Below are 72089 nucleotides of genomic sequence, written 5' to 3'. Positions count from 1 at the left end.
AGGTGCCCGAAGGAAGTGAAATCACTGCATCAAAAGTTCAAGGAACAAACTTACCTGAGTAAAAGGTAAAAAAAAAATTATGATGATTTTTTCAACCTACGGTACCTGTCTGCTAGATGTGCACCGTCTGACTGGCTTAATAACCGACAGATGGCGACATCAACCCTAGCGGCTTATAGCTGTTCAGCAGCCGCCCAGTCACACCAAAACTAGACAACCTTTTTGAGTCAAAAACGGTGCACACTTTTTCGGTGCTATATTTTTCAAAACATTATTTTCTTTTCACTCCCAATAAAACACATTAGATGTACACAAAACTAATCATACCGATGGTTCGTTGAGTAATTTCAGCTACATGTGGTGTGCTTATGGCGTGACCGTGGAGCTACTAAGCTGCCATAAGGCGTTGGTGTCGGTGCCGCCATCTGTCGGTTGTTGTGCCAGTCGGAGGGTGCGCATATACAGCGAAAATCGTTGAGAACGAACCCACGTACAGCGAATTATTGTCGATATCGAACTCTCGAAAAATGTAAATAAAGATGCATGTAAAAAGCAGTTTTTATAACGAACAACACAATGGCAATATCGAAGCTCTCCCCCGCAAAGGTTTCCAAAAACGCGCAAACAATCGTTTTCCAGACTGTCCCCCCATCCCCCCCCTCCCCCTCCCCCCCCCCCCCCCGCCCCGCAAAATAAAAAAATATAAAAGTAGGAAAAAAATAAAATTTTGAAAGCTCAAGCCCCGAACAAAATTAAGCGGACAGAAGCCATTAAAAAAAACACTCCGAACGCACGCCAGAAAAAAAGAAATCTTTACCCCACGAAGAGAAGCGATTCAGAAAAGGAGATACGCCAAAAAAAAAAAAAAAATGCACGCATGAAAAAACAAAAATCTTGCGCGTTGTTGCAAGGCGAAAGCGAAGAGACGAGAAAGAAACAGAAGCTCTCTCTTGACAACTAACCCATCGAGGAAGTTGGTTGTAAATGGTTTTTGCTACATCGAACTACTTTCCATATCGAACTGATCGTAGCGTTTCCTGTTGTTCGTTGTAAACAGGTTTGCATGTAGCACACTGGTGCAATAGGTAGACAAAACCAGTTTTTTTTTTTTTAATTTTTACTTGGGTAAGTTCATTATTTGAAATTTTTGCTGATGCTTTCACTACCATCAGGCACCTCTCTGGTAAATCGTAGCGCGATACATTGCAAAGCCAATTTATGCGGTGATTTGAAAAGCTTCACCCAGATTCGGGACCTTACGATAGAGCAGCACTATTCTCAGCACAGTAAGTGCTGAGAATAGTGCTGATTTTGTTCTTTGTTAATGATCCGACGCTCATACACTGTTGTATCAGTGCTAAGTTAAGTTCAAGTGGGCACTATCTTACTGTTGATTTAGCTCTGTGCCGCATATGTGAACTATCCCTTCTTCGCGACTCCAGTGACCTATAGGGGGCGCCACCACCAAACAATCATGACGGGTGGGTCCGGGTCGCGTCGGCTCGACCCGGCTGCCTGAACGGGTGGCACAATCAATTTAACATATTTTATTTTGTTTAATGCCCGATTTTATAGGTATTTGAACTGAGACGCTTAAGTGTAGCCGGTGCGCATAAACTTGCAGAGCATAGTTTTGTTTTCCCGGTGTTTTTGTTCTTTTCATGTCAAACTTTCATTTCGGAGATTTTGTTCAAAACCTAAACTTTGGGCTCCGGGGAGACGGTAATAGACTCTAATCAGTTATTATCAGCTAAAGAAAGCGGGATGACTACAGAATTGTTCCACCGAGAGTAATTCTCAGCTAACTCGCATGCCTCGACCACGCGACTTATCTGTCTGCGAAATCGAGCTTTTGTGCGTATCAGCGTTTAAGAAACAGCTCCAGTCGTTTGCTTGGTCAACAACACAGGCTGCAGGAAAATTACGAAAATTAAGCAAGCGCTTATTGAGCCAAGGAGCATATTAACACGCTAGCGCCCCACTAAGCAGCTGATACCCGTATTTCAATTCAGGTTTTAGTAGCAATCAAGAAGTCATTTTGACGAGCGGGTTATGTATTATATTACGTGCTATGGTCCCACTAAAGCGATATTAGTATATTCTTCGGGTTGAAATATGACCTTAGTTGACTAGCTATTAGGGGGAAGTGTTGGATGAAGGTATATTTGGCAGACTGAGAGATACTACTTAAACTCAGCCAAATGGTACTATGCTGTAGAACGGAGACGGAATGGGGACAAACGGAAGAGAGTCTTCACCGGAGATTTACGCAGAACCTCTCTGCATTAAACCTGACTTCGAATCCTGACCGAAGAAACTGATTATTTTGTAGCTAGACAACCTGAGCAATGTAGACGAATATTGCTGCTGGCTTTGATGGGGCTGTAATATAACTATTGGAGTCGCGATAGATCATAATGCCGTGACAGCTTCTAATTTTTCGGGACGGGTACCCCACCTTTTAAAAGCAGATAATTGCTCTCATTAATCAAATGCAGCGAGCAGGTTTTCTGGGATCAAGTAATTGCGAAATCAGCCCAACTCTTTCTGTGTGGTCTAGTGGCTTTTTCGGCGAAAAGCAGCCAAGATGAATGGCCAACGCACCAACGGCGTGGGTGGCTCAATCTTGAAGCTAATCGAACATAACCAAACTCAAGAAAAGCGGCTATCGAACTTTCTCATCCACTTGACTGCAACATTGGTGTTCCCTCCAGTGAAACACCTCGTCTGTCGTCCTCAGTCCACTGTTCTACAACCTTATAAAGAAGCCAGTTATCAAATACCAAGTAGTCGTCATTTTGAATGTGATTCGAGACAGACAAGAAATCAAAACATTTTTCCGTGATTCCTCCCCATCCAGGAAATCGAAAACGCGCGACCGTGCATTGTGGAGTAAACGGGCTTTCAAGCACACGATGGAAGGAAGCAATCTACTGAGTCTTTACCACACTAACGAACACTCAGGCAAACTTACGAAATTTTCGGACCTTCGTCAAATTATATTGTTCGCCACCGCGCCGACAACACATGTCCGCGATCGCGAAGGCCCCCAGAGACGCGGAGAGGCGCGAAACGACCTGGTCCAGCTGCTTCCCGGTTTACCCGCTTGGTGGCGGCAGTTTTCCTGGAGTCGCGAATAGTCATTTCTCAAAAAGTTGATAACTCTTGGATGTTTGCAGTGCACACGATTATGATAATCGAAGGCCTTTTGCTCCTTCCGCCTAGTGGTTGTGCGAGAGTGAAGATAATTATAGTTTGTAGGAGCAGAATGCTAGAAATGTATATTAATTTTAATTTCTTAAGCTTACATGCAGCATTACAGGTATCCTACAGTTTTTGACATGGATCATTTTGTTTGGTCTGACTTTTCAAAAGCTTGCAATTAGCTGTCATTTTTTCCGGCTTTGAAGCTTTTTACATGCTTGATGACATTTTTGCAGGACTGTCACTCACTCTTAAAGTTACTGAGACTATGAAACGATAGAAAATGAAACTAGCACAAAAGGGTAGATAGTTATAAACATGTTTGGTGTGAACTGCTGAAAATAAGGTTGTACTTTGTTCTTCTTTTTTTTTTTGAAGGGTTACTGCAACAAAATTTTAGCACTACTTTTATTGTCTAAATGTGAACCTTGTTCTGCCCACACCACGGAGACACCAATTTTTTTTCGCTCAGAAAGACGCCGAAACATTATTTAAATAAATCAAATACTGTCACATCACTCCACATAAAAGCAACACCGCTACACAGAAACATGGTGGCAGGCTGTGTGCGCCCGAGCTCTGTCTAACTTGGCTGAATCGAATTTCTTTTTTCTCCCGTGCCTATTAAGCTCCTGCGGAGAGCGGGGAGGGATAACTCGAACGGCCAGCTTGCAGTGCATGCAGGCGATCACGTTGCGGAGCTCAAAGCCACGACAGCCCTCATATAGCCTTGACTGAAGGAGAACCTGACGTCACAAACGTATAAGTTCACAACCAGGCCAGTCACCATGTAGCCTTGGCTGAAGGAGAACCAGACGTCACAAACGTGATGCATAACGGGAGATATTCTCAGACATTAGTTTTAAATGTTTTCGTGTCTTTTTGAGCAAAAAATTGTCTCCACGGTATGACCAGAACGTGGTTGACATTCAGAAAATAAAATTTGCACTACAATTTCGTTGCAGTATCACTTTAAAACCATTCTGCCATTTTACCATCTTTTCTATCGGTAGTATTGGTATTGGTTTGAAGGAATTGTTTTCAATTCACTTTTTGAGAAAAGCCCACTCCCCACCTGCCCAGGCAGCACCGAGTTCTGGGCCAAACTTGGCTTGCGTCTGCGAGTTTAGGGCATTGAAAAGCCCGAAGAAGCCAAAGTAGAGGCAAACCTGTCCTCCCTTGGCAACAGTCTGGGTATTTTGGCCCTAATTCGCCAAACAAGTGCCAAACTTAGGCTTCACTGCCTGGCAGTTCGGCTGTCATCTGGCATCTTTGGGCCTAAATCGCCTAACAAATGCGAGATTTAGGCTTACTGCCCGGTAGCTCGGCAGATGTTTGGCATTTTTGGGCCAAAATCGCCAAACGAATGCCAAAGTTAGGATTCACTTTTTGATAGTTCGGCTGTCATCTGGCACATGCGGGCCAAAATCGCCACAGATGTGCCAGAGTTAGGCTTACTACCTTGTAGTTCGGTCGACATCTGGCATCTTTGGGCCCAAGTCGCCAAACGAGTGCCCAAATTAGGCTTCGCTTCCCGATAGTTCGGCTGTCATCTGGCAGCTACGGGCCAAAGTCACCAAACAAGTGCCAAAGTTAGGCTTCGCTTCCCGATAGTTCGGCTGTCATCTGGCAGGTACGGGCCAAAGTCACCAAACAACTGCCGAATTTAGGCTTCGCTTCCCGATAGTTCGGCTGTCATCTGGCAGCTACGGGCCAAAGTCACCAAACAACTGCCGAAGTTAGGCTTCGCTTCCCGATAGTTCGGCTGTCATCTGGCAGCTACGGGCCAAAGTCGCCAAAGTGCCAAAGTTAGACTTCGCTTCCCGATAGTTCGGCTGTCATCTGGCAGCTACGAGCCAAAGTCGCCAAAGTGCCAAAGTTAGACTTCGTTTCCCGATAGTTCGGCTGTCATCTGGCAGCTACGGGCCAAAGTCACCAAACAACTGCCGAAGTTAGGCTTCGCTTCCCGATAGTTCGGCTGTCATCTGGCAGCTACGGGCCAAAGTCGCCAAAGTGCCAAAGTTAGACTTCGCTTCCCGATAGTTCGGCTGTCATCTGGCAGCTACGGGCCAAAGTCACCAAACAACTGCCGAAGTTAGGCTTCGCTTCCCGATAGTTCGGCTGTCATCTGGCAGCTACGGGCCAAAGTCGCCAAAGTGCCTAAGTTAGACTTCGCTTCCCGATAGTACGGCTGTCATCTGGCAGCTACGGGCCGAAGTCGCCAAAGTGCCAAAGTTAGACTTCGTTTCCCGATAGTTCGGCTGTCATCTGGCAGCTACGGGCCAAAGTCGCCAAAGTGCCTAAGTTAGACTTCGCTTCCCGATAGTTCGGCTGTCATCTGGCAGCTACGAGCCAAAGTCGCCAAAGTGCCAAAGTTAGACTTCGTTTCCCGATAGTTCGGCTGTCATCTGGCAGCTACGGGCCAAAGTCACCAAACAACTGCCGAAGTTAGGCTTCGCTTCCCGATAGTTCGGCTGTCATCTGGCAGCTACGGGCCAAAGTCGCCAAAGTGCCAAAGTTATACTTCGCTTCCCGATAGTTCGGCTGTCATCTGGCAGCTACGGGCCGAAGTCGCCAAAGTGCCAAAGTTAGACTTCGCTTCCCGATAGTTCGGCTGTCATCTAGCAGCTACGGGCCAAAGTCACCAAACAACTGCCGAAGTTAGGCTTCGCTTCCCGATAGTTCGGCTGTCATCTGGCAGCTACGGTCCAAAGTCACCAAACAACTGCCGAAGTTAGGCTTCGTTTCCCGATAGTTCGGCTGTCATCTGGCAGCTACGGGCCAAAGTCGCCAAAGTGCCTAAGTTAGACTTCGCTTCCCGATAGTACGGCTGTCATCTGGCAGCTACGGGCCGAAGTCGCCAAAGTGCCAAAGTTAGACTTCGTTTCCCGATAGTTCGGCTGTCATCTGGCAGCTACGGGCCAAAGTCACCAAACAACTGCCGAAGTTAGGCTTCGCTTCCCGATAGTTCGGCTGTCATCTGGCAGCTACGGGCCAAAGTCACCAAACAACTGCCGAAGTTAGGCTTCGTTTCCCGATAGTTCGGCTGTCATCTGGCAGCTACGGGCCAAAGTCGCCAAAGTGCCTAAGTTAGACTTCGCTTCCCGATAGTACGGCTGTCATCTGGCAGCTACGGGCCGAAGCCGCCAAAGTGCCAAAGTTAGACTTCGCTTCCCGATAGTTCGGCTGTCATCTAGCAGCTACGGGCCAAAGTCACCAAACAACTGCCGAAGTTAGGCTTCGCTTCCCGATAGTTCGGCTGTCATCTGGCAGCTACGGGCCAAAGTCACCAAACAACTGCCGAAGTTAGGCTTCGTTTCCCGATAGTTCGGCTGTCATCTGGCAGCTACGGGCCAAAGTCGCCAAAGTGCCAAAGTTAGACTTCGTTTCCCGATAGTTCGGCTGTCATCTGGCAGCTACGGGCCAAAGTCACCAAACAACTGCCGAAGTTAGGCTTCGCTTCCCGATAGTTCGGCTGTCATCTGGCAGCTACGGGCCAAAGTCGCCAAAGTGCCAAAGTTAGACTTCGCTTCCCGATAGTTCGGCTGTCATCTGGCAGCTACGGGCCGAAGTCGCCAAAGTGCCAAAGTTAGACTTCGTTTCCCGATAGTTCGGCTGTCATCTGGCAGCTACGGGCCAAAGTCACCAAACAACTGCCGAAGTTAGGCTTCGCTTCCCGATAGTTCGGCTGTCATCTGGCAGCTACGGGCCAAAGTCGCCAAAGTGCCAAAGTTAGACTTCGCTTCCCGATAGTTCGGCTGTCATCTGGCAGCTACGGGCCGAAGTCGCCAAAGTGCCAAAGTTAGACTTCGCTTCCCGATAGTTCGGCTGTCATCTAGCAGCTACGGGCCAAAGTCACCAAACAACTGCCGAAGTTAGGCTTCGCTTCCCGATAGTTCGGCTGTCATCTGGCAGCTACGGTCCAAAGTCGCCAAAGTGCCAAAGTTAGACTTCGCTTCCCGATAGTTCGGCTGTCATCTGGCAGCTACGAGCCAAAGTCGACAAAGTGCCAAAGTTAGACTTCGTTTCCCGATAGTTCGGCTGTCATCTGGCAGCTACGGGCCAAAGTCACCAAACAACTGCCGAAGTTAGGCTTCGCTTCCCGATAGTTCGGCTGTCATCTGGCAGCTACGGTCCAAAGTCGCCAAAGTGCCAAAGCTAGACTTCGCTTCCCGATAGTTCGGCTGTCATCTGGCAGCTACGGGCCAAAGTCGCCAAAGTGCCAAAGTTAGACTTCGTTTCCCGATAGTTCGGCTGTCATCTAGCAGCTACGGGCCAAAGTCACCAAACAACTGCCGAAGTTAGGCTTCGCTTCCCGATAGTTCGGCTGTCATCTGGCAGCTACGGTCCAAAGTCGCCAAAGTGCCAAAGTTAGACTTCGTTTCCCGATAGTTCGGCTGTCATCTAGCAGCTACGGGCCAAAGTCACCAAACAACTGCCGAAGTTAGGCTTCGCTTCCCGATAGTTCGGCTGTCATCTGGCAGCTACGGTCCAAAGTCGCCAAAGTGCCAAAGTTAGACTTCGTTTCCCGATAGTTCGGCTGTCATCTAGCAGCTACGGGCCAAAGTCACCAAACAACTGCCGAAGTTAGGCTTCGCTTCCCGATAGTTCGGCTGTCATCTGGCAGCTACGAGCCAAAGTCGCCAAAGTGCCAAAGTTAGACTTCGTTTCCCGATAGTTCGGCTGTCATCTAGCAGCTACGGGCCAAAGTCACCAAACAACTGCCGAAGTTAGGCTTCGCTTCCCGATAGTTCGGCTGTCATCTGGCAGCTACGGTCCAAAGTCGCCAAAGTGCCAAAGTTAGACTTCGCTTCCCGATAGTTCGGCTGTCATCTGGCAGCTACGAGCCAAAGTCGCCAAAGTGCCAAAGTTAGACTTCGTTTCCCGATAGTTCGGCTGTCATCTAGCAGCTACGGGCCAAAGTCACCAAACAACTGCCGAAGTTAGGCTTCGCTTCCCGATAGTTCGGCTGTCATCTGGCAGCTACGGTCCAAAGTCGCCAAAGTGCCAAAGTTAGACTTCGTTTCCCGATAGTTCGGCTGTCATCTGGCAGCTACGGGCCAAAGTCACCAAACAACTGCCGAAGTTAGGCTTCGGTTCCCGATAGTTCGGCTGTCATCTGGCAGCTACGGGCCAAAGTCGCCAAAGTGCCAAAGTTAGACTTCGCTTCCCGATAGTTCGGCTGTCATCTGGCAGCTATACGGGCCAAAGTCGCCAAAGTGCCAAAGTTAGACTTCGCTTCCCGATAGTTCGGCTGTCATCTGGCAGCTACGGGCCAAAGTCACCAAACAACTGCCGAAGTTAGGCTTCGCTTCCCGATAGTTCGGCTGTCATCTGGCAGCTACGGGCCAAAGCCGCCAAAGTGCCTAAGTTAGACTTCGCTTCCCGATAGTACGGCTGTCATCTGGCAGCTACGGGCCGAAGTCGCCAAAGTGCCAAAGTTAGACTTCGCTTCCCGATAGTTCGGCTGTCATCTGGCAGCTACGGGCCAAAGTCGCCAAAGTGCCAAAGTTAGACTTCGCTTCCCGATAGTTCGGCTGTCATCTAGCAGCTACGGGCCAAAGTCACCAAACAACTGCCGAAGTTAGGCTTCGCTTCCCGATAGTTCGGCTGTCATCTGGCAGCTACGGTCCAAAGTCGCCAAAGTGCCAAAGTTAGACTTCGCTTCCCGATAGTTCGGCTGTCATCTGGCAGCTAAACGGGCCAAAGTCGCCAAAGTGCCAAAGTTAGACTTCGCTTCCTGATAGTTCGGCTGTCATCTGGCAGCTACGGGCCAAAGTCACCAAAGAACTGCCGAAGTTAGGCTTCGCTTCCCGATAGTTTGGCTGTGATCTGGCAGCTACGGGCCAAAGTCGCCAAAGTGCCAAAGTTAGACTTCGCTTCCCGATAGTTCGGCTGTCATCTGGCAGCTACGGGCCAAAGTCACCAAACAACTGCCGAAGTTAGGCTTCGCTTCCCGATAGTTCGGCTGTCATCTGGCAGCTACGGGCCAAAGTCGCCAAAGTGCCAAAGTTAGACTTCGCTTCCCGATAGTTCGGCTGTCATCTGGCAGCTACGGGCCAAAGTCGCCAAAGTGCCAAAGTTAGACTTCGCTTCCCGATAGTTCGGCTGTCATCTGGCAGCGACGGGCCAAAGTAACCAAACAAGTGCCGAAGTTAGGCTTCGCTTCCCGATAGTTCGGCTGTCATCTGGCAGCTACGGGCCAAAGTCGCCAAAGTGCCAAAGTTAGACTTCGCTTCCCGATAGTTCGGCTGTCATCTGGCAGCTATACGGGCCAAAGTTGCGAAACAAGTGCCAGAACTAGGCTTAATGCCTTGGAGTTCGGCTGATGAGGTATTTGATGTACGCCTGTGGTCTTCATCTTAATTAAATACAAATCAAGTTTTATTCGGCTGGCAAATTTATCATATTTTGGGTGTTTCTTGATTTGTCCAGTCCAAAGGTTGGTTGAATGTTTTGACGCGGCTGGACCAGGCTTTGCAAACGCAAATTGTGCCGGATGTTGTACTCGCGCGTAGGTACACGCGCCAATATCGGGACGCGCCGTGAGACACGTTCGACATTAAGGCGCGTTCACACCGGTGATGCGATATAGTCGCGCGATAACTTTCATCGCAAAATCGACCATCGCGGGCAAAAAGCGACGGGATTTGAGCAGTCGCTTGCTGACCCGACTTTTTGCGATGCGCTCTAGTCGCTGAGAGGCCGAGCCAATCAACGGCGTTCGGAGCTAGAGTTTTTGAGAAGTGACTCGCCAACGAAGGCGTTGGACTCGCTCATCGCGCACGTGAGATTGATCATCTAGTTACTTTTTTTTTGCACTGCGAATTAGTGGGATCGCGCGACGGCTTACATCCCCTGTGTGAATCCGCCTTTAAAGAAAGTGCTGCCACTTAGCTAGCACTGCGCGAGACTGGTGTGCGCACGTCTCCACGAGAGATTTCATTATTAGGCGGCGCATCGCAAAAGCGAGCGTGGTTCTGTGCGTGTCTTGCATTGTGATTGAGCACTGTCAAATCCTAGCGATAACAAAGAGCGGAAACAACCTGGGCTCCGTGGCGCGGCTCCCGCATCACAGTTGGGGAATGAAAATGAAATCCCAGAACTTGTACTATTTTAGCGTGTTGGTACTTTTTAAACATTTAGAAAGTGGAGACACAAAGGGACGATACAGACAGGACAATCTTTCAACTTTAACAACATTTATTTTTGGCTTCACTCTCAAAGCCCGCCCGCTCCGTGGGAGTACCGGAGAGGGACATCTTGGGGGAAGGAGAGGAAGCGGAGGAAGTGTACGCGATCCCCCTGTCCTGCGGAGCCAGGTACATGGCGCAAACGGGGCGATGCCTCAACGACTGACTCCGAGAACCCGATTGTCATCCACGGGAAAAAATGTCCGGGCTGCGCTCCTAATTTCGCCGGCACGACAGCCATGGGAGGCCACAGCGAGCGAGTCAAGAGAGAAATAATTGAGGCCTATCGGATGGCGACTAGCCCGCAAAACAGAAGCAGATTATCTTTCTGAGGCCCACGATGGAAGCCGAACGCTGACAGACTAGGCAAGGGGACAAGGTCACCGGCAGAAGCGGCCTTTCCTTTTATGCGTTGTTGATTCCCCTTCGACCTCGCCTTTTGCAAATCCTTCCTACCTGCTTTTGTGTCTTCGTGTGACTCTCAGCGAGCGCGACAGCCGCTTTAAGCAAATCAAAAGGGTGGATCGAAACGCGTGACCGGCATGACCTTTCTACGTAGAACAAAAACGTTTGGACGAAAATTTGTCACGTGACTTTCTCTGCCACGCTGATGGGATTTCTGGGGCTGTTGTTTTCGCCGTTTGTCTAGTTATAGAAATACGTCCAGTTTTCGAACTGCGCACTTCAGTGTTCTGTCGCTTTCGTGCGTTGCAGACGCGGCCGTGTTGTTTCGTCGTAAACGGTCGGAATACGTCCATGCCAATATTTTGATAACAGCCATTTTTTTCACCGGAGTTCGTGGAATTCTTGTGATGTGTCTGTTGGACACGCCTCGACAAAAACTGCTCTTCGCCGACGACGAGACGTCAGTTGAATGTGCGTAACCTTTTTTCTCAAATGTGTTTGTGGGGTGCCTGAGTTGGATTATGCATCTATCAAGGATTACATGATATCGTTCTTTTATTAGTAAGTACACTGCAAGCATGCTTCTGATAGTAGTCCTGCTTTCCTCGCTATCTCCGCGGTTTTTTGTGTGATGAGTTTTGCTTGGCATGAGGACAGTGTTAATTCTATTTGATAATCTGCTTTTCGTTTTACAGAGAAGTGTGACTCTTGTAAATATGTCGAGAATACACTGCGTGTAATGATGGTGGTTTAATAAACTTCTGGGAGCGATCGAAAAAATTTTGTTTGTCCGTATCTGTGATTGGATATGCAACAAATGATATGCAACGTACACATACCTGCACGGCGTTCGGCAAATACGGAGCAGACGCATCGTAGAGTATTCGCACAATATTGCGCGAACGCTATGCCAGTGCAAAACAGCTGTACGGCAGTACCTACCGGATATCAAACGGTGGTGCAAAACTGGACGTTTGAGCGATATTGGAACCGACTTTCGGCCGGCACTTGCACGATACTGCAAAGTATTCCCGTGCTGCTTGGGAACGGAGGTGATGACATCTTACCATCGTATTTCTAACGCTTATTTAATTTAATTCTCTTCTGGGACGCGTGAAAGAGCACTTCTGTGATGCACCAGAGATATTCGAAACTTGGGCAGGCATCTCGGCTTTCTTTGCCACTGTTGGCACTTATTTGGCGCTTCAGTGGGTAGCCAGAGAAGAGCCAAACTTCGGCATGCCCCGAATCGCCAAATTAATATTTACTGCAGCAGTTATGGCTCCAGTCTGGCATTTGCTTTGACAGAACTGTGGCGCACCAGAGAAAGGCCAAACTTGGCATGTCCTAAATACCCAAATTAGGCGTTGCTTTGGCAGTTATGGCTCAAGTCTGGCACTTACTTTGGCACAACTGTGGCGGACCAGAGAAAAGCCATACTCGGCGTGGCCGAAATACCAAAATTAGGCGTTGCTTTGATAGTTATGGGTTAAGTATGGCACAGTTCGGCACTCCTGTGGCGTACCAGAGGAACGCCAAACTTTGGCGTGTCTGAAATTCTCAAATCAGGCGTTGCTCTGGCAGTTATGGCTGAATTATGGCACCAACTTTGGCGCTCCTCTGGTGGACCAGAGAAACACCAAACCTTGGCATGCCCCGAATTTACAGATTAGGATTTACTATGGCAGTTATGGCTCAAGTATGGCACCAACTTTGGCGCTCCTCTGGCGGACCAGATCAACTCCAAACTTTGGCATATTCGAAATACCCAAATAGGGCGTTGTTCTGGCAATTATGGCTCAAGTATGGCACTACTTTGGCACCCCTGTGGCGAACCAAAGAAAAGATAAACTTTGGCATGTCAAAAATACCCAAATTAGGCGTGTCTTTGGCAGTTCTGGCTCTAGTATGGCACTACATCGGCACTCCTGTGACGGACCAGAGAAAAGCCAAACTTTGTCACTTCCCAAATACCGAAATTAGGCGTTACTCTGGCAGCTATGGCTGAAGTATGGCACCAGCTTTGGCGCTCCTCTGGCGGACCAGAGAAACGCCAAACCATGGTATGATCCGAATTCCCATATTAGGATTTACTATGGCAGGTATGGCTTAACTATGGCACCAACTTTGACGCTCCTCTGGCGGACCAGAGAAGCGCCAAGCCTTGGCTTGCCCCGAATTCCTAGATTAGGATTTATTATGGCAGTTATGGCTGAAGTATGGCACCAACTTTGGCACTCCTCTGGCGTACCAGAGAAGAGCCAAACTTTGGCATGCCCTAGGATCGCCCAACTAAGGCTATAGTTAGGCACCGTACTTTGGCACTGATGAGTGCCATGGTGCAAAAACCAAACTGCGCCAAAGTTGGGCCCTTATGTTTGCCAGACCTTTGCCAAAATTGGGCATTCCTCTGGCGTGCCACTTGGGTGGTCTCCAAGGTTCATACGATGACTTCGGAACCATCTGTTCTGTTGATGGTCAGTGCATTTTAACATAAACGCTTGTGTTTTTTTGGTTACAGGTCCCTTCAAGCACTATGCAGGGAAGAGAATAGCCAACAGCGGACTGATTGCAGGAAGAGTAATTGCATCTGCCGCTACCACAGATAACGAGCAAGCTGCGACGTCTAAGAAGTAGCTGTCAGGGTGTTTTTCTGCAATAAGCTCAGGTTAAAAATCTGTGACTCCCATATTATGTCTATTAAATTCTGTAAAGTATGAGATAATTTATTTTAATATTTTAGGATTGATTAAGGAAGAACTTTGAACTTATGGTATGGCTACATCAGGGTGTGGCGTACCTGATTGCCGCCTACTGGGTTTTCCACATGCAGCATGCAAAGAAGGCACATAAGATGCTGACTTTCATTGAGCATGGTTTTGGCGACTGTTGCATGAAGCCGCGGGCGAAGGCACTGGAATTGATCAATTTCTACTGAGCGATCGTGGCTTGTGTACCATAGTTAGTCTAGCGTACCCTACACTGTAATAAATACCCCTGTCACTCGGGCATTTAAATGGACTTCGGAATGAATTCATTCAAATATTCGGCGAACCAGTTCACGATTTCGGCTCTGCCTGTGCCCTTCGGTGTTCGCATGTTCGCAGATATTTTTAAGGAGTTTGCTCTAAAGGGCCATTTCAATGACCGTCTGACGGGGTATAAGCCAGTTTGCGCCCAAGGCAAGATGAACTCTAGCCACACGACGTGTGCAAAAAATGTACATAATGTGTGCAATAAATTTATTTCGTGCATGATGCTACCTGCTTACGTCTTTCCTTTCACACTTCCTGGCTTTGAAGAAACCCCTTAAAGGTAGCAAGAAACTCCTAGTTGGATTCGAAAAAATACTCGCCCAGGTACAGATAGTTCCAGGAGGATGTGAAAGAAGACTCCCGAGGGTCAAAGTAATAACTCGCAAATGGATGTGAAAGAATACTCCCTTCGGCCCCGCAGTATCTCCCAGGTGGATATGAGAGAATAGTCCCATAAGTCCACGTAAAAACTCCGATATGGATTGGAAGAATAGTACTATAAAGGCACGTGAAAACTCGCATATGGATGTGAAAGAATATTACCGTTAGTCCACGTGAGAACTCCCAGGTGAATGTAAAGAAATATTCCCATGAGTCTACCTAAAATCTCCCATAAGGATGTGAAAAAATACTCCCATGAATCAACCTGGGAACACTCTGATGGAAGTAAATAAATACTCCCATTGATCCATGAACAGACTCCCGTGCTGATAGGAGTTCTGTACATACTCCCTTGCACTCCCCCCCCCCCCCCCCAAAAAAAGAAAAAAAAAACTGGTTTGCATGGGAGTAAACTCTGAACTTCCATCCGGCAAATTATAAAAACCTCCCATATGGGAAGGCGATACAGGACAAGCGATTTACTCCCATCTGGGTATATTTGTGTTTAGTGTGAAGGTAATAAAGCATCCGGATTGTTACATCAGGTTTTCCTTTTTGACGTCGGTGCCAGTTTGAAAACAAACACTTACGTGCGTCTGTGTGTTGTGTAGCCTTCGCAGGATCCATTTGCCCTCGTTTCCGGAAACACCCTCTATATCGCCCATAGCTTACACGACCATTATACGATACTGAAAAACAAACCTATTATCTCATTATTTGCCAGATTCTACTGTTGTTTTTGCCTCAAGCCTATTTGAAAACAAGGAGAATGATTCTAAAGCAAGAATAATTGTTTGTATTCAAGTTGTTTTGCTCCAAAAGGCGAGTCTACTTCGGCTGTATGATTTAATGCGATAGGTTTTCTGCGCACAAAGATTGCTAGTTAAAGAGCTTAATTATAGCTGCTGCCTTGCTACTATCAGGCATTTTTTAAATCTGAAGTAATGTGAGCGGAACGGTAAAAGTTTCCAAATTACGACACGGAATAGACAGTTCTATCTTGCTCGCTCAAGACATGATTTCTTTGGTAGAGTGATATCTTTGATTAAAGATGTTACACCACGAGTAGGTCATAGCCGAAGTAAAAATCCGAAGACGTTCTGATAATATTTCGCACTTCGGATTCTTTTTCATCAGGTTTTCTTCCTCTCAACATAATAACTCTTCCGCAGAAGGCTGCGCGTTCGCCTGTAAGAAATATTTGATAATTACCCAGGCAGCACCGAGTTCTGGGCCAAAACTTGGCTTGCGTCTGGCAGTTTAGGGCATTAAAAAGCCCGAAGAAGCCAAAGTAGTGCCAAACCTGACCAAACCTGAGCCAAACTTAGGCTTCGCTGCCGGGTAGTTCGGCTTTCGTCTGGCATCTTCGGGCCTAAATCGCCTAAAAAATGCCAGATTTAGGCTTACTGCCCGGTAGTTCGGCAGATCTTTGGCATTTTTGAGCCAAAATCGCCAAACTAATGCCAAAGTTAGGCTTCACTTTTTGATAGTTCGGCTATCTCCTGGCACATTCGGGCCAAAATCGCCACAGATGTGCCAGAGTTAGGCTTACTACCTTGTAGTTCGGCAGAGCTTTGGCATTTTTGGGCCAAAATCAACGAACTAATGCCAAAGTTAGGCTTCATTTTTTGACAGTTCGGCTGTCACCTGGCACATTCGGGCCAATATCGCCAGAGATGTGCCAGAGTTAGGCTTACTACCTTGTAGTTCGGTTGAGATCTGGCATCTTTGGGCCCAAGTCGCCAAACGAGCACCCAAGCTAGGCTTCGCTTCCCGATAGTTTGGCTGTGATCTGGCAGCTGCGGGCCAAAGTTGCGAAACAAGTGCCAGAACTAGGCTTGCTGCCTTGGAGTTCGGCTGATGAAATATTTGATGTACGCAGCTGGTCTTCATCTTAATTAAATAGAAATCAAGTTTTATTCGGCTGGCAACTTTATATTATTCTGGGTGTCTCGTGATTTCTGCAGTCCAAATGTTGGCAGAATGTTTTGACGCGGCTGGAGCAGGCTTTGCAAACGCAAATAAATTGTGCCAGAGGTTGCACTCGCGCGTAGGTACACAAGCCAATATCGGGGCGCGCCGTGAGACTGGTTCGACATTATGGCGCGTTCACACCGGCGATGCGATCTAGTCGCGCCATAACTTTCATCGCAAAAGCGACCATCGCGGGCAAAAAGTGACGGGTTTTGAGCAGTCGCTTGCTGAGCCGACTTTTTACGATGCACTCTAGTCGTGGAGAGGCCGAGCCAACCAACGGCGTTCGGAGCGAGAGTTTTTGAGAAGCGACTCGCCAACGAAGGCGTTGGATTCGCTCATCGCGCACGCCAAATTGACCAACAAATTACTTCTATTAATTTTTTTTTGCGATGCGATTTAGTTGGATCGCGCGACTGCTTACATCCCCTGTGTGAATCCGCCTTTACAGAAAGTGCTGTCATTGAGCTAACACTGCGCAAGACGGATGTACGCACGTTTCCACAAGAGATATCATTATTAGGCGGCGCATTGCAAAAGCGAGCGAGGCTCTGTGCGTGCCTTGCATTGTGATTGAGCACTGTCAAATACTAGCGATAACAAAGAGCGGAAACGACCGGGGCTCCGTTGCGCGGCTCCCGCATCACACGTGGGGAATGAAAATAAAATTCTGGAAATTGTACTATTTTAGCGTGTTGATACTTTTTAAACATTAAAAGTGGAGACACAAAAGGGACGATACAGACAGGACAATCTGAACTTTAAAGGCCGCTGTACAAACGGGACGTTCTACAGAGAAGAACCTTCTCTCCTGAAGCTAGGGACGGGGAGGGAAAGGGCCATCGTTGGGTGGAAAGAGCGTCTAGAGAAGGGGATTAGCCTCGGGGCGAGCCATCCTCTCGAGAGGGAGTGGGGACGGAACAAAGCTGCCGTGGGGGTTCCGGCTAATGGTACGTTTACATTTGCGGATCCGCCAGCGGATCCGCCCAACTTTTGCCGCTGGGGCGAAACGCTGGGCGGAAAACGCGGCAGCGAGCCGTATAGGTCCGGGATCTATTTCTGCCGCCGAACGAGGCGTTTCGCTGACCGGATGTGACATTCTTGCGCAGCGCGACGCTGCCTAGGTCACGAGTACGCGTTCTTCCGGGAGCAGCAACGCCCGGGAGAGAGAGAGCCGAGGCGGGAACTCTCGCGCCATCTCATCATATTTGACGGGACGTTACGGGAACCGCTGCCGCAGCCGGCGCTGCCGCCACTGCTCGAAGGAAATAGATGTAAACACAACCCGCTCGTCGCCGCCGCCGCCGGGAGCGGATCCACTCCCGCGGCAGCGGATTTCTTTTCAGGTGTAAACGTACCATAAAAGGTGGAAGAAAGTTAAGCTTGTCAAACGGCGACCTCGGATCCGAGGACGGGCACGTTAGAGAATTTGAAAAAAGCTGCTTTATTAGCCGGACGACCCAGTGCGGTCTACTAGTTCTAGAAGGTGTCTCGGATGAAGAAAACTCGTTTTCCTCGAAAACACTAAAAGCATTCTGGACGTGAACTCTTGCTACAAATAAAAATAACACATGCATGAAAAACTACGAAGGCAACACTCCTATAATGGGAGAATGCGTGAGCATTACAGGCAGAGTTATGTTGGCGCAACTTGAAACAAAGAAAGAAGAAAAAAGTTATGTTGGCGCAACGGACAGCGCGCTAGTTTCACGATCAAGCGGGCCTAGCTTCGAAACCGGGCTGGTTCCTTTTCCCGTGTTCTTTTTTTTTATTTCGTTTATTTTTTTTTTGTTTGATCACGTAACAAGAAAAATCACATGAACAGAATTTTTTTTTTTGGCCATGTCACCAGATTTTTTTCTTATTTCTCCTTTCCTTCAGTCTTTCTTTCTTTTTTTTTCCTTTCTTTCGGTTTACGCTTCCTATCGCAAAACTCTTTGCACCTATTTCGCGTTAAATTGGCGTTAGCCAAATCATTTTTTTTATGGCAGGGAATTCTGCCGTACGTACCTTATGTTACTATTAGCAACCCTGGCTTGCAATTTCTGCTATCCAAAGGACTGGACTATGCCCTTGCTCCACGGTACGTTCCAAAACATGACTTCATAATTGAAATTGAAGAGAAACTCAGACATGTGCACGATGTCACAGGAGTAAATCTCGCGAGAAGCCGCGTTGTCAGTGTTTCGAACAATGTGAAACCGGCCGGGTCAAATTTAGATCAACAAGAACGCATTGCTCTTAATGAGTTGAAGTCAGACAGCTCCTTCATGACTTTAAAGGCCGACAAAGGAAAAGGAATTGTTGTGCTTGATAGGGATGACTACATGAAGATGAATGAAGTTATAAATGACAGTCGCTATTTCATAAGGCTATCAAGAGATCCCGCTGCTAAGTCCGAAAGAGAGTTACTTGACCACCTTCGAGAACTGAAAAGAAAGGACGCATCAGTGACGACCTATACCGTCGCCTCTTCTCCTTTGACGCCGTGACACCCAAGATGTATGGACTCCCCAAAATTCACAAACCGGGTTGCCCCCTACGCCCGATTGTATATGTTATTGGTTCATCCACTTACAGCCTTTCCAAATATCTGGTTATGATTCTGAGCCCTCTTACGGGAAACAATGAGTTTAGCGTCCGGAATTCCCGTGCCTTTGTTGAACTTATACGCGCTCAGACCCTGCTACCGCACTAGGCTATGGTATCCTTTGATGTGATTTTATTATTTACGAATATCCCCAACGCCCTAGCGGTTGATGTCGCCCGTGACCGGTTGTTGGTAGACCAGTCGTTGTCCACTCGCACAACCCTCCTTGTTGATGACGTTATACTCCTTTTGCGTTTTTGTCTCAACCAGTCTAATATTAGTTTTAATGGGGACATATATCATCAGGTCAGCAGATGCCCTATGGGGAGTCCAGTTTCCGTAACCGTCTCGAATCTCGTCATGGAATATGTTGAGGAAAAGGTAATGTCTGGCATTGATTTCCCCGTGAAGTTCTACCGTCGCTATGTCGATGACACTTTTGTAATAGTTAACAGAGAGAACGTAACCGATTTTCACCGCAATTTGAATAGTGTCCACCCCTCAATTCAGTTCACCTGCGAACATGAAACCGATAGTACCTTGCCGTTTTTAGATGTACGTGTCCATAGAACTAGTCAACCTTTCTTTAAGATGGAGGCACCCGTATATTGTAAACCATGTGGCAGACAAAACTTTTTTGACTACCACTCTCATCACCCTACTCAACACAAAAGCTCAGTTGTAAGATCCTTGCTTCATCGTTCAGAAACAGTCCCATCTAACTCAACACTTAGCGAACAAGAACTTAGCCATGTGCGGGAGGCTTTGAAGAAACGTAACTACCCCGACCGGTTTATCAATCGCGTTACGGAACAAATGTCCCGTCGGCGCCCGAATCGAGCCGAACGAACACGTGACGTCGTGTGCATCCCGTACGTTAAGGGGGTTTCGGAGGCATTGGGACGCTCCCTTAGGCCGTTGGGGGTACGAACTGTATACAAACCCTACAGAACAATTGCCAATGTTATCTCCAAGCCAAAAGACCCGACCCCGCCAGAGGCAGAAAGGGTCGTGATCTACCAGGTGCAGTGCAAGGAATGTGACGCTTCCTACATTGGAGAGACGGAACAAAAAAGAAAAACAAGACTAAAAGAACACGCACGGGATGTCGCCAATTCCACGAACGCCACCCGCTTCAAGTCCGAACTCGTCGACCATGCATGGACGTCAGGACACCAATTTGACTTTGACAAGGCGAGGGATAAAAGGTGGGGACTGAGAAAGCTGCTGGAATCTTGGTTCATCCAGAACGACAAACGCGGAAGTGATTCATCGCTGGTAAACAAGAACCGTGGCCCCCTGCCGGACGTGTACACAAACTTTATGCCTAAATAGCCGAACTTTTTTGTGCGACTCTCACTCGCTCTGCGCTCTACTGAAGATGCCTCCCGCATGGGAGGCGAAACGCTTAATTAAATTGTTATTTTTGTGATGTCAAGCCGTTTTTGTTATTACATTTATCATGTCTTCGCCCGGCCTCTGGAGTATTTTTGCGCTCCTAATTTCACCGGTACGACAGCCATGGGAGGCCACTGCGAGCGAGTGGGGACAGAAATAATTGAGGCTTATCCGATGGCGACAAGCGCGAAAAACATAACCACCCCGTCCATTTCGCTCTCAAGAAAGGAGATTATCTTTCTGAGGCCCTCAATGGAAGCTGAACGCTAACAGACTAGGCAAGGCGACAAAAGCACCGGCAGAAGCGGCCTTTCCTTTTATGCGTTGTTGATTCCCCTTCGACCTCGCCTTTTGCAAATCCTCCCCACCTGCTTTTGTGTCTTCGTGTGGCTGTCAGCGAGCGCGACAGCCGCTTTAAGCAAATCAAAAGGGTGAAGCGAAACGCGTGACCCAGCGTGACCTCTCTACGTAGGACGCGTAGGACAAAAACGTTTGGACGAAAATTTTTTCACGTGACTCTCTGTCACGCTGATGGGATCTCTGGCGCTGTCGTTTTCGCCGTTTGCCTAGTTATAGAAATAAGCGGGCCACGTAGGTCCGGTTTTCGAAGTGCTCTTCAGTGTTCTGTTGCTTTCGTGCGCTGCAGACGCGGCTGTGTTTTTTCGTCGTAAACGGTCGGAATACGTCCATGCCAATTTTTCGGTAACAGCCATTTTTTGCACTGGAGTTCGTGGAATACTTGTGATGTGTTTGTTGGACACGCTTCGACAAAAACTGCTCATCGCCGACGACGAGACGTCAGTCCTCGAATCCTCGAATGTGTTTGTGGGGTGCCTGAGTTGGATTATGCATCTATCAAGGATTACATGATATCGCTCTTTTATTAGTAAGTGCACTGCAAGCATGATTCTGATAGTCGTCCTGCTTTCCTCTCAATCTCCGCGGTTTTTGTGTGATGAGTTTTGCTTGGCATGAGGACAGTGTTAATTGTATTTCATAATTTGCTTTTCGTTTTACAGAGAAGTGTGACCTCTGTAAATATGTTGAGAATACAGTGTGTGCAATGATAGTTGTTTAATAAACTTCTGGGAGCGATCGAAAAAAATTTGTTTGTCCGTATAAGTGATTGGATATGCAACAAATAACATGCAACGTACACATACTTGCACGACGTTCGGCCAATACGAAGCAGACGTATCGCAGAGTTTTTGCACAATATTGCGCGAACGCTAGGCCGGGGCAAAGCAGCTGTACGGCAATACCTGCCGGATACCAAACGGTGGTACAAAACTGGACAGTTGGGCGATATTGGAACCGACTTTCGGCCGGCACTGGCACGATACTGCAAAGTATTCCCGTGCTGCTTGGGAACGGAGGTGATGACATCTTACCATCGTATTTCCAACGCTTATTTAATTTAATTCTCTTCTGGAACGCGTGAAAGAGCACTTCTGTAACACACCACAGATATTCGAAACTTGGGCAGGCATCTCGGCTTTCTTTGCCACTTTTGGCACTTATTTGGCGCTTCAGTGGGTACCCAGAGAAGAGCCAAACTTCGGCATGCCCCGAATCGCCAAATTAATATTTACAGCAGCAGTTATGGCTCCAGTCTGGCATTTGCTTTGACAGAACTGTGGCGCACCAGAGAAAGGCCAAACTTGGCATGTCCTAAATACCCAAATTAGGCGTTTGCTTTGGCAGTTATGGCTCAAGTCTGGCACTTACTTTGGCACAACTGTGGCGGACCAGAGAAAAGCCAAACTCGGCGTGGCCGAAAAACCGAAATTAGGCGTTGCTTTGATAGTTATGGCTCAAGTATGGCACAGTTCGGCACTCCTGTGGCGTACCAGAGGAACGCCAAACGTTGGCGTGTCTGAAATTCCGAAATCAGGCGTTGCTCTTGTAGTTATGGCTGAATTATGGCACCAACTTTGGCGCTCCTCTGGCGGACCAGAGAAACACCAAACCTTGGCATGCCCCGAATTTCCAGATTAGGATTTACTATGGCAGTTATGGCTCAAGTATGGCACCAACTTTGGCGCTCCTCTGGCGGACCAGATCAACGCCAAACTTTGGCATGTTCGAAATACCCAAATAGGGCGTTGCTCTGGCAATTATGGCTCAAGTATGGCACTACTTTGGCACTTCTGTGGCGAACCAAAGAAAAGACAAACTTTGGCATGTCGAAAAATACCCGAATTAGGCGTTGCTTTGGCAGTTCTTGCTCTAGTATGGCTCTACTTCGGCACTCCTGTGACGGACCAGAGAAAAGCCAAACTTTGTCACTTCCCAAATACCGAAATTAGGCGTTGCTCTGGCAGCTATGGCTGAAGTATGGCACGAACTTTGGCGCTCCTCTGGTGGACCAGAGAAACGCCAAACGTTGGCGTGATCCGAATTCCCATATTAGGATTTACTATGGCAGTTATGGCTCAACTATGGCACCAACTTTGACGCTCCTCTGGCGGACCAGAGAAGCGCCAAACCTTGGCTTGCCCCGAATTCCTAGATTAGGATTTATTATGGCAGTTATGGCTCAAGTATGGCACCAACTTTGGCACTCCTCTGGCGTACCAGAGAAGAGCCAAACTTTGGCATGCCCTAGGATCGCCCAACTAAGGCTATAGTTAGGCACCGTACTTTGGCACTGATGAGTGCCATGGTGCAAAAACCAAACTGCGCCAAAGTTGGGCCCTTATGTTTGCCAGACCTTTGCCCAAATTGGGCATTCCTCTGGCGTGCCACTTGGGTGGTCTCCAAGGTTCATACGATGATTTCGGAACCATCTGTTCTGTTGATGGTCAGTACATTTTAACTTAAACGCTTGTGTATTTTTGGTTACAGGTCCCTTCCAGCACTATGCAGGGTAGAGAATAGCCAACAGCGGACTGATCGCAGGAAGAGTAATTGCATCTGCCGCTACCACAGATAACGAGCAAGCTGCGACGTCTAAGAAGGAGCTGTCAGGGTGTTTTTTTTTAAATAAGCTAAGGTTAAAAATCTGTGACTCCCATATTATGTCTTATTAAATTCTGTAAAGTTTGAGATACTTTATTTTAATATATTAGGATTGATTAAGGAAGAACTTTGAACTGATGGTATGGCTACATCAGGGTGTGGCGTACCTGATTGCCGCCTGCTGGTTTTTCCACATGCAGTATGCAAAGAAGGCACATAAGATGCTGACTTTCATTGAACATGGTTTTGGCGACAGCTGCATGAAGCCGCGGGCGAAGGCACTGGAATTTATCAATTTCTACTGAGCGATCGTGGCTTGTGTACCATAGTTAGTCTAGCGTACCCTACACTGTAATGAATACCCCTGTCACTCGGGCATTTAAATGGACTTGAATTCATTCAAATGAATTCATTCAAATAATCGGCGAACCAGTTTACGATTTCGGCTCTGCCTGTGCCTTTCGGTGTTCGCATGTTCGCAGACATTTTTAAGGAGTTTGCTCTGAAGGGGCATTTCAATGACCGTCTGACGGGGTATAAGCCAGTTTGCGCCCAAGGCAAGATGAGCTCTTGCCACACGACGTGTGAAAAAATGGTTCATAATGTGTGCAATAAATTTATTTCGTGCATGATGCTACCTGCTTACGTCTTTCCTTTCACACTTCCTGGCTTTGAAGAAATCCCTTAATGGTAGCAAGAAACTCCTAGTTGGATTCGAAAAAATACTCGCCCAGGTACACATAGTTCCAGGAGGATGTGAAAGAAGACTCCCGAGGGTCAAAGTAATAACTCCCAAATGGATGTGAAAGAATACTCCCTTCGGTCCCGCAGTAACTCCCAGATTGATATGAGAGAATAGTCCCATAAGTCCACGTAGAAACTCCGACATGGATTTGAAAAAATAGTACTATAAAGGCACGTGAAAACTCGCATATGGATGTGAGAGAATATTACCGTTAGTCCACGTGAGAACTCCCAGGTGAATGTAAAGAAATATTCCCGTGAGTCTACCTAAAATCTCCCATAAGGATGTGAAAAAATACTCCCATGGATCAACCTGGGAACACTCTGATGGAAGTAAATAAATACTCCCATTGATCCATGAACAGACTCCCGTGCTGATAGGAGTTCTGTACATACTCCCTTGCACTCCCCCCCCCCCCCCCCCCCCCAAAAAAAAAAAAATTACTTCCATCTGGGTATATTTGTGTTTAGTGTGAAGGTAATAAAGCATCCGGACTGTTACATCAGGTTTTCCTTTTTGACGTCGGTGCCAGTTTGAAAACAAACACTTTCGTGCGTCTGTGTGTTGTGTAGCCTTCGCAGGAACCATTTGCCCTCTTTTCCGGAAACACCCTTTATATCGCCCATAGCTTACACGACCATTATACGATACTGAAAAACAAACCTATTATCTCATTATTTGTAAGATTCTACTGTTGTTTTTGCCTGAAGCCTATTTGAAAACGCGGAGAATGATTCTAAAGCAACAATAATTGTTTGTATTCAAGTTGTTTTGCTCCAAAAGGCCAGTCTACTTCGCCTGTATGATTTAATGCGACAGGTTTTCTGCGCATAAGGAAAGCTAGTTAAAGAGCTTAATTATAGCTGCTGCCTTGCTACTATCAGGCATTTTTTAAACCTGAAGTAATGTGAGCGGAACGGTAAAAGTTTCCAAATTACGACACGGAATAGACAGTTCAATCTTGCTCGCTCAAGACATGATTTCTTAGGTAGAGTGATATCTTTGATTAAAGATGGTACACCACGAGTAGGTCATAGACGACGTAAAAATCCGAAGACGTACTGATAATATTTCGCACTTCGGATTCTTTTTCATCAGGTTTTCTTCCTCTCAACATAACAACTCCTCCGCAGAGGGCTGCGCGGTCGCCTGTAAGAAATATTTGATAATTACTAACTTCAAAATAATAAAACAATCTCATTCAACTCGCACTCTATCATTCGATATTCTGGGTTTACCAGATACTTAGTGTGGTCAGTAGCGAGGGGACAAATAGTGACGAAGAAAGAAAGCTTCACGAGCAATAAATCAAACTCATCACACAAGTAAGTACCTGCTCACCAATCTTAAGGGAAACACGTGAACCGTGTCTTATCCCGTCAGAGCGTTATTCTGGCGGCAGCCAAATAATTACTACATGACGTAACGCTCAAAAGAAAAGCACAGGCAGGAGAGGTGGTCGGCTGAAGGTCGAATCCGCGGCTGGAACGTTGAACACGGCAGTGCAATGTATCGCGAAGGGTATGCCAATATATTTGCAGCAGGTGAAATTTGCGCGTTGTCTAAATCCTGCCGCAGTTTCGATCTCGGGATCTTCAATTGACCGCTACGTCATGGAGCGGATATTCTCCAGCCGCCACGACAGGGATTCCACAGATAAGAAGCTGTTCGCGTGTTCTTTTACAAGTCTGATGAAACCCGTATAAACACCCCTCAGTAAGCCTGCCTTCTACCATAGAAAACTCACACTTTTAGAGCGCAGCTCTTAGGGGCCCGTTTTCGGCTTGAGCGGCGTCGGCGTCGCCGTCGCCGTCGGCGTAACCGCGAGGTCACGTGACCCCCCCGAGGTCACGTGACCCACCCAGGTCACGTGACACCCCTAGGTCACGTGACCCCCTGAGGTCACGTGACCGCCAGAAGTCACGTGACCCCCTGGAGTCACCTGACCCCTGAAGTCACGTGACTTCTGGGGGTCACTTGACCCACCCAGGTCACGTGACACCCCTAGTTCACGTGACCCCCCGAGGTCACGTGATTCTCAGAAGTCACGTAACCCCTTGAGGTCACGTGACCCCCCTTAGGTCATGTGAACCCCTCAGGTCACGTGACCCCCGAGGTCACGTGACCCCCGAGGTCACGTGACCCCCGAGGTCACGTGACCCCCGAGGTCACGTGACCCCCAAAGGTCACGTGACCCCCTGAGGTTGTGTGACCCCCTGAGGTCACGTGACCCCTTAGGTCACGTGACCCCTTGAGGTCACGTGACCTCAAGGAGTCACCTATCCCTCAGTACGCTTCCATCTTCCTCCGCAAGAGCTGCGCTCTAACCGGCGTTACAGGGAATTGTAAACGGCTTTCATTTTTTTTTAGTTTGCTTACATAGAAACTTCTTTTAATGATAGTTTTCATTGGAAACATATAACAGACTGACTGATCACGTTACTGGACAACTAGTCCTAGTGCAGGGTTTCTCGGATTTGCCACAGGCAAAGAAGCTGTCGAGTCTGAAAATCGACTACCCTATTAACACTCCACAAGACACAAATATTTTATGTTTCATTTTCGAATCTAATTCTTTTGGATTCCAGGAGTTGCAAAGTTTAAATGTCACGACTAATAACTCTACTAGTTTTTTCTAATCGCTTTTTTGCGGCACAGTCACATTTTCGCACAGCAAGTATCACAAACTGCTTTCCTAAGCTAAACGTTTGCTAATAATATAAATGTATTTCCGTTAATATTAAGATATTTCTTGTACGCGAGGAAAAAGTGCATATATCGTCTTGCTTCTAATTTTTAGAATATTTATTTTATTAGGAATGGCATTGTGTAAGCATACAAAAATACTTTTTTAAGTAAAGTGGGCTGTCTCGGTATTTTGGTACCAACAACACGCTCCGTTTTGTTAAAATTGCTTAGAGCGAACTATTTTGCACTCGAACCCACGAACTGGGTTCGAGTTTTTCACCCACACAAATCAGTTCAATGGGGCAACCCACTGATATGCTACTGCTTCTGGGAGGCCTCAACTGTGAAACACAGTATTTTTCCAGAAAAACCACCATGATCAATGTCCAACCTAGTGTTCCATTTTGTCTTTGAGTATTTACCATTCTACATGACATATCTACTTTGCGATGAGAATCATGTCACATGAAAAAAAAATTAATTTAAAAGGAGTCTGCGTGAGCATTGCCTTATTATCAATTATATTTTGCTAGTCTTTCGTATGATAATCGCTTATGTTCCACACACAGTGCACAACTTTCTGATGTTACGCCACAAAAATTGAAATATATATATATTTTTTTTTGCAAAATTCGTGATATCGCTGATTTTAGTATCAGTTAATTTTTATGTCGATTTTTCTTATTTTACGAGGAAACGTTAGTGCAGGCGCCTTCAATAAGTAGTCAATTCTCTAGATTAAGGAACGTAATCATCATAAAAATAAACTATTCTCTGGCATAAATCATCAAAGAGTCAGTCAAGTGTTCTTTCAGAGCAAAAAGCGCAGCTATAAAAATGGCGTGCACATGGGAATATAAATTGGGATCAATGTGCACCAGTATTACAAAATGGGCACAACCATTTCATTACAATTCCATTCCTGCGAATGAGAATTTTCTGCTTTCCATTCCTTTCAACTCCTCGGAATGGAAACACTGGGCCCATTCTCACTCCTGAATTGACCGAACTCCCCCATTCCATACCTCTAATTTCTAAACACGAATATATGGCCATTGCCGGCCACATTGTGTTACTGAAAAAAGCAACATAAAACTGTTCGAGGTATCAAACGCGGAGACGTGCACCATGTCATATTAAACAGCTAAACTACGTATCAAAGGCTATAGAAGAAAAGAAAACATTACTGAGGTATTGCGGTAGGGCCAAGAAATCCCCGATTAATTTTTTTTAGTCGGTCATACGTACATTTCCTATATTAATGGGTTGTACAACTCGCCTGTCAAGCCACTCGTGAAAGTTGGTACCGTCAGTTCAGCGTCAGTCCACCATTCGCCGAACTAAAGTTTTGGGTTAGGGTTTGTCATCTGTGACAAGGGGTGTAAAAATATACTCCATTTTGTTTTAAGTGGAGTGCCACTTCAGACATCGATTGCGCGATCAAGCACAAAACGCTCGCGAATCGCAACAAAGGCTAATAATGAAAACCATCCATGTTCTTCGCAAACGGACGGTATGTCCCGCTCAGACACATGATTAGCTTGTTGTTTGTGCTATAGGGCCTTAAAACTGTCTGGTTTGTGCGTGTCGAAAATGTTATCTTGCTCTCTGCTTTGAACACTTGCACAACAGTATCGCTTGTGCGCTGCTTGAAGCGACGACGCGTATAGCAGCCCCAAATCTGTGTGCATTCCGGCATGAAGGGAAAATCGCTGACAAAGTGGAATCGCTATACGGCGCGAGCAGAAAGCACTAAAGCTTCATATTTTGTGTCCTGCCTTATAACGTAAACTTTTACGTGTCCTGTACGATTCTTGCGATTTATTAACTTGTTCAGCCGAATTATTTATTTGTGTTTTAAGCAAACTAGATGATACGCTGGTTAAAACTAGACAGTCGAACCGTCATCATAACGGTTCGGTTCGAGTTCGCGTTCAGTAGCTTTGCAATTGTTCCGGCTTGGATCTCAATTTGTGATGCTTCCGAAATAACAGTTCGGTTACCGTTCCAAAGAGCGCGAAACAGAGCAAACCGGCTCTTAAAAAAATCAAGTCCACAGCTCTCGGCCAGTTAACACACGGTCATCTGATGAAAAAAAAAAAAAAATTCATCAGAAGACGTGCTGCGAAACAAGGACAGCAAAACAAATATATGCATAATTTCGTTTGGTGGTCATGAATTCTTAACGCAAACAGCGTTCTATAAAATATTAAAAATGGTTATACAAGCGCTTGGAAACTACCAATGTACAGTACTCGCATGTGAAGTGAATCAGCAAGCACGCACAGTGGAACCGTGACAGTATCACGCACCTACTTGCAAACTGCCCACAAAAACCAATTAGTCATTTAGTTGTTAAGGCAGTATGAGTGTAGTCAGCTAGATTATGACGACATTGTTACGCACTGTAGATGACGAAATGAGCCAGAGCAGTATGACTGGTAGACTTGGAATTTTAACGGGCACCACGCAGCGCTGAAAACGACCGCAGGCTTCTATGATGCTCATTTTGACCGATACGGCAAACTACCCCCGCCGCACGCCAGAACAACTTGATCAAACGACTGAGTAAAAGAGGTGAAAAACAACGAAGGATTACGAAAGGCGAGTAAAACAAAAAAAAAAAAATGACGTAAAAAGGACAACGGGCGACTTGCTGTTTCTAGAAAACTCGCTCACATACAAAATATTTTTTCAAGCCGCGTCCAGGGCTCTTGGCGACCGGGGTCCCGGCGACCGGCGCCAGAGTGGCGCGCTCGTGGCGGTTTTCGTTTCTTGGCGACTCCACATTTTCCCATCGCGAAACAAAGGCACCGACGTACGACAACTTTTTGTTTTTGTGTTGATGCTTAGGTTTGCTTTCGGCTTCCTTGATGATTATTGCTTAGCATCAAGAAAAGAAAACACACCCTCACACACAAGGTACAGATATTTAGCCTCTCGGAGTTTCAACTTGTGACGTACAACGAGGGACGCTACGAGCTTCACGAGCCAATCTATAAATTGTAGCTCGTTTCGCGACTTTGAAGTCCACGCGTCGTTCCGCCCAACCGGGAGGGCACGTGACACCCTCCGAGTTGTGAATTGGTTCCGGTGGGTCGCAGCGTCCCTTACGGTTCATCCTAACGTGAAACAAAGCTTTGAAGTTAAAGTCCTCCACGCCAACTCGCCGACGCCATTCATGCTACACACAGAAGTGCAATACACCTATTTGTTTCATTATAATGGAGCTGTCTTCATGTCGTCGCTGCCGTTTGTTTAGTCAAAACTGAGCCACTAACACCACACGAGGCATGCGGTTTAGAAGAGCGCCTTCTAGCGAACGTCGTTTTGAGGCAAATTTACACGACGGACTAATCCGCAGACAGATTTATCAGCTGACGACATGTCCGCGGTTCGTCCATCTCCCAAGCGCATTTACACGAGGAAGACAACAAGGAGACGCCAGCGAGCACTCAGCGAACCTGTTCGCCACCCCACAGTGCCGCGAAACTCCAACATCGCAGCATGGCACCGTTGTCCAAGTGAGAGATCGACGTTTGCTACCGGAAGAAAGGATAGAACGCCGCTTTTACGTAGAGATTGAGACAAAACACCGTCACAGGCTTCGAGCAGAAGCGCGATTAGTTTCACTAACCCAAGACAAGACAGTGACATAGGCATGGTCATGCCCAAGAAGCGTCCGGCGTAAAAGTGACAAAGTTCTGGGCTCGCGGAGGGGTGTTTGGAGATGCCTTTCCACACTCCGCGCTTGCGTTGACCTTTCTTTTAGCTGCGCTTACACCGCGGCTATAAGGAAAGTCTTGCTGGGTGAACGCCTGATTAAACGTGCAAAAATTATCACGGCGTTATAGAAGAGGTTTGACGGGAGCTTCTTGATACCGACCCAGAGGAGGAGCACTGGAACCTCCGTCTTGTTGGCCGGACAAATTTTCTGCAGTTTCTGACACATGCAGAACCACAAATCGCGCGACAAAATAAACCAGCGAACGCGCAAAACACAGCGATGCGCCATTTTTATTTAACTGCCCGGAAAAAAATATTAAACATTGTAGCGTTGCCGTACTAAGCAATTTTCAAATCAATCTCCTTCCGAAATCCCCCGAGTGAGAGGGGAGCTCCAATTTCTCAGTCTGTGCGTCCGCGGACGAAGAGCGGATTGCAGGAATTGGTGACATGACGGACACGTGGTACAAGGTCTGTGGACAAAAATCGCGATTCGGCTTTCGTCTTTTGAATCGGCTATTATCAAGCCCAGTTTATGGAATACCTTCATAGAGAAATCCAGTTCAGAGAAAATGGCGCGAGCTTCGTTCCAGCGAATTCGGCCGTCACGAAATGGCGTGTACGGTTGGCCAGGTGGGATAACATATTTGTAGTAAGCTTCCCAGCGTCGCTGCGAAGGGGCGTTAACGAGAGGGCCGGAGGGGCTAAAGGGATGCTACAACGAAATTTCGGCGCTTATTTTTGGTCTATACGTGTGCAAAGGAGCACTAGCCTATCGGACACACCAATGTCTTGTTAAAAAGACACGAAAAGGAATGCTAAAATAAATTAAACGATTAGCAAAGAGTACCTGGTGGATGTCGTTACAGCCTCATTTCTAATGCCCGTAGAGCAACCTTGAGATGTTGCGACGACAACTGTCTCACCTAGAACTATGCATGCTTTGAGCCTGACGTCATCCGGACAGCTTTATGGCCAGCGCAAGAGCAGAGAGGAGGGCCGAACTCCCCACTCAATGGGACTCGATTTTGTGTTTCTCACACGTCGCTATTCTCCGTCTACACGATTATAAAAGATTGACCCGTAACTCAAAATTCACACAGAAGCAGCGCGGCGGTTAGTTGCGCTGGCCCAAGCGCTGGCGTGCTTCGGTAGCTTCGGCGGCTGGAACGGCTAGGGCATCCGGACAACGTCAGCTTCGCCGCAGCTTTGCTTGTAGCGCCAAAGCGCGAGACTTAGAGCGGTGGCGCCAAAGCGCGAGACTTACAGTGGTGGCGTGAAAGCGCGAGACTTAGAGCGGTGGCTCACGCAACGTCAGCAGCTAATGACGTTTCAAGCGCGCGGCACGAGCAGCACCGGAGGCACCGAGCTCCGGGCTCAAACAGAACAGTACGAGCCAGGCAGCGTTCGACGATGTAGCAGGGCGGTCTAAGCGGAGCTTCCTTTTTATGTTCTTTTCAGTTTTTGTGTGGTTATAAAGATCAGTTTGTTGATTTGCATCGACAGACGTCTTTCCTGACCCCCCCAAATTGGTGACCCGAGGAACGCCGCACCTCTGAAGCCCTTTCCCTGCTTCGCCAAGGTCATCAACCGCTTCCAGTCGTTATGGCGCTGTCTGGTGAACCCGGCACTGCTGGGCTTTCAGCTTTTCACCTTCGATTGCCTCAATTCTGGCCAACGGACTCTCAGATATGGTTCGCCCAGGTAGGGAGCCAGCTCGCCACGGCCCGGATAACATCACAAATCCAAAAGTTCCACCATGCTATTGCAACGCTTCCACCGAACATCGCAGCGAAATCCGGGATCTGGTCCTGACACTGCCGGCAAACTCTCCTTACGACACCCTCATAGTGGAGCTGATACAAAGGACCAGGTCCTCGGAACAACGCCAACTACAACAGCTTCCTACTTCAGAGTAGCTGGGCGACTGAGAGCCAACACAACTACTGTGTCGCCTTCAACAACTTTTGGGTGAGAAGGCGCCGACATTCGATGTAGCGCTGCTGCGGGAACTTTTTCTGCAACGGCTCCCAACAGGTGTCCACATGATTCTTGCCGCTGCCACTGGACTCAACTTCGAGGATCTCCCAAAGCTCGCGGACTCTGTCATAGAAGTTGCAGTGCCCACCATCGCACACGCCCAAAATCATCGCTTCCCACGACTCCTTCGGCCGAAGCGGTGACACCTCCATGTTACGTCAACAACCTTCGCGAGGAGTTCCGCAGGGAGATTGGACGACTTTCTGCACAGATCACCGCTCTCACCGTTCGCATTCCAGCAGGCCGACGACCAAGGTCATCTTCCCGACAGCGTACGCTTTGACATCCCTCGCCCTCTCAAGGTACGTGCTGGTATCGTCGCACTTTCGGCACGAAAGCAAAGAAATGCGTTCCACCAATCCACCACCCCGGGGGATCGGTGGCCGACTAAAGCGCACACCCAGCTCGACGCGGGTTGAGCGAAAGCTCGCGCTGCAGAGCCCAGGGATCCTGGGCTCGAGCCCCACCCCTGCCCGTTTCGAAATGGATGAGCATCGTACCGGCGTGCGGTCGTGTATCACTACTGCGCGAGCACGTTAAAGACCCCAGGTTAGCAGTCGTACTGCACTGGCGAAATCGCTCATCTACAATGTAAAAATCCAAGCAGCACAGAGTTGGCCAGTCATCGGCCAGTGGCTAGCAATGGTCCTTGGCCAAGTGGCAAGACAGTGGCCAGAGACTGGCCGGTGACTGGCCTTTATCTGGCCACTGGCCAAACGACCATCGCCAGACATTAGCCATTGCTTGGCCAAAATCCTTGCTGCTTGGGCAGTGTCTGCCTTACCGGCAGACCGACCTTACCCTGTATAAATCCCTAAAACGTCCAAAAAAAGAAAAAAAAAAGCTGGGTCACTCATAACGGTGGACGAGGCAGACGAACGGCAAGACGGCTGCCGAGGAGGCACCTTGTCCCGGTCCCGGTTATTTCATGCACGTCAGGCGGAAGCTAGTAAGAAAGACATGACTGCGAGCACGATAGGAACCGCATTCTCGAAATGTGAATCTCGAGAGCGGTTGCGCGCCGTCATTTCGGCTGACCCTCCCGCGCCCCACAAAATTTTGCTGTTGATTGTGGACACACCAATAGTTTGAGCGATTAACTCAAATAATCTGCATGGAATCGGAGTGAAGGTTTCTTTAAAACGTAATACATTCTCATTAAGAATGTGTTGGCTCGATTTAATTTTACGGTTCTTCATGCTTTTTCTGGGGCAACTGTCAAAGAAATAGCCGTTTACCTTAACTTGCGCGGTCGAGCTTTGGGCGTTTCGATGGCTTCTGCCATGCCAGCACGTTAGGCTGCAAACACGTAGGATGCTCCTACTTTGGTCGAGCATGCCCTTGTGGTCATGTGGTCTCCGGTGCATCCTCCACCAAAAAGTGTCATACTTCACAACGTTCATGTCGTCGTGGTATTGGAATGGCAGCAGAGGGAGTTTTATCAGATTTCAGTTGGGAATTTTATTAGATCGTATTTTTTGTACTTAGATAGATAAATCTGATACTCCGTCGGAAACTTTGTACAAGCATTGAATCGTGTTCGGGTAACGTTATGGTAGCGCCAAAACAAACTTATAAAACTTTATAGTGTCATCATCACGATAGCGCATATCATTTTTGAGGCGCGGTGAAGACATGGCAGCGTAATACACCTCTCGCCTATACAGGGAGTTTCAGATGATTTCTGCCAATACTCACTCAAAGATGGTGCAGGCTACGCGTGCAGAACCAACGCAGTATTGATCGCAGTCCTACTAGCAAACCAATATCTTTCATACGGTGCGCCAAACTGGCTAAATAACACAAATCAATCAGCTAAATTATTTTTAAATATTAATATGTCGCGAACACCCTAATGCGAGCGATGCGCCGAGTTTTGAGATGCATCCCATTATGTCAGTTCCATCAAGGTAGCCCTCTTGAATTCATTTTTGAAAGGATAGCTTTAAGGAGGTCGTGTCGCAGAAAAGCCGGCGTCTGCGTCGGTGTCGGCGTGGGTGCGACCGGAAAATTGTAATTGGTTCATAGGTAATTCATTTGTCTTCAAGAAAAAAATCGAAGAATTTTAGTAGGAGCGTGATCAAACCCACGACCCTTCGGTTGCGAGCCAGACACAGTAGCGACTATGTTATGCATACCCTTTTAATGCGAAAGAAAGCATTAACTGTCCCATAGACTGAACCGACCTAAGCAGCTTTTGAAACCGCGCCAAACGGAACCTTCCCTTGTCCAAATGTAGCAAGGCCTTTCGTCTGCAGCAGAAATTTGATGGATAGGCTCCCAGTGGCTGGCGCGTGTCATAGTTTCAAGAAACGAGGCGCCCATGGCTCTCGGTCAGCATGGTCCCGAGGAACGCCACCAGAGAAGCCCTCTCCATGGCGGCGCAGCGCACGCACCGGCCCGGTCGTCGGTAGGAGCAGACTTGTGCTCGTTACTTAAAAAATGTAATGAATTACACTTAGAAATTACCGAGCTTCAATTGTAATGAATTACCGTTACAAATTGCATTCGCTGAAAAGTAACGGATTACAATGCTCGTTATGTTACAAATTACTTTCACGTTACTTGTTTCGTACACTTATCTAGAAAATTATAGAAACTATTTTGATAGTTCTCAGAAATGTTCTGCAACACTGCTTTTCATATCTCATACGTCCGTATTATGGTAGTCCTTGTAAAAATAAAATATTGTATTTAAGAGAAGGAGTGTAGGTGCACTCCGTTCCCCTGTAAGCTGACAAGGCACCGAAAGCTCCAACCACACCCGCCATACCACTAGCTTACGGCCTCCGCAAATGATCCCTCGAATTGCGCAGACAAAGCTAGCGGTGTGCATGCTCAGTAGCATCGTCTAACTCTTCCACGAGATTCGGAGCTAACGAAGCGATCTACGAAAGCTCCCTTTAACTCGGGTGTTTCGCCTTTTATTCACAAGAAGAAAAAAGTGAAAGCCGTTTACAACTCCCTGTAACACCGAATTAGAGCGCAGCTCTTGAGGAGGAGGAGGGAAGGGTACTGGGGGGGTGAAGTGACCTGGGGGGGGGGTCACGTGACCTTGGCGGGTCACGTGACGATGCCGATGATGTCATCAGTGACGTCACTGATGACGTCATCAGTGACGATGACGATGCGGACTCCGATGACGTCATCAGCGATGATGACGATGACGATGCGGATGTCGGTGACGTCATCAGTGACGTCACTGATGACGTCATCTGTGATGATGACGATGACGATGCGGATGCCCCACCCCGAAGTCACGTGACCACCCCAGGTGTCACGTGACTGGGGGGTCACGTGACTTCGGGGGGGGGGGGGGTCACGTGACCTCGGAGGGTCACGTGACTTCAGAGGGGTCACGTGACTTTGGGTGTCACGTGACCTTGGGGGTCACGTGACCTTGGGATGACCTTGGAAGGGGTCACGTGACCTTCAGGGGGTCACGTGGGGTCACGTGACCTTGAGATGACCTTGGGAGGGGTCACGTGACCTTGGGGGTCACGTGACCTTGGGATGACCTTGGTTACGCCGACGGCGACGGCGACGCCGACGGCGACGCCGACGCCGACGGCGACGCCGCTCAAGCCGGGAACGGGCCCCTAAGAGCTGCGCTCTAAAAAAAATGAAAGCCGTTTACAATTCCCTGTAACGCCGGTTAGAGCGCAGCTCTTGAGGAGGAAGATGGAAGCGTACTGAGGGATAGGTGACTCCTTGAGGTCACGTGACCTCAGGGGCTCACGTGACCTTTGGGGGTCACGTGACCTCGGGGGTCACGGGACCTGAAGGGTCACATGACCTTAGGGGGTCACGTGATCCCCAGAAGTCACGTGACTTCAGGGGGTCACGTGACCTTAGGGGGTCACGTGACCTCAAGGTGGTCACGTGAGTTCTGGGGGTCACGTGACCTCAAGGGGTCAGGTGACCTGAGGGGGTCACGTGACCTAAGGGGGTCACGTGACCTCAAGGGGGTCACGTGACTTCAGGGGGTCACGTGACTTCTGGAGGTCACGTGACCTAAGGGGGTCACGTGACCTAGGGGTGTCACGTGACCTGGGTGGGTCACGTGACCTCGGGGGGGGGGGGGTCACGTGACCTCGCGGTTACGCCGACGGCGACGCCGACGCCGCTCAAGCCGGAAACGGGCCCCTAAGAGCTGCGCTCTAAAAAACTTGGTTGTAGAGTTGCACTGTTTAGCAGGTGCAGTTGCAGTTCACTGAGGCATGGTACCTCAAATACAGGAACTACGATGAAGACCCCCTTTTTTTCGTAATCCTAAGTGCATAAGGATGTCTGGGGAGGAGCCGGAAACGAATGGTGGATATCCGTACACATTTCAGTATGGACAGGGAAGTCATCCCTCGTAAGTATCACCTTGCACGCCTCACTCCTTTAAAATCTAACGGAAACCATCAATTTTTTCAACGTAATACAAAGCGTTTCTCCGGAAGAAGCATGTTGCAAAGAGCGATAAGTATTATTTAAGTATGTGAGATAAAAATAAACAAGTTCACTGGTTTAGTTAAATAAAAAGTCTGGATACATTACCTACTTTCTATTTTTAATTTGTTTAGGTTATATTAGACTGAATTCAAAGAATAAACGACGCAGCAGCTCATACAGCATAAATTAAACGCTTGGGAACACAAACTGTGTTTAGCCGTATTCAGCATAAAGTGAATATTCCGAAGCTTCTAGCTGTGTCGGTTTGGCATCATTTAATCTGCGAGGTGATGTTGACCCCGGGAACACACAGTATGCAGCTTCTCTTTTGCTCCTGTGTACTCAGGTTCACTGTCTCAAGATGGGAAATTGCACTGAAAGACAAAGGCAGAACATGCATTGAGGCCGGAGGACGAACTGACGCTATAATTTAGGCATATCAAAACCTTTGATCATATTAAACGTTAAGGCGATTGGAGCTAGTTCAGTATTGGTTAACTGGATAAGGGTATAATTTTAACAGAGAAAACATTTGTTAGAGTAAGCAGCGCCAAGCATAATGCAATAGCAGTATTACTGAGTGTTCGACGAGGCTCTGTTTTGATTCCCGTCTTAATATGAATATTCACAGACGATATTGCTGTAGCCATCGAGGATAATATTGCAACGCGATCATATGCCTGTGATTGTCTCATCTACACGAATATCATATCTCCTAGTGACGAAGCTAAAATAGAACATACATTGCACGAAAGTGAATATTGCTGCCGAGAATGGAAAATTGACACTAAACAATAACAAAATCGTACTACTTCGGATAACAACAACAAAAAAACACATATTTTGCCCTGCTCGTACAACGTCAAAGGTCTCTGTTTTAAAGAAATAAATAGCTATAAACAGCCATGCGTAATAATGGAAAATAACTTTAAATCGGACACCATGTCATTCCTGCATGTTGCAATGAAAAACATACGCTGTGTATTAGAAACATAATTCGGGCGCACAGCTATGCATTTTAAGCTTGCGGTCTAGAAAACAGTCATACGACCACTACTAAAATACGCAAACGTCATATGAGATCCCCACAAAAAAAGAAACACGTTAAGAAAACAAACAAAAAAAAGTACAAAGACTGGCAGCTCAGAATATACTCTCTAGATGCAAACACACTCCCATAGTGCTCTGTTATATGAACTTGGCCTTGAGCTCCCTTGCGATTGACGTAGAAATACTCAAAAGCAGTAAATTTTTATGATATATTAGGTCATTTCAATAGTGATCGCACAAAAATTTCGAAGCCCCGGTTAATTTGCACTCTAAGAAATATACATTTAAAAGTAATCCAACATTTCAAAAGCAGAACTAATATGTTTAGTATAGTTATTTTTTTCCTAAAAGGATAGACGAATGTAACCTTTAACAATAAATTATTTTTTCCGATTCCCTGATAGCAGTTTTTCTTCTTTTGTAGCACTTGTATACCTCATTATATTATTTCCTTAAAAGCGTTCCCACTGAAAAAAAAACAAAAAAACATTTAGCGCTTTTTTAAAGGTAAACAGGTTCCGACCTTTAACAGTTTAGCCATAGTGGTCAACAGTTCGTGCAAAGGGACGCCAGTATGGCTCAAAGGGGTCGCCAGTATGAGCCATAATGGTCATCTTTTCGGGCAAACAGGTCACTCCGTTGGCAACCGGGTCCCTCGTCTCGGCAGATGAGCCACTCGTTTGGGCAAAGTTGTTGCAAGTTTGCTTACACGGTGACCACGTTGCACAGACGGGAGACCGGTGGCCGGCAAACTGTACTGGTTTAATCAAACGGCTCTCTGGAGCCCTTTTGATACTGAACATACAGATCGGCGGCACGTGCACGCCTGTTTCAGCAGTGGCAGCCTTTGTTTCCGGATGGCGGGAAGCGCCGGTTCATCGATGCCAAATCGTCCGCGTAATGCAAGTAATTATATTTATATTTTTTATTGCTCTGATATTCGTTTATACTGCAATGTCAATAAACAAGATATATATATATATATTTTTTTTTTGTACTTTAACACGTGACGTTGGGGAGCCGATATTTTCGACAGAAATTTACAACTTTCGCGTTCTTTGTTGCCTCAATTCAGTTATTCAGCTCGAATCTGTCTTGCAGAAGACGTGACCCCGGGAAAGAATATACTCCTAGACTGCGTCTCACCTCAATCCAAGACGCAGCGAAGACAGCGCGCGAGCACGTTGCTGCAAGAACATCGAGCATTGCGACAGCACGCCCGCCGTTGTAGCAGTCAAATTACGAGCGCGCGCTGAGTGCTTTCTTCTCTCGGGCGCAAGCCGAACTTCTGGCCGGCTTCGTTTCCAGCTTTTGAGCGTGCTGAAATGCGCTCGATTCGCCTGACTTCCGAGGCTGCAAGCGGGTCGTCTTGGAATGCCTGAGGAGATGATGGGGTGCGTGTGTGTGTGTGTGTGGGGGGGGGGGGGGGGGGGAGTCCTGGTGTCCTGCGCCTTGACGCAACCTTGACCGCGCCCTCTCGTTCCTCTCTGATCACCTCTGCCAGGTGTCGCGAGGGAGGGGAGGGCATTTGCCGCGCGCGAGCTACACGCTGATAAGCATAGCCTCCGAGATCCGGAAGCGCCCGCGCTGGAAGCCGCTTTTTCCGTTGTCTTCTTGTTGCCGGTTGTAGTTCGAACTTCGCTCGTCCTACCTGCTTCGATCTGTCGCCTTTCCTTGCGGTATTATTGTGATGCCTCTTAACAACGTATTGAATGTACACCAGCTATCAGTGTTCGAAAAGTCCTACGCGTTTATCGGCAACAAGCGATTCTTCGAAGATGTCAGGACGTCTTGCGGTTTGGTTGGGTTCGGCGATTGACAGCTTGTGCGCCGCATCGTGTTGAAACTTCAAGGAGCCTTCCTTGTCGTTTTTCTATTTCTGTGGTTGTCCTGCTTTGACCGTGTTGGCATATATCTTGGATTACATCTTTCAAGTCCGCTATTATTGTGGTAAGTGCACTGCAACCTACTTGTTGGCAGCGATTGACCGTTTCTCTACGCGTACTCTTCCAGATTATCTCTAAAATTATGCAGCGTCCATTCACGCGGCAGCCGCCCTATTAAAAAAAGTCTAAAGAGCCCATCAGCCTTGAAGGATTATGATACCTCACAGGCCTTCCAAACCCTTCAGGAGTGCCCCACAGAAAAAACCCTTCAGACCCAGAGCCCTTCAACCCGTCAGCTCAAATCCTTATCCCATCAACCCACTAGACGCCCAAATGTCTGGGAACCATAGACAAAACTGCAGTTCAAAACGTTATTGGAAATTTATTAGGGACATTTAGTTTTACATACATATTATAACTCAAAAACACAATAAAAACCTACGTTTGTTCAAACCCGGGCGCAAGCAGCAGTAGACGAAAGCGATCATATCAAATAGGGACAACTGATTTCTTTATCACAAAGAAAAATATCTTTCAAACTACTCACAATGCGCTGGATAAATTCCTGATATACGGCAGTTGAGCTAATAAAACCGAGCAGGTGCACCTCACTTACACATACACAGTCTCAGTAAGCACGCTTAGCGAAAAACCACAAACTCGCAAGCAGCACCCGCCACCGTTAAGAAATTTTGAGCAGAGTCAAGGTTTCGTTCATGATGCCGTCGCCGCGGCGCCTTCGGCGTATCTTTTGCTCGCTCGATGCTTCTGAAGCCGGTCGGACGAAGAGACGCAAGGAGCAAGGCCGGACAGCGCCGTCATCCACCTTCTCAGGACCCACAGTGCCATTATCCCGGTGCGCAGGCACTACATGTGGTGGGACGCTGACCCCGACTGCCAGGCTTGCGGCGAGTAGGCCGACACCGGCCACCATCTCCTTGAATGCGCTGAACACGATGGCGCTCGAGTGGTGCTAAATGCGGCCAACCCCAAACTGGGGTTCACCTGCGGAACCAAGAAAAATTACACCATCTTCCCGAGGGGAACCACGGGGTGATGCGGAGCATCGCGGATCGTTAGTAACGGTGTTAGTAACGTTGTTGAACTTCACTGTCCCAAACCTCAGGTTCTGCTGCTCGACGTTCACGAACCAACGCGGCTTCCCGTTCTCGAAGGTCGGGTTCCGCCGCTCGCTTCGTACGTTTACGTTGAACTTCACGGTCCCGAACCTCAAGTTCCGCTGCTCGACGTTCTCGAACCGCCGCTGCTTCACGTTGCCGTAGTTCAGCATCCGCCACTCGACGTTGACGAATGGACACCACTTCTCGTTGCCGTAGTTCAGGGTCTGCCGCTCGCTTCAAGCGTTTGCGCTCAGCGTCGCGTGCCCTCCGCTGCGCAACTTTGTCTTCAGTGGACGTAGCGTTGCTCTTAGTTTGTGGGGTGGTGCTGACGCTTGCTTGCGCCAACCCACTAACTGACGTGACTGTTGCTTCCATCACACTTCATCGGAAGAACGGAGTGAAGTGGAGTCAACAGCGGTGAACTGAACGCGCGCAGCGCGCTACCGCTGCTTATATTCACACTTGAAGGAGAGGAGACTAGAGGAGGAGGGTTGCGCATGCGCGCGCGGTGTGAGTAGAAGCGAACGCACGCGAAGTGCACGCAGCTGGTAGAAAGATTGATTGATTGATTGATTGATTGATTGATTGGGATTTAATGGCGCAGCAGCGACCAAGGCTATAATGCGCCAACTACTAGGACTATTGCTGAAATCAAGGTTAAAGAGAAGAAAGAGCTATAGTAGGGGGCTTGTGATTTAATAAATCAATGATCATGAAAGTACAAGCGCATAAGATGTGGCAATGAATACGACAAACTATTAAAATGATAGCTGGTCCAGGAGTCTTATATCCTTAAGAAAGTTGAAAACACACTTGTGTGGAATCAACGGCTCATCACTGAGTAAAATGGCGAGATGTAATGGTGTATGCTCTTGGTAAACCTTAGCAAAGTGTCTGTGGCGTTCTTGGTCATACAGAGGGCATACAAGTAAGATATGTAGGATGCATAACGGAATGTGGCAGTGTTCACACTCCGGAGCATCCTACCCACGCAAAAGATGCTTATGAGTAAGACGGGTATGACCATTTCGCAGTCGGCACAAAACCACCTCATGAAAACGCTCACGGTGACGTGCACTCTCCCATTCCTGAAGTAGTGGTTTTACTGCGTGTAACTTATTGTTTATTTCTTGGTCCCATTCCTCTTGCCACTTGCGTTTTTTGGAAAATTTCAGAATATGTCTATAGTCTTTGTAAAGTATTTTCCACAGGTCGACTTCTCGAACCTTAGCTGTACTTGCTGCTCTGTCAGCATCCTCATTTCCGGCAATTCCGACATGTGAAAGAACCCAGCATAATATTACTTTTTTCTTCCGTTTTGTGGCTGAAATTAGCCTGTTCCTTATTTCTATTACAAATGGATTGCGACCATCTCCCACTCTGGCAAGAGCTCGTAAAGCGCTAAGTGAGTCGGTGTAGACAATTGACTTGTGAAGCTTTTGTTTGACGATCTTATCTGTGGCGAGAAGTAAGCCATAGAGCTCTGCAGTAAGACTACAGGCACTGTCATTAATCCTCCGGACAAGCTGCATCCCAGGCCCGATCACTGCGCAACCCACAGAGGAATCAGTTTTACTACCATCAGTGTAGAAACTTATAAAACCGTGATACTGTTCTTGGAGTTCAAGGGATTCTTGCCTCAGGACTTCATGAGGAGTGTCTTTTTTGTTGAATTTCGATAGCTCCAGTTCGCACTGAATGGGAACTAGATCCCAAGGGGCTGCCGAACTCGTGTACTGTACAACTGGAGGCAACAGTTCCAGTCCTACAGACTCCGCAAAATTGCGAACCCTCATGGCAAGAGGTGGAACAACTGAAGGCTTAATACTGAAAGTTCGCTCATAGCGTATTTGTTTCATGCGGTGTAAGGTTGGATGGTTAGGAACCGATCTAATTCGCATAAAATATGTGAAGCCCAGTTCATATCTTCTTTTCTCCAGAGAGAGCTCGTTTGCTTCTGCGGATAGACTGAGGACTGGAGATGTGCGAAAAGCCCCAGTAGCAAGCCGCAGCCCCTGATGATGAACAGGGTCCAGCATTTTGAGAACCGATATCCGGGCAGAGCCATACACAATACAACCGTAATCAAGTCGGGATCGAACGACCGACCGATAGATACGTAAGAGACAAAGACGGTCAGCACCCCAGGACACATGCGATAGGACCTTAAGTATATTAAGTGATTTAAAACACTTCATCTTCAGGCTCTTTTGACATGCGGAACAAAAGTCAATTTGGAATCAAATATAAGACCTAAATCTTGTGTTCAGTTTTCACCGAGATAGGAACATCATACATAGTCAAAGAAGGTTCGTGCAAAACTCTGCGACGACGAGAGAAACTCACACAAACGGTCTTCCCAGGAGAAAATTTAAAACCGTTGACATCAGCCCATTTGACCAAGTTGTTGATTGTGAGCTGGAGCCGACGTTCACATATGGATGGATTACAAGACGATACAGAAATCTGCAGATCATCGACTTACAGTGAGTACTGAACAGATGGAGCTATTGCGCGGACAATTGAATTCATCTTCACAATAAAAGAGTGACGCCAAGTACACCACCCCGAGGTACTCCATTTTGCTGTGAAAATTTTCTGGAAAAAGTTGTCTCAAGCTTCACGCGAAAAGTCCGGTTTTGGAGATAACTCCGAATGGCACTTAACATTCGGCCCTGCACACCAAGGCTAAACAGATCCCGCAGTATGCCATGGCGCCAGGCTGTATCAAATGCCTTTTCAAGGTCAAAAAAGACAGAGAGACAATGCTGCTTCTTTATAAATGTCTCTCGCACAACAGTCTCAAAGCGAACTAGGTGGTCGACCGTGGATCGTCCTGAACGAAAGCCACATTGGTACCTGTCAAGAAGATTATTACTTTCCAAATAAAACATCAGCCTTCTGTTAATCATTCTTTCTAATGTCTTCGAAAGACAGCTAGTTAGTGCTATAGGCCTGAAGCTGGAGGCGCAGGCAGGATCTCTTCCTGGCTTTAGAAGGGGGATAATGACGGCAGCATTTCAGGACAGTGGGAAACGACCCTCGACCCAAACTCGGTTGAAAAGATACAAGACGAGCTCTAGAGTAGATGGATGAAGGTGCTGAAGCATTTTGTAGTGGATACCGTCCGGTCCAGGGGCAGCCTGTCCGGACGAATCGAGAGCCATCTGCAGTTCGTGCAGCATGAAAAGAGAGTTATGGGGCTCTTGCAGACCACCGGTCGTAGGCACAATCTTTTTTTCTGCGTGTAGCTTATGCCGCCTAAATGATTGCGTATAGTGTTCGGAACTTGAAACAAATTCGAAGTGCTCACCAAGAACGTCAGCCTGTTCGTCAAGGCTTGCAGGACATATTCCATTCAGGCACAAGAGTGGAACAGAGAAAGCGCCGTAGGAACCCTCCATTTTATGCACGCGGTCTCAAACTTCCTTTATAGACGCCCTGCTATTAATTGAAGAGGCATATCCTCTAAAGCTTTGCCGCTTGGCTTGCCTTCGAATAAACCTTGCCTGTGCCCTTTTTCTTTTAAAACCAATCAGAATATTTGGAGAAGGGTAACGCCTAAAGATACCCCATGCACGATTCTGTTCCTTTTTTGCCTGGCGGCAGTCTTTATTCCACCACGCCTTTGGCCTTTTTGGAAGATGCGAGGACGTCATGGGAATGGCGAGGATGGCCCCCTGTAATATGTGTCGAGTGATATGCAGAGTGACATCATCGATGGAAAGATCATCAAGTGATGAACAAGCTAAAACTGAAGAGTTTGTAAATGTTGCCCAGTCAGCCCTCTCAAACTTCCAACCAGGGGTACGCGTTTGAACCCAGCAGGAGGACTGTTAAACTGTACAATAATCGGAAAATGGTCACTTACATATGGGTTTGGGATGACCCTCCATGAAAACAGTGAGTAAAGTGAAGGATGGCAGATAGAAAGGTCGATAGAAGTAAAAGTCCTGGTCGCTGAACTAAAGTGTGTGGCTTCCTTAGTGTTAAGTAAGCACAATCCCGTGAAAAGAAGAAAACGTTCAACAAGTGCTCCTCTAGCATCCCGTTTACCACTCCCCCACAATGGGCTGTGTGCATTAAAATCGCCTAAAATTAAGTATGGAGCCGGGAGCTGACTAACAAGATCCTCTAGCTCTTCGCACTGCAGCTGGTATCACGGTGATATGTACACTGAACAAACAGTAATCACCCGGTCTAGCAGTATTCAGGCAGCCACAGCCTCGAGAGCGGTGTATAGAGCCACTTCGGCAGATGAGGTTGTGCGCTGGGCAACTACTGCAGCACCACCAGACGCCACAGAGGAGTGCAACCTATCTTTTCTAAACACTTGATAATGGCGCAGTACATTTGACTTAGTTTCTTTAAGATGCGTCTCCTGCAGACAGAAGGCAACAGGGCGGTGTTCGTCTAATAAAAAAGTGACATCATCATAATTACAAAAAAGCCCACGGCAGTTCCACTCCAAAAACAGAGACATGATTAAGATTAAAACTGTAAATTGGAATTAAAATTATAGCTCGCCTTTAGGACACCGCAAGATGACTAAGTAGACACTTGCTTATGATTCATTACTAAAAGGGACTGCGATCCCTTTGGGGGCAGAATTCTAGGAGGTTTATTTTTCTTTTTCTTCTCTACGACCTGAAAGGGTACTGACGACTCAGCACCTTAAGGGAGCAGGTCGTCGTCAGAGGGTGACAGGCTCTCATGCATCATTTCATCTACTGACTGCTGGCTTGCGGGCGAGTACGCCTCGTCCAGCTGGCCAGGCTTTCGAGAGCTGGTCGAGGCGGGATTGGGCAAAGCCCTGCCTCTACCTGAAGGGCGTGCAGACAACGAGGGTGTCCGTTCCACCTCCTTAGAGGAGGTGGTCTGCGAGGGACCCTCTTTAGGGCCTGAAGGTGGTGCGAGAGGCACCATTCCTGATGCCTTTGGAGGGGAAACCTCCTTTGGTGCAATGGTGTCCATAGCCTCCTTTAAAAGAGGCGCGGCAGCACCATTCAGGCACTGTGAACCTTTTGGCTCCAACGACAAACGTGTTCGTGGAGATGACCTTGGGGGGGTAGGGGGTGTCGGTGGGGCTGCTAGGTCTTTGGGACAAACCTGGGTTCCCATCGAGGTTTTCGGTGACACGCCCCTGTGCGTGTCACCGTAGCGAAGGATCCTTTCTGTAGAAAGGAAAGTCGCTTCCTAGCCTCAGGAAACAAGATGTTTTCTTTTACTTTGAGGGTAATTACTTCTTTTTCTTCTTTCTATTTTTTACATGAACGGGAGTAAGCGGCGTGTGGTTCGCCGCAGTTGACGCAGTGTGGTGGGTTTCCGCAGTTGTCCGACCGGTGATCGTTCTGACCGCACTTGGCGCACGTGGTCTTGCCCCTGCAGCTCTGGGCACTATGGCCGAACCTCTGGCAATGGAAACATCTCCTAGGGTTCGGCACACATGGCCGTACTCTACAGTTCAAGTACCCAGCCTTGATTCACTCAGGAACTTTGCTCAACTCGAAAGTCAAAATAACATGCTTTGTGTTGACCTCTTGCCCCTCTCGACAAAGGGAGATTCGCTTTGCAGAGACAACTCCTTGGTAACTGAGGCCATCTACGAGTTCATCTTCTGTACTTCCGAGGAGGTCATCTTCAGAGATCACACCTTTTACTGTGTTCAATGTACGGTGGGGAGTGACAGTCACTTTATAGTCGGAAACTGAATTTAGTGATAGGAGTGTTGTGCTCTGTTCACTGGTTTTAATCTCGACGAGCAGATCTCCGGATGTCATTTTTTGGCAGAGAAGTTCTTTCCACCAATGGACTCAAGTGTTTTGGAAACACGGAATGGTGACAGTTTTGCCAAAGGTTTCTTACTCTCAGAGTGCATCACAAGGAATCTTGGAAATTTTTCTGCAGATCTAGTAGTATTAATCACATGTACTTCGGTGCGGCCCCTTTTGGGGGGCGGATCAAGAAAGGTTTTTTGTTTAGTACCCATAAAGATGGGAGAGAATTTCGGTGCCCCGGGTGCACCACCCACCACGGAGCTCAACACGGGGGTAGGCAATGTGCCATAAAAAATATGGTTTTGCTGACAACATTACACTACCGGTGCTGCCCAGGCACTATAACCTAGTGTGGATCCAGACAAGGGGAATATCGCCACCCAAGGTTAGCCCTTGGCGCCAAAGAAGGTGAAAATGAATAAAAGAAGAGTAGAGAAAAGAGAAAAATTGGAGGGGATACTAGGAGTGGCGACTAGACTGAATCATCTTGGCCGGGCCTTACCAGGACTCCCCTCTACGAGAAGCGGGGGCTGAAGTGGTGTGTTGCCTCACCCAAGGGGCCCCGAAGGGTCCAAAGCTACCCCGGGCTCGGCTCAACCACCAGGATGCCCTTTTCCCCGGACACGGGAAAGCCACGCACAGCCAGACGTGGGCGGGCGAACCCGCATGGCCCGGGGTCCGTGGAGACCCTTACTGAAAAAAACCATTTGAAATTCAAACTGGTCGACCTGTTTGAATCAAACCTGTCGATTCGTTTGAATCAAACGTGATTACGGGATACGGGTACCCGTTTGAAACGGTACCCGTTCGAAATGGTACCCATTTGATACGGATGCCCGTTTGATACAGGTGCCCGCTTGATACAGATGCGCGTTTAATACGGGTGCCCGTTCGACCTGGCACGTGACCACACGTTTGAACGTGCCATTCGGATTCGCTAGCCCTAAATGGGTATCGTCAGGGAGGTTGGTTATTTTAAACTTATTTAAGACGTCCCGAAACTCATAAACTTATTTATAACACGGAGAACAAAAGCGCTCGTGTAGGTGCTTGCAAATAGACACAAAGGATTGTTTTCAATTCTCCTCGAAGTTTATTACCTCTTCTGACGACAAGTACAAACGTGCAAGCGATCTGTTAAATGTGCGAGGCACTTTAAGCTTTTATACAACTGAGAAGATTGCAAAGCAAACAAGAACCGAGGTAATTCTAGACTATACAGCTAGACTTTCGGGGAAATTATTCTCCCGGCTGCCGCGTGAATAGGCGCTGCATGATTGTACGGATAACCTGGAAGAGTACGCGTAGAAGAGCGGTCAATGGTTGCCAACACGTATTTTGCAGTGCACTTACCATAATAATAGCGGACTTGAAAGATGTAATCCGAGATATTTGTCGTCACGGTCAAAGCAGGACAACCACACAAACACAAAAACGAGAAGGAAGGCTTGTCGAAGTTTCAACACGATGCGGCGCACAAGCTGTCATTTGCCGAACCCAGCCAAACGGCAAGAATTCCTGACTTCTTTGAAGAATCGCTTGTTGCCGATATGCGCGTAGGACTTTTCGAACATTTAGTGCACATCCCATACGTTGTCGAGAGACATTCTTATAAGACCGCAGAGAAAGGCGGCAGATTGAAGCAGGCAGGACAAACGAAGTCGCAACGGAAAACAAGCAGACAAAGAAACAAGCGACTGTCAACGCGCGCACAGCCGGATCTGACTATGCTTATCAGCGTGGAGCGTGCCCTACCCTCTCTCTGGTCACGTGACAGAACCGACCAGAGAGGAGGAAGGGGGTGACGGCGAGGTCGAATACTTGACTAGGGGGAATACATTCCACTCTGCTCATTTGCATTAGACAGAACGCCTACTGCGCTGCTGACAGTGAGGAGGTCCGCGTCAGTCCACGCGCATGTGCACCTGGATGTTCGCGGCGGCCGCGGCGGTGTCGTCTCCGCGAGGTGCGTCGATGCACGAGGCACGTGCAACGTGCAACACTTGGGAAGATTACGGCGGCACAGCGCAGCAAAGTATTTGGCGCAGCACTCAGCTATACTTCGGTTCACCTTATCTGCGAGCGAAGGCAAAGCTAAAAGCGCGAGAGCAGCGCTTTTTACGTTTCTGCCCAGCTCGCGCGCTCGAGCAAAGCCTGAACGCGCGGAGCTTTCGTGCTCGCGCTTCCAGCTTTGCCTTCGCTCGCACATGAGGTGAAACCAAGTATATTTACCGCCCGGTAGCCGAGACCTCCACGACGATAGATGGCTCTCGCCAAGCCCAGAAAACCTGTCCGCGCCGAAGCTATTGTATTTGAGAGTAGTGGAATGTATTCCCCCTAGTAAAGTATTTGGCGAGGTCAAGGAGCAAGACACCGGGACACCCCACCCCCCTCCCTCGCCAACCCTCTCCTCATGCATTCTATAAAAAAAAACAAAAAAAAAACAGCTTGCGGTTGGCTTTTTGTGGCAACCCTATTGAAAAAGGCCAATATGAACTCGTATTATTCGAAATATTGTATTCCAATGAAGTTAATGGAAACCAATAAAAACTTATTGTTATCCGATTAACCCAATACGCACGATGGGAATTCATATCGGAGCACAATATCCCGATATAGTAGGGGGTTATTGGTATACAACAGGATATTGGAGCACAATATCCCGATATAACTTGCGGTTATTGGTATACAACACGATATCGAAGCATGATATCCCGACAGAACTTATGGTTATTGGACTAGAATACGACACCGAGTGCATATTGGTGACCGACATGGGCATACTGTGCGGCCACACGATATATAAATATCGGTCGTCGATCACGGGCCCAAAGCTCTACTGGAAAACCCCAATATGAACAGCGTATTATGGATATTGGTAAACAATATCTTTTTATTGTATTGCAATACAATATAGACAGTGTATTGGAAAACATTACATTTATTGTATTGTATTACAATAAGGATTTGTTATGGGATTCCAATATCCATAATACGCTGAAAATATTGGAATCCAATACCGTATAAACCCTTATTGGATCCCCATGTGTCGTATGGGGATCCAATAAGCGTTTACGATTCCAATATACTCAGCGTATCATGGATATTGGAATCCAATATATTATATCGGCTACCAATAAAACTATATACGAGTTGGAATACCACGTTCAGCGCAACATTTCTCTGCAACGCAGTCTCTTCTTGTGTGTATTTCTGAGTGATAAATTAAAAAAATGTTGCTGTTGTCAAATTGTGAATAAAGAAGCAAAACACTGGACTTATCCATACCAAATATATTTAACATATTCCTGATCTGGAGGATCTGGCATTTACTGCAAAAGAAAGTTAATTGTTTAGGACTCTCATTCAAAAACTTGATGTTTGAAAACATAATGTGAAATCCTCACCTTAATGAAAACAGCACCTGCTAGCTGTAGCCATATAGAAACTGCAAAATAAAAATTTGTGATTAGTTTGCGACAAGTAGCAATTTTTAACCAAGCCGGATAGATTCAAAATTATGTCTGCGTTTGTGGAAAAATAAGCTTCAATGCCACTGCCACAGGTCATTCTGAGCTCGGTCAATTAAATATACGTATCTGCTCGTCTGGCTTCACTATTCCTGCTTCGCACCTAACTAGAGTATCTGGAATGCTCACCTTTGAGGAAAAAAGAACTGGTGCTTGCTTGCTTGTAGGCCGTGGAAACTGGAAGAGAGATTTGCGGTTAGTTGCGTGCAAGTAGCAGTTACTTTGAGTAGCCACGTAAAGTACACTAAGTCTGAAAGATTCAAAATTACATGCGCGGGACATAGATATCCTCTTGCGACGTAACTGGGCACCTGTCAATGTCGCCCGCTTGTATTACAGAAAAATAAGCTTCAATGCAGCAGCTCCCAGTCGTTCTGAGCTCCGTCAATTAAAAATGCTGTACCGGTCGTATGGCTTCAGTATTCCTGCTTTGGGAATCTGGAATTCTCACCTTTGAAGAAAAGCAAACTGGCTTTAAGGCTGTGGAAACTGCCAGAAAGATTTGCGATTAGCTGCGTCCAAGTATCAATTTCTTTGACCAGCCACCTACAGCAAACTAAGATCGAAAAAATTCAAAATTACATGTGCGTGACATAATATGCCTCTTCTGACAAAACTAGGCACACGTTTTGTCGCCTACAGCAACACTGAAGCCAGACAGACAAGCGGTACGGCACCTTTAATTGACGGAGCTCAGAACAAGTAGGGACGCTTTCACTGAAGCTTGTTTGCTGCAATACACACGTGTATTGCAGCAAAACAAGCTTTAGTGAAAGCGTCCCCAGTCGTTCTGTCAATTAAATATGCCGTACCGCTTGTCTGGCTCCAGTATTGCTGCTTCAGAGCAATCTAGAAAATCTAGAATCCTCACCTTTGAACGAGAACGAACTGGCGCCGGCTGGCTTGTGGGCCATGGAAACTGCAAGAGAGATTTGCGATTAGTTACGTTCAAGTAACAATTTTTTTGGGTAGCCATCCACAGCACACTCAAAATTACATGCACGGGACACAGATGCCTCATTTGACGGTACTCCTTTCGTCCTTGTTTTCTGTTAACTCTGCTCACCTTCACCACTCGCCTCCAATTTCTGCGCTACTTCTTTAATCGCGACTCCCTGGTTCCCAAAGGCCATGCCATGGCTTGCGCCAGTCACGGATCTGTCAGCTCTGCGACCGGCGCTATTGTGGCAAAGACGCCACAGCACCTGGCGCTTGATGTGCTCTTACAATATTTTGAGCAGGGCTCAAAACAGGTGGATGGGTGTCTGGTATGCCCTTTGCTTATTTGCGGATCGTTCTGAATCAGAGGTGCTCGGTATTTTACAATAGTTGAAACCGAACTCTGCAGGAATCTTGAAACATAACAAACATAATGTGCACGCCAAAAGGCATAGCAAATGAAACACCCACCATCTATCTATTTTCGTTTCTTGCCCGCAAGAAGCTGTCATATATGTAGCCTCCCTTGCTTAAGCCGTTCCTCCCTAGTGTCCCGGTTGGGTCTCGTCCTGATGAAGCGTCGGTGGAGACCTGAGGAGCGGTCAACATCAGATTAGACCTTTTTGAGACAGAACCATATACTTGCTGAGAGGAAGTACTCCCAAACGAATCTCAGGCATGTCATTTATAGTGCGTTTTAAATTGAGACGCATGATGTAAAATGAGACGTCAATACTGACGCGCCCCTTTTGCAAACCCAAAATTTTGAAGGCCTTGTCCCCCTCGCTAGGGGGACAAGGCACATGAATCCCGGCATGTGGATGAAATTTTTTCGTTAACATCCCGTCTCAATGCCCATCCCTGAATATTCGACCACCACACTTTTAGAAAAAAAAATATTTTTTTTAGAAAACGCCGAGTCATCTACCACCCCTACAAACGCCTGAACCAAGCATACTCGTACCGTGGCTTGTTTGCTCCGTGCCGCCCCCAAGCTAATTCGGGCCGACAATGTTTTTTTTTTTTTTTCAGATGGAACTCACATTCTTAGTATTGGTTTGTCTTGTAGAAGCTGGTGGATACTTTTATAAAGCTTCCTCCCGATGCGCTTCCGAGTCAACATTTTTGCAATGGCCAACCCCCGGGCTTTGATTTTGCGCTCCTTGATTAATGCTGAAACTCATATAAGCGGGCAATAGCTCGCCTAGAATAAACTTGCTTTTGGTGGCCGAGAACAAACTCGTGTTATTGATTGGCAGCCACTTGCTGCCAAGAATTGCTGCACATATCCTAAAGATTAGTCTAACACAGATGCTTTGGCCGGACAAGACACAAAAGCCTGAAATAAGACCACTATACAGACAGGAAATAGAGTGTCTGTGAGGAATGAAACAAACAACTCAGATAGGCATCAATCACTCACCTTGAAAACACTTGCCATGCGCGGCAAAGAGCAAACTTCTGGCCTTGATTGGTTGGTTCTTTCCACCAACACCTGCATGTATAAGAAAGAACCCGGTCTTAATTAAACTTGGGTGCTTTTGCAGAAGAGAGACAACAAAATACTAGTGCAAGACCACTACATATAGGAAATGGCATCCAAAAGGAATGAAACACAAAACTGATAGATGTGGGCAATAGCTCACCTTGAAAATACTTGCTCTTAGTGGCCGAGAACAAACACGCGTTCCTGATTGGCAGCCATTTGCTGCAAAGAATACCTGCAGATATCCTAAAGAACCGAGACTTAGTCTAACACAGATGCTTTGACCGGACAGAGACACAAAAGCCTGACACAAGACCACTATAAAGACAGGACATAGAGTGTCTTTGAGGAATGAAACGCACAACTCAGATAGGCGTCAATCACTCACCTTGAAAACACTTGCCATGCGCGGCAAAGAGCAAACTTCTGGCCTTGATTGGCTGGTGCTTGCCACCAAGACCTGCATGTATAAGAAAGAACCCAGTCTTAGTAAAACTTGGGTGTTTTTGCAGAAGAGAGACAACAAAATACTAATGCAAGACCACTACACATAGGTTATCGCACTCAAGAGGAATGAAATACAAAACTCATATAGGCGGGCAATAGCTCACCTTGAAAATACTTGCTCTCGGTGGCCGAGAACAAACTCGTGTTCATGATTGGAAGCCATTTGCTGCGAAGAATACCTGTAGATATCCTAAAGAACCCAGTCTTAGTGTAACACAGATGCTCTGGCCGGACAGAATACAAAAGTCTGATACAAGCCACAAAAAGCAGAAATAGTGTCTGCGAGAGATGAAAAAAGACCCAAGTGGAGAGGCTCGTTCTGTTTCACGTTAGTCAAATAGTGTAGCTCATTTTGCTAAAACGATGCAAATTTGCTAAAAAAAGTATCTAAATTTTGCCCCATTTAGCAGAGTTTACTGCCAAGGGTACCTGCACACCAGAATAAGTCAGAATTAGTCAGTTTTTGTTTCTTCTTTTGATGAGCGACAACAGAATCCTAAACAGGTGATGAAACAAAATATGAACCCAGCAAGACAGGCTAGTTTGCCTTAATGCAAGCACAGTGCCTCGGCCAACCAAACGAGGTTCTATTCTTTATCACTTGTCATATTTGGTGGGAATAGTAAAGTAAATGAAAATAAGGCAATCTCTCTTGCAGCCGACAGCTGCAAACAAAATTCGTATACCTCGATGAACGACCTGGAAATAAAATTGGGTGGTGGCCAAGTGGTTTAAGGTGTCAACTTTCAAGCTTACAAACTGTAGTTTTGGTTTAAGCCCTCCTGGTGTATATTTTTATCCTTATAACTATATTCACATTGTTTTTTGTATTTTTGAGGCACAAGTACTTAATTTATATGCTAATTCACCTTTAGAAGCGTTTTAATTACACTCCATGCCTTTCTAGTGCTCGTAATTGATTCTTGGTGAAAGCGGTCCTAAATTTTTCTTTTCTTGCTGTCGCTGCTGCTTGCTTTCTCACCTTTAGAATGCTGACAACTCGACACAAAAGTAATGAAAAATGTGTTTAAAATGTCATGAAGATCAGCATTTCCAAGCTGTACCCCTGCTTTATGCCCCGACCATGCCACCATACCATAGCTGAGTGCAGTGACAAATGGTTTGTCACCCGACCGTATATGGGCTTACGGTGTGGCGCGACTCATGCAGCACCTATGCTTCGCGATGGAGCCAGTGAGCGAGGTGTGACACACTAGAGCTGTGCAAGCCACAGATTTACAGCCTGCAAAGCGTGGGAAGATCCCTCTCCCTTTGCAGAGCTGGCATTAGCTCACCGAGAAGCTATTGCAAGCACTAGAAAGCCACAGAGTGTGAATAAAAGCGCTTCTGAAAATGAATTAGTGTGTAAATTATGCATTTATATGTTAAAACTTAAAAAAAGTATATATGCATATATATATATATATATATATTTAAATACTAAGAAAGGCAAAAAAGAAAAAAAAATGTTTCCAGGTGGACTTGCACCCAGAGCTCCACGGCCCTTGAATTCAGTTCCCTAAAGCCCGCTTCAGACGGAACTATTTCGCCCAGCAACTTCATGTCGCAACACCAGCAACACGGGCCGCCCGCGTTCACATGCAGCAACCGAATTGCTACGACTTGCCATCATCATCATGAAATTTTATTTTTCTTACAGTATTTAGGCGCACAGTTATATCCTAAAAACATGTTTTTATATCTTTAAATTGCGCTGAGAATACTAACTCATCTTTTTGAAACAGTTTATTTTCAAAAATGATCCATTTCAAACCAGAACTAAGTCCTCAGTTCTCATCATCACGACCACAGGTGGTCACGTGAAAATTTTGGATTCCTGATTGGTTGCTGCCGCTTCACACATCTCCGAGTAGTCAGAGTTGCTCGTCCGCTTTGAGCCGGACCCGATCTCAGCAATTCGTGTCAATCTAGGGAAAACTATGGAACAACCCGCCAGCAGCCCCAAAATTGCTGGAAAGGTTGCCCCGTCTGAAGCGATCCTATACTCTTTTCATACATAGAGTGCAACGCAGTCAAAGCTAGCGCACCGGTTTGCATTGCTGACCGTGCCTACGTTCGCCCCATAAGATAGTGTGTCCCCTGCAAAAAAATTTTAAAAAGTCGGAAAATGTGCCTCCTCGGGGCTAGTAACAGATAGTGGCGTTATGATTTCAACGGAGCACAAATGTTTTTCAAGAAAAAGGAAAAGATAACGTAAACCACCTTAAATTGTTTCCGTGTTCATCCGTGTGGCAGCCGCTGTGGGTTTTCGGGTTGTGTGGCACTGGCTGGTTTTGAGAAGATGGCGTCCTACGCAGCAAGCTCAAGTACCTCTCCTGCTCGGATGTTTTCGAAGATTCGTTGTGCGAAAATCTTGAAAGAGTGCAAGCAGATGATCGCCAATGTGTACGGGAGTATAAGAACACATTCCCCGGAGAATAGAGACGGCCAGTAACGACACTGGAGTGTGCCCTGTACTGTCGCGAAGTGCAAGGCGCAGTGCCTGTCTGGCAAGGTGGCGTCCCCGAAGCAAAGATCTCGCAACGTGAAAGTTTCGAGCACGGGGACCGTCAAGCATGACAAGTTCATACAGAACGCCATTCGCCTGAAGGTGCATCGCAAGTGCTCCGAGAGGGAGATTCGTACCCTTGACAGCTATTTCAAAATAAACTGTACAGGCCACAACTATTGTCGATTAATGTCTTATTATATATTTTGGGACAAGGCCGCTATCAGGGCGATTCCTCATTTTACGCTGCACGAAAGAAAAATATAACTCGGTGCTGGAGGCAAATAACACTTGCAAAGCGGCAGACCAGATGGTAGAAATCTGGCCTCTCGGCGACTTATAAAAAAAAATCAAGAGGGAGGAACTGAAATATGCACTTCGTCAATGCGCACAATCTTGCACGAAAAGTATGTCTAAAAAATAAAAAAAAAATAAAAAATCTTTGCCCGTAAAATGGGTTCTAATCACGGCCACCGAGACGTCAATATCGCCACAGCAGCGCCTTCTACCACTCGTCCACGAAACGCGCGGAGTAACACTTTTTCTATTTTTTCATTCGCACCACTTTAGTACCTTTGACAGCGTTGCATGCTAAGTATGAAACAGAGTATAAGACACCCTATTGTCTGGTACAGAGACCATTTATGAACGCTTGGGCGTTTAAGCGATATACTACACATTTTACAAAAAGAAAAAAAAAACATTTGGTGTTTAAACGTTGTACTACCCTTTTTTCAATAGAAAAAAGCAACAAAAAAAAACACATTTCAGAAGGAAAAGTTAAGGAAACGGAATGTACCATTATGTTCAGTGAAGTTTGGTGACAAGACTCGGGACTCGAGCAGGGATGCAGTTATCCTTGGTGTGACCCCATGAGACTGTCCTGCTGCCTTTGCTGGGGTTTATCTAACTGAAGTACCTGTACGAAAAGTAGAACACATGTGCATAACACTCATTATTCACAAGAAAATTTGTCAATGTCCAAAATGACCCATGAAGAAAATTATGCGAGGAATTTTCCGGCTGCGTTGGCCGAGTCACCTCTCGTGGCCAATGTTTCATAGCAACTTTAATTGTAGTGAACAGTTATAGAGTATATTACGAACAAAGTGCAATTTGGTTTTGTAGGAAACTAAAACATACAAAGCGAAACTTTAATACAGTATGTTGAGGTACCTCTAAAAAAACTCCAGGGTTTCATGGCGCCTCCTTCAGATACCTGATCTTGAACATGAAATATGTGCACCAAAGAGTGAGCAAACAGCCACTTCAGGTTTGTCTCTAACACCAGCGACATGTCGACAAGGAGTGCAATGTGTAGAAGGTCGTCTAGAAGTGTGCCAAGATGAAAAAGCAAGATGTAACGATATCAGAATATGATCACACCAAAGAGGCACCATTGTGGTGAGCCAGTCTACGATGTGGAGACAGTCATCGGGAGTCAACCGACGTACGGCCGCGATTTACTTTGCGGCGACTAAAATAAAACACGGCAAAAAAAAAAAAAATTAAAAAATTAAAAAAACGCGTTTTTTTTTTTCTTTTTTTTTACATTTTTTGTTGAGCGCAGTCGGTAGCAGAGCAGTTGGGCGGCGTCACGAAAATCTGACAGACTCGCAAGCTTTTCTCAACTTCGTACGGCGCCAGTCGGCACCACAGATGAATGGTCGGCACTTTCAGTCTACCAGGGAAGAAAAAAGTACGAGCTCAGAGCCCAGCGTCGATCGCGACTTTCGTAAACAGAAGCTCCGGTAACACTTCGGCGACTCGTGAGCGTTAAACAACGCCTCTTCGAACGAGCCCAGGAATCCAACACGTCGAATGGTTTGCGCCGGTAAGCACGCTGGGAGCCAGGTGGCTGGAGGTTGAATATCCGAAAGAGACGAGGCGCTGGTTTCTACGTCGATTTCGTACATGAGATAACAAGCCGAGTGATAGCTAGCCGAGTGTAAACACTGACTGACGTTACATCAGAGTACACGCAGTCGAAATGACGTCTGCAACAGAGCACAGCCAGACGCTTTCAGCAGGGGACGCATGCGGTCAAATAAGCTGCGATTTCAAAACATCATGTCTCCCTTCTGTCCTTGCTGTCCTTCAGTGTTCACTTTGATCTGTGTATACCAAAGCACTCAATGCTGCAAGTAATAAAGGCGTCTATACGTTCCTTTCGAAGCGATTGAAAGTGCGTTGGTTTCACTTGGAACCCACAAGCAAAGTGCGCGACGAACTTGACGAGCTGTCATCCGTCGGTCCCGCCATCGCCGCCGTCGCGCCGTGTTGGCGCGGCGCGGTCGCGATCGCTGCGCAATGGCGCAATGGCGCAATCGCGCAATTTCGGCGCATCGGCTAGGCTTGGCTGGATCGGCGGATTCGGCCACTCGGCGGCTCGCTCAGCCGCTCGTCTGGCTCGATGGGCTACTCGCGGCTCGCTCGGCTCGCCTCCCTTCGGAGCTCGAACTGCGTCCGAAGCTCGAGCGCTCGAGCTCTCGCGCGCGCGGGTTGACGATGGAAACTTTTCTCATAAAACGAGTCTGTAACGTATCGTTTGACGGCGCAAATGCACGTATTTTTCCCGTAGTTTTTTACAGTGTGTGAATCTTGCGAAACAGGCGATGAAGAGTGGTGGGTGAAATGTGCTCGTGTGTGGTGTGGATTTTGTGTACGACGTAGGATTACCCAGAAAGGTGGGTCAATATCGATAAATTTGCGGGTAAGAAGCACGTGACCTGTCAAGCCCATTAATCCTCATCATTTTATCGTGCGAACTGACATTGTCACGTATCGCGTTCGATTTGGGTTCCAACATCGGTAACCTAACTTTTGTTGCATTAAAACTGCAATAAACATTTCTTTGGAAACGATCACTCCAATGAGCACGTCGTTATTGGGCTTTCTCATTGAAAGGTAGGTCGCGGGTGTCCCAGCTAGTTATTCTGAATGGTTTGGTGGTTGTCTAGCATTTCAAGCGCTCGAGGCTGTGTGTACTGTGTGCCGTGCGTACACTTGCGCTTTCGATCAATGTGAATGTGTTTGCAACGCGGAACGTTTGTGTTTTGTGTGTATCCACCTCCAATATCGTTCTCTCTCGTATTGCCGTATGGTAACTCCTGCTGTTCCACGATATCATTCACGCGATGTCGTATATGTGGGCGTACCGATATCCACATGTTGCTTCACGGGCGTTCAATGCTGTGTTACGTATCCTCTTAGTCCGCGGTATATGCCGACATAATTCATGTTGGTATCTTGGAATTCGTTCTGAGATTTATCCACGCGATATTGTATTTTCCTTTGGGCCCGTGATCGACGACCGATATTTATATATCGTGTGGCCGCACAGTATGTCCATGTCGGTCACGGATATGCACGCGGTGTCGTATTCTATTCCAATAACCGTAAGTTCTGTCGGGATATTGTGCTTCGATATCGTGTTGTATACCAATAACCGCAAGTTATATCGGGATATTGTACTCCAATATCCTGTTGTATACCTATAACCGCATACTATATCGGGATATTGTGCTCCGATATGAATTCCCATCGTGCGTATTGGGTTAATCGGATAACAATAAGTTTTTATTGGCTTCCATCAACTTCACTGGAATACAATATTTCCAATAAGCCGATTTCATATTGGCCTTTTTTAATAGGGAGGAGAATACAATATAGCGTGGATAAATCTCAGAACGAATTCCAAGTTACCAACATGAATTACGTCGGCATATACCGCGGACTAAGAGGATACGTAACACAGTATTGATCGCCCGTGAAGCAACATGTGGATATCGGTACGCCCACATATACGACATCGCGTGAATGATATCGTAGAACAGCAGGAGTTACCATACGGCAATACGAGAGAGAACGATATTGGAGGTGGATACACAAAGAACACAAACGTTCCGCGTTGCAAACACATTCACATTGATCGAAAGCGCAAGTGTACGTACGGCACACAGTACACACAGCCTCGAGCGCTTGAAATGCTAGACAACCACCAAACCATTCAGAATAACTAGCTGGGACACCCGCGACCTACCTTTCAATGAGAAAGCCCAATAACGACGTGCTCATTTGAGTGATCGTTTTCAAACAAATGTTTATTGCAGTTTTAATGCAACAAAAGTTAGGTTACCGATGTTGGAACCCAAATCGAACGCGATACGTGACAATGTCAGTTCGCACGATAAAATAATGAGGATTAATGGGCTTGACAGGTCACGTGCTTCTTACACGCACATTTATCGATATTGACCCACCTTTCTGCGTAATCCTACGTCGTACACAAAATCCACAACCACACACGAGCACACTTCACCCACCACTCTTCGTCGCCTGTTTCGCAAGATTCACACACTGTAAAACACGACGGGAAAAATACGTGCATTTGCGCCGTCAAACGATACGTTACAGACTCGTTTTATGAGAAAAGTTTCCATCGTCAACCCGCGCGCGCGAAAGCTCGAGCGCTCGAGTTTCGGAGGCAGTTCGAACTCCGAAGGGAGGCGAGCCGAGCGAGCCGCGAGTAGCCCATCGAGCCAGACGAGCGGCGGAGCGAGCCGCCGAGTGGCCGAATCCGCCGATCCAGCCAAGCCTAGCCGAGCCGTCGAGATTGCGCGATTGCGCCATTGCGCAGCGACCGCGACCCCGCCCACAGTGACCGCGCCAACCCGGCGAGACGGCGGCGATGGCGGGACCGACGGATAACAGCTCGTCAAGTTCGTGGCGCACTTTGCTTGTGGGTTCCAAGTGAAACCAACGCACTTTCAATCGCTTCGAAAGGTACGTATAGACGACTTTATTACTTGCAGCATTGAGTGCTTTGGTATATACAGATCAAAGTGAACCGTGAAGGACAGAAGGGAGACATGATGTTTTGAAATCGCAGCTTATTTGAACGCATGCGTCCCCTGCTGAAAGCGTCTGGCTGTGCTCTGTTGCAGACGTCATTTCGACTGCGTGTACTCTGATGTAACGTCAGTCAGTGCTTACACTCGGCAGCTATCACTCGGCATGTTATCTCATGTGCGAAATAGACGTAGAAACCAGCGCCTCGTCTCTTTCGGATATTCAACCTCCAGCCCCCTGGCTCCCAGCGTGCTTACCGGCGCAAACCGTTCGACGTGTTGGATTCGTGGGCTCGTTCGAAGAGGCTTTGTTTAACGCTCACGAGTCGCCGAAATGTTACCGGAGCTTCTCTTTACGAAAGTCCCGATCGACGCTGGGCTCTGAGCTCGTACTTTTTTCTTCCCTGGTAGACTAAGAGTGCCGACCATTCATCTGTGGTTCCGACTGGCGCCGTACGAAGTTGAGAAAAGCTAGCGAGTCGGTCAGATTTTCGTGACGCCGCCCAACTGCTCTGCTACCGGCTGCGCTCAACAAATAAGGTAAAAAAAAAAAAAACGCGTTTTTTAATTTTAGTTTTTTTTTTTTTTGCCATGTTTTATTTTGGTCGCCGCAAAGTAAATCGCGGCCGTACGTCGGTTGACTCCCGATTACTGTCTCTGCATCGTAGATTGTCTCACCACAATGGTGCCTCGTTGGTGTGATCTTATTCTGATATCGTTACATCTTGCTTTTTCATCTTGGCACACTTCTAGACGACCTTCTACACGTTGCACTCCTTGTCGACATGTCGCTGGTGTTAGAGACAAATCAGAAGTCGCTGTTCGCTCACTCCTTGGTGCACATATTTCATGTTCAACATCAGGTATCTGAAGGAGGCGCCATGAAACCCTGGAGTTTGTTTAGAGGTACCTCAACATACTGTATTCAAGTGTCGTTTTGTGTGTTATAGCTTCCTACAAAACCAAATTGCACTTTGTTCGTAATATACCCTATAACTGTTCACTACAATTAAAGTTGCTATGAAACATTGGCCACGAGAGGTGACTCGGCCAACGCAGCCTGAAAATTTCTCGCATAATTTTCTTCATGAGTCATTTTGGACATTGACAAATTTTCTTGTGAATAGTGAGTGTTATGCACATGTGTTCTACTTTTCGTACGGGTACTTCAGTTAGATAAATCCCAGCAAAGGCAGCAAGACAGTCTCATGGGGTCACACCAAGGATAACTGCATTCCTGCTCGAGTCCCGAGTCTTGTCACCAAACTTCACTGAACATAATGGTACATTCCGTTTCCTTAACTTTTTCTTCTGAAATGTGTTTTTTTTATTGTTGCTTTTTTCTATTGAAAAAACGGTAGTACAACGTTTAAACACCCAATGTTTTTTTTTTCTTTTTGTAAAATGTGTAGTACATCGTTTAAACAGCCAAGCGTTCATAAATGGTCTCTGTACCAGACAATAGGGTGTCTTATACTTTGTTTCATACTTAGCGTGCAACCCTGTCAAAGGTACTAAAGTGGTGCGCATGAAAAAATAGAAATAGTGTTACTCCGCGCGTTTCGTGGACGGCTGGTAGAAGGCGCTGCTCTGGCGATATTGACGTCTCGGTAGCCGTGGTTCGAACACATTTTACGCGCAAAGTTTTTTTTGTTTTTTTTTCTTTTTTAGACATACTTTTCGTGCAAGATTGTGCGCACTGACGAAGTGCATATTTCAGTTCCTCCTTCTTGATTTTTATTTATAAATCGCCGAGAGGCCAGATTTCTGCCATCTGGTCTGCCGCTTTGCAAGTGTTATTTGCCTCCAGCACCGAGTTATATTTTTCTTTCGTGCAGCGTAGAATGAGCAATCGCCCTGATAGCGGCCTTGTCCCAAAATTTATAATAAAACGTTAATCGACAATAGCTGTGGCCTGTACAGTTTATTTTGAAATAGCTGTCAGGGGTGGGAATCTCCCTCTCAGAGCACTTTCGATGCACCTTCAGGCGAATGGCGTTCTGTGTGAACTCGTCATGCTTGACGGTCCCCGTGCTCGAAACTTTCACGCTGCGAGGTCTTTGCTTCGGGGACGCCACCTTGCCAGATAGGCACTGCGCCTTGCACTTCGCGACAGTACAGGGCACACTCCAGTGTCGTTACTGGCCGTCTCCAGGACTTCACGACCGAATTCTCTGGGGAATGTGCTCTTACACTCCCTTACACATTGGCGATCATCGGCTTGCACTCTTTCAAGATTTTCGCACAACAAATCTTCGAAAACATCCGAGCAGGAGAGGTACTTGAGCTTGCTGCGTAAGACGCCATCTTCTCAAAACCAGCCAATGCCACACAACTCGAAAACCCACAGCGGCTGCCACACGGATGAACACGAAAACAATTTAAGGTGGCTTACATTATCTTTTCCTTTTTCTTGAAAAACATTTGTGCTCCGTTGAAATCATAACGCCACTCTCGGTTACTAGCCCCGAAGAGGCACCTTTTCCGACTTTTTAAAATTTTTTGCAGGGGACGCACTATCTTATGGGGCGAACGTAGGCACGGTCAGCAATGCAAACCGGTGTGCTAGCTTTGACTGCGTTGCACTCTATGTATGAAACAGAGTATAGGATCGCTTCAGACGGGGCAACCTTTCCAGCAATTTTGGGGCTGCTGGCGGGTTGTTTCCTAGTTTTCCCTAGATCGACACGAATTGCTGAGATTGGGTCCGGCTCGAAGCGGACGAGCAACTCTGACTACTCGGAGATGTTTGAAGCGGCAGCAGCCAATCAGGAATGCAATATTTTCACGTGACACCCTGTGGTCGTGATGATGAGAACTGAGGATTTTGTTCTGGTTTGAAATGAATCATTCTTGAAAATAAACTGTCTCAAAAAGATGAGTTAGTATTCTCAGCGCAATTTAAAGATATAAAAACATGTTTTTAGGATATAACTGTGCGTCTAAATACTGCAAGAAAAATAAAATTTCATGATGATGATGGCAAGTCGTAGCAATTCGGTTGCTGCATGTGAACGCGGGCGGCCCGTGTTGCTGGTGTTGCGACATGAAGTTGGTGGGCGAAATTGTTCCGTCTGAAGCGGGCTTTAGGGAACTGAATTCAAGGGCCGTGGAGCTCTGGGAGCAAGCCCACCTGGAAACATTTTTTTTTCTTTGTTGCCTTTTTTAGTATTTATATAAATATATATATATACATATATACTTTTTTAAGTTTTAACATATAGATGCATAATTTGCACACTAATTTATTTTCAGAAGCGCTTTTATTTTCATTTTCAGAAGCGCTTTTATGCAAGCACTAGAAAGCCACACTCTGTGGCTTTCTTCTGCTTGCAATAGCTTCTCGGTGAGCGAATGCCAGATCTGCAAAGGGAGAGGGATATTCCTACGCTTTGCAGGCAGTAAACCTGTGGCTTGCACAGCTCTAGTGTGTCACACCTCGGTCACTAGCTCCATCGTGAAGCATAGGTGCTTCATGAGTCGCGCCACACCGTAAGCCCAAAAAACGGTCGGGTGACAAACCTGGGACCATTTGTCACTGCACTCGCCTGTGGTATGGTGGCATGGTCGGGGCATGAAGCAGGGGTACAGCTTGGAAATGCTGATCTTCATGACATTTTAAACACATTTTTCATTACTTTTGTATCGAGTTGGCAGCATTCTAAAGGTGAGAAAGCAAGCAGCAGCGACAGCAAGAAAAGAAAAATTTAAGACCGCTTTCACCAAGAATCAATTACGAGCACTAGAAAGGCATGGAGTGTAATTAAAACGCTTCGAAAGGTGAATTAGCGTATAAATTAGTACTTGTGCCTCAAAAAAAAATGTAAATATGGTTATAAGGATAAAAATATACACCAGGAGGACTTAAACCAAAACTACAGTCTATAAGTTTGAAATTTGACACCTTAAACCACTTGGCCACCACCCAATTATATTTCCAGGTCGTTCATCGAGGTATATGAATTTTGTTTGCGGCTGTCGGCTGCAAGGGAGATTGCCTTATTTTCATTTACTTTACTATTGCCACCAAATATGACAAGTGATAAAGAATAGAACCTCATTTGGTTGGCCGAGGCACTGTGCTTGCATCAAGGCAAACTCGCCTGTCTTGCTGGGTTCACATTTTGTTTCATCACCTGTTTAGGATTCTGTTGTCGCTCATCAAAAGAAGAAAAAAAAACTGACTAATTCTGACTTATTCTGATGTGCAGGTACCCTTTGCAGTAAACTCTGCTAAATGGGGCAAAATATAGATACTTTTTTTTAGCAAATATGCATCGTTTTAGCAAAATGAGCTACACTATTTGACTAACGTGAAACAGAACGAGCCTCTCCATTTGGGTCTTTTTTCATCTCTCGCAGACACTATTTCCTGCTTATTGTGGTTTGTATCAGACTTTTGTATTCTGTCCGGCCAAAGCATCTGTGTTACACTAAGACTGGGTTCTTTTGGATATCTACAGGTATTCTTCGCAGCAAATGGCTTCCAATCAGGAACACGAGTTTGTTCTTGGCCACCGAGAGCAAGTACTTTCAAGGTGAGCTATTGCCCGCATATAAGAGTTTGTATTTCATTCCTCTTGAATGCCATAACCTAGGTGTAGTGGTCTTGCATTAGTATTTTGTTGTCTCTCTTCTGCAAAAACACCCAAGTTTTACTAAGACCGGGTTCTTTCTTATACATGCAGGTCTTGATGGCAAGCACCAGCCAATCAAGGCCAGAGGTTTGCTCTTTGCCGCACATGGCAAGTGTTTTCAAGGTGAGTGATTGACGCCTATCTGAGTTGTGCGTTTCATTCCTCACAGACACACTGTTTCCTGTCTGTATAGTGGCCTTGTTTCAGGCTTTTGTGTCTCCGTCCGGCCAAAGCATATGCGTTAGACTAATCTTTAGGATATGTGCAGCAATTCTTGGCAGCAAGTGGCTGCCAATCAATAACACGAGTTTGTTCTCGGCCACCAAATCAAGTTTATTCTAGGCGAGCTATTGCCCGCCTATATGAGTTTCAGCATTCATCAAGGAGCGCAAAATCAAAGCCCGGGGGTTGGCCATTGCAAAAATGTTGACTCGGAAGCGCATCGGGAGGAAGCTTTATAAAAGTATCCACCAGCTTCTACAAGACAAACCAATACTAAAAATGTGAGTTCCATCTGAAAAAAAAAAAAAAACATTGTCGGCCCGAATTAGCTTGGGGGCGGCACGGAGCAAACAAGCCACGGTACGAGTATGCTTGGTTCAGGCGTTTTTAGGGGTGGTAGATGACTCGGCGTTTTCTAAAAAAAATATTTTTTTTTATAAAAGTGTGGTGGTCGAATATTCAGGGATGGGCATTGAGACGGGATGTTAACGTAAAAATTTCATCCACATGCCGGGATTCATGTGCCTTGTCCCCCTAGCGAGGGGGACAAGGCCTTCAAAATTTTGGGTTTGCAAAAGGGGCGCGTCAGTATTGACGTCTCATTTTACATCATGCGTCTCAATTTAAAACGCACTATAAATGACATGCCTGAGATTCGTTTGGGAGTACTTCCTCTCAGCAAGTATATGGTTCTGTCTCAAAAAGGTCTAATCTGATGTTGACCGCTCCTCAGGTCTCCACCGACGATTCATCAGGACAAGACCCAACCGGGACACTAGGGAGGAACGGCTTAAGCAAGGGAGGCTACATATATGACAGCTTCTTGCGGACAAGGAACGAAAATAGATATATGGTGGGTGTTTCATTTGCTATGCCTTTTGGCGTGCACATTATATTTGTTATGTTTCAAGATTCCTGCAGAGTTCGGTTTCAACTATTGTAAAATTCCGAGCATGCGCCCAGGTCGTAGAAGCGCCTACCCTCTAATCGGAACGATCCGCAAATAAGCAAAGGGAATACCAGACACCCATCCGCCTGTTTTGAGCCGTGCTCAAAATATTGAAAGAGCACATCAAGCGCCAGGTGCTGTGGCGTCTTTGCCACAATAGCGCCAGTCGCAGAGCTGACAGATCCGTGACTGGCGCAAGCCATGGCATGGCCTTTGGGAACCAGGGTATAGAGATTAAAGAAGTGGCGCAGAAATCGGAGGCGAGTGGTGAAGGTGAGCAGAGTTAACAGAAAACAAGGACGAAGGGAGTTCCGTCGCATGAGGCATCTGTGTCCCGTGCATGTAATTTTGAGTGTGCTGTAGGTGGCTACCCAAAAAAATTGTTACTTGGACGTAACAAATCGCAAACCTCTCTTGCAGTTTCCATGGCCCACAAGCCAACCGGCGCCAGTTCGTTCGCGTTCACAGGTGAGGATTCTAGATTTTCTAGATTGCTCTGAAGCAGCAATACTGAAGCCAGACAAGCGGTACGGCATATTTAATTGACAGAACGACTGGGGACGCTTTCACTGAAGCTTGCTTGCTGCAATACACGTGTGTATTGTAGCAAAACAAGCTTCAGTGAAAGCGTCCCTACTCGTTCTGAGCTCCGTCAATTAAAGGTGCCGTACCGCTTGTCTGTCTGGCTTCAGTGTTGCTGTAGGCGACAAAACGTGTACGCAGTTTTGTCACAAGAGGCATATTATGTCACGCACATTTAATTTTGAATTTATCCGGCTTAGTGTGCTGTAGGTGGCTGGTCAAAGAAATTGATACTTGGACGCAGCTAATCGCAAATCTTTCTGGCAGTTTCCACAGCCTAAGAGCCAGCAGGTCCCAGTTTGCTTTTCTTCAAAGGTGAGAATTCCAGATTCCCGAAGCAGGAATACTGAAGCAATACGACCGGTACAGCATTTTTAATTGACGGAGCTCAGAACGACTGGGAGCTCCTGCATTGAAGCTTATTTTTCTGTAATACAAGCGGGCGACATTGACACGTGCCCAGTTATGTCGCAAGAGGATATCTATGTCCCGCGCATGTAATTTTGAATCTTTCAGACTTAGTGTACTTTAGGTGGCTACTCAAAGTAACTGCTACTTGGACGCAACTAACCGCAAATCTCTCTTCCAGTTTCCACGGCCTACAAGCAAGCAAGCACCAGTTCGTTTTTCCTCAAATGTGAGCATTCCAGATACTCTCGTTAGGTGCGAAGCAGGAATAGTGAAGCCAGACGAGCGGATACGTATATTTAATTGACCGAGCTCAGAATGACCTGTGGCAGTGGCATTGAAGCTTATTTTTCCTCAATCAAACGCAGACAGAATTTTGAATCTACCCGCTTGGTGAAGGATTGCTACTTGTCGCGAACTAATCACAAATTTTTATTTTGCAGTTTCTATATGGCTACAGCTAGCAGGTGCTGTTTTCATTAAGGTGAGGATATCACATTCTGTTTTCAAACATCAAGTTTTTGAATGAGAGTCCTAAACAATTAACTTTCTTTTGCAGTAAATGCCAGATCCTCCAGTTCAGGAATATGTTAAATATATTTGGTATGGATAAGTCCTGTGTTTTGCTTCTTTATTCAGAATTTCACAACGGCAACATTTTTTTTAACTTATCACTCAGAAATACACACAAGAAGAGACTGCGTTGCAGAGAAATGTTGCGCTGAACGTGATATTCCGACTCGTATATAGTTTTATTGGTAGCCGATATAATATATTGGATTCCAATATCCATAATACGCTGAGTATATTGGAATCGTAAACCCTTATTGGATCCCCATACGACACATGGGGATCCAATAATGGTTTAACAGTGATGGATTCCAATATTTTCAGCGTATTATGGATGTTGGAATCCCATAACAAATCCTTATTGTAATACAATACAATAAATGTAATGTTTTCCAATACACTGTCTATATTTATTGCAATACAATAGAAAGATATTGTTTACCGATATTCATAATACGCTGTTCATATTGGGGTTTTCCAATAGGGAATGCAGTCAATGCTAGGGGAGAGGGTGTACGGACCGTTGTACACGCGCTTTTCTTCTCTCTTGGACTTGCCACTGCACGTCGCGTTTGCAGCCTTGGAAAGCAAGCGAAACGCGCGCCTTTCAGCACGCACGCTGGAAATGGCGTCGGCCATGAGCTCGGCTTGCGCCCGAGCCAAAAAAGCACCCAGCACGAGCTCGTAATTTGACTGCTGCAACGGCGGGCGTGCTCTCGCAATGCTCGATGTTCTTGCAGGCACGTGTTCGAGCTACCTTCGCCGCGTCTTGAAATGAAGTGAAACGGACTCTAGAAGTACGTTCTTTCATGCGGTCGCGTCTTCTGCGAGAGAGATTCGAGCTGAATAAGAAAATTGAGGCAAGAAAGATTGACAAAGTTTTAAAGTTCTGTTAAAAATATTGGCTCACCAACGTCGCGCGTTTACGTAAAAAAGACAAAAAAAAATGTGCTAGTTTTAGTTGCAGTATACTCGCACATCAGCGCACTTAAAATATAAATACACTTACTTGCATTACGCGGACGATCTGAAATCAGTGAACCGGTGCTCCCAGCCTTCCGGAAACATTGGCTGCCACGGCTCAAACAGCTAGGCGTGCCCAGGCCGCCGATATGTACGTTCAATCCCAAACGGGCTCCCGAGAGCCGTTTGATTAAACCGGTACAGTTTGAACGATCACCGGTCACCCACTTGTGCAACATGTTCACCGGTTTGAGCAAACGTGCGAAAACTTTGCCCAAACTAGTCGCCATTTGCCCCGACGAGTGACCCGTTTGCAAAAGAAGTGACCTGTTTGCCCAAATAGGTGACCGTTATGGCTCATACGGGGGACCCCTTTGAGCCATACGGGCGACCCCTTTGGCAAACTGGTGACCAATATGGCTAAACTGTTACCGGTATGGACCCGTTTATTTTCATACAGGCGCCAAATGGTTTTTTTCAGTAGGGACGCCACTCTCCAAACACCTGCTTTCACAGGTGCCCCCTGCGGGGCTGGTAGAGAGAGAGAGTGGAGAGAGTAACGCACAGCTGTTGGAGAGAGGGAAGGAGGAGAGTTGCGCATGCGTAGTGTGAGTGCGGACTACGATGCCCCGGGACATAGACCCGAGCAAGAGATGCTCCGCATCTAAAAGAAACTGCACGGATGAAGACAGACAAAGGGGCGAGTGCTCAAAGTCATGTTTACTTTCATGGAGGAAACCGGCTGCTCCACACATCCACGGCGGTAAGAAGCAAAGCACCCATGAGCGGAGAGAAAATGTCCATAGCGGCCTCCTGGCCTTTTCGGCATCCTCACACCAATCTTTCCCACCGACCACTGGAGAACCTCCTGGCGGCCCTGCACCCTCTCCCCATTCACGGGTGGAGAGAAGCGCAGTTTGGGGTGCTTAAACAACGTGAAAGAATGAACACGAAAACGGGAGGAAAACTCACCCATACAACGACGAAAAAGAGAGGACGTCAGACTCTGCTGAAAAGCAAAATGGTCTGTTTATTTTCTCCGTTTTGGAACCGTCCCCTGCAGAGGAACCGGTTCCTGGAACGAGCCGCTCCCGCTTCGCCCTCGCCATCTCTCCCGCTTCCCTGTTCATGGGCAACGCGCTGCTCTCGGCTTGCCCTCCTTTTTGTTATTCATGCAACATGCAAAGCTTGTTGCACGGACCTCACCTCGAGCGGACAGGATTCGGATGGCGTTCGCCTCAAAACGCCGCTCGGCCAACACCACTCCGCCCACGCCTCGTCAATTCTCCACATGGGGAATAGACGAGGGGTGTTCGGTGTTCGAGTGTTTGGTGGCCTCCTTGGCCACCGAACACCCGAGCAGTGACAGACGGGCTCAGGAGCCCACCTGTGTTCGATTGAAGAGCAGTAGTAAATATCTGACCGTACATACATACAGTCGGCATTCTCCAAATAATTATTTTTTCCCGTCGCGAACAAAAAGTAAAATAGCTATGTTCTAATTATTCGAAATGTATTTTCTCCACCTAATCTGTGGCCCCACAGACATCTCAAGAAGCCTGAAGGTTTCCTCGACCCCATTAGAAACGTTCTTGACAGGCCTTCAGACATGTCAAGGCATTGTAAAGGGCACTTCAGACATTTCAGAAAAGCCTCTGAAGGGAACAACGAACCCGCCAGGAAATATCGGAGCCCCCTTCGAACGTCTCAGGAATTCCTGAAGTCCCCTTGACACCCTTTAAAACATTTTGAAGTCCCCCTCAGAGCGATTTTTTATATAGCGGCAGAATGAATTCCCAGAAAGTCTACCATTATAGCCCAGAATTACCTTGGTCCTTGTTTGCTTCGCAATCTTCTCACTTGTATAAAAGCTTAGACTGCCTCTTCACATTTCACAGATCGCTTGCACGTTTGTACTTGTCGACGGAATAGGTTGTAGTAAACTTCTTGCAGAATTAAAAATAATCTTTTGTGTCTGCTTCCCTGCCTATTTGCAAGCCCCTGCGCGAGCACATTTTTCATACGTGTTTCCTTCATGTTATAAATAGACTCATGAGTTTCGGGACGTCTTAAATAAGTTCAAGATAACCGACCTTCCAGACGATACCCGTTTAGGGCTTGCGAATCATTTGCCTATCCGAAAACGGGCACCCGTATCAAACGGGCACCTGTATCAAACGGGCGTCCGTATCAAACGGGTATCGTTTCAAACAAGCACCGTTTCAAGCGGGTACCCTAATCTCATAATCACGTTTGATCCAAGCGGATTGACACGTTTACCTCCCGTTTGATTCAGACGGGTCAACCAGTTTGCCACCCGTTTGAATTTCAAATGCTTTTTTTCAGTAGGGGCTGTGTGAGATATTTAGAAAAAATAATAAGGGAACCTGTAGGTCTTAAAAGAAAACATGTTTGACAAAACTGTCTTATTAGGATGAGATTAGGAAACAAAAGCTATTAACCAACTAATCCCTAAAAGTGAAGGTTCGCTACTTTTTTGAACCAACTCGGTTACTTCATCATGGCCGACTCTGTCCGTTGAGAGTAGCTTCTTCTGAAAGCGTGTATGAACGTTGACTCACATCGGTTTTTTCCTTCTCTAAGAGGTTCGTTTTTGTTTTTATTTTCCTTCCTCACCTGGCGTAGTCCGTTCTGTATTCCACAGGCAAGTCGCCAAGGTAAATTACCTCTTTACATTTCCAGTTGTGGTCTGAATATACCATAATCCTACTTGATGTCTCTGCCAAACGTTAGTTTCAATTGCGAGGATGGATGTTTTCTCGAAGTCAATATGACGATCTTTGACATCGCTGTGCTCAGTAACAACGCTGCGGTATCGCTTAAATCCGCGCACATTGTTGTTTTTTTGTGCTGGCCGATTTTTTTAAAGAAGTGTTTTGATTCATAGATGTAGGTGGCGGGACAATTTGAAAAGGGAATCTTGTAAACGACGCCCTGAACTCTTTCTCCGGGAGTACGATCTTTTGGCCATGGCATATGGCGTTCAAGTGTGTAAACAGGCTTACATGCCATCTGCATTCCATCGTTTGCCAGAACCAGTGTCCGTTCCACTTTATTACCTTGCATGGTAGGTCTGGTAGGGCGAAAATTGGAGCGATCTCGTGGTTATAGGAGTCGAAGAGCATGACGTTGGCGGTGGACGATGCGGCTAATAAAACTGTTGCGAGAACTTATTATTTAAAAATCGGCAATGGTGGCTTGCTCTTCTTTTTCTTTATCAGCATTGGATGTGCAAATTTGCTTCTTTTTCGAAAAGAGCGTTTAAACCACCAAATCTTTGTGATATTTACGATGGCAAAAGT

The sequence above is a fragment of the Ixodes scapularis genome, unplaced genomic scaffold (genome assembly GCF_016920785.2).
Source record: "Ixodes scapularis isolate PalLabHiFi unplaced genomic scaffold, ASM1692078v2 PGA_scaffold16__2_contigs__length_2301149, whole genome shotgun sequence".
Taxonomy (NCBI): Eukaryota; Metazoa; Arthropoda; class Arachnida; order Ixodida; family Ixodidae; genus Ixodes; species Ixodes scapularis.
This window is presented reverse-complemented; position numbering follows the sequence as displayed.